General features: G+C 44.4%; 1 protein-coding gene across 6 annotated transcripts; it reads left to right on the top strand.

The window, feature by feature from the left end:
- The first annotated feature begins 14727 nt into the window (after positions 1-14727).
- Positions 14728-54731, top strand: LOC121168119 (CASP8 and FADD-like apoptosis regulator). 6 transcript variants are annotated; one of them, XM_040997911.1, is made up of 10 exons: positions 14728-14802; positions 30324-30729; positions 32786-32891; positions 35341-35476; positions 36262-36368; positions 39702-39756; positions 43020-43069; positions 43743-43824; positions 52071-52563; positions 54582-54731. In XM_040997911.1, the coding sequence occupies exons 2-10, from the start codon at positions 30368-30370 to the stop codon at positions 54712-54714; spliced, it is 1524 nt and encodes a 507-aa protein (XP_040853845.1). In that variant the 5' UTR covers positions 14728-14802; positions 30324-30367; the 3' UTR covers positions 54715-54731. The 6 variants fall into 6 exon arrangements, with proteins under 6 accessions (XP_040853845.1, XP_040853843.1, XP_040853844.1 ...); XM_040997909.1 differs by lacking the exon at positions 14728-14802 and adding an exon at positions 17412-17884; XM_040997910.1 differs by lacking the exon at positions 14728-14802 and adding an exon at positions 17420-17504.
- Positions 54732-71608: the final 16877 nt, after the last annotated feature.

The raw sequence follows: 71608 nt of genomic DNA, 5'->3' as shown, positions 1-71608 counted from the left end.
CAGTCCATTGCCCCAATCAGTTGGTAGTTGGAGCAATTGCTGGTTTGGTTCTATTTCCAGCCCTGTCTTCCACTGGAACCAATAGATGTTGCATTCCAGCCTCATTCTGCCCAACACACACTCAGCCCTCACATAAACCAGTGGGAACTGCAGTCTAGTCGAAGTGACTCACAATAACCCCCACCAGGCCTGGCCCCTGCTCCAGTTCCCGTGCTTGCCAGTATGTACAGTAGACTAGTCCAGTCTGTCCCACATCGCATTCAGCTCTCATACATGTCAGTGGGCATTGAAGCCTATAGTTCAACCCAACCTGGATAGTTTTTTTTTCTTAACATTTACTCACCTTCATTCGAAAGGCATATAGGATTTGTGGATAGAAATGGAGACAGAGAGAAAAATCTTACATTCATTGGTTCACTCCCCAAGTGGCTGCAATGACCAGAGCTGACCCAATTCAAAGCCAGAAGCCAGGAGCTTCTTTTGGGTATCCCACACAGATAGAGGGTTCCAAGGTTTGGGGTCACCTTCCCTTGCTTTCCTGTGCTACAAGCAGGGAACTGGATGGAAGGTCGAGCAGCTAGCACATGAACCAGCACCCATATGGGATCCTAGGGTTTGCAAGGTGAATATTTAGCCATCGAGCCATTATGCTACACATTTCCTGGATCTTTTGCAATTTATTGTTTTTTGCCAGATATTGCAAACTGATCTTTGTTATATTCCAAATATTTTTGCATTCCTACAAAGATCTGTTCTGATTAGCCAAGAAAGAAAAAAAAATAAACAAGTGAAAACAAAACAAAAGAAAACCTCATGGATCCAGTGTCGTGGCATAGCAAGCTAAGTATTTGCTTGTGGCACCAGCATCCCATGACAATAGCCTGGGAAGGCAGCAGAGGAAGACCCAAGTCATGGGCCTCTGTACTCACATAGGACACCAAGAAGAATTTCCTGGTTTCCACCTTCAGACTATCCAGCTCAGGCTGTTGAATGGATGGAAGATCTGTCTCTATCTCTCTTTCTTTAGCTCTGCCTTTCATTCAAATCAATAAATCTTAAAAATACATATGTTAGTTTAAAGTCATGACCTGTAGTCACTTCTCTTACTAAAGTCTTCCAAGTAGGATGTGACTTGATTTTCAAACCCACAATTCAGAAAATACACTTGTCTCTTCAGATGGTGTTTTTTGATTAATATTTTCTATATTATATATAGATATGTCTATATTTCTAATCCCTTCTTCAGAAACCCTTCAAGACAGTAGCTGTAAACAAAATGATATAAGAAGTTTTGCATTGCATTCCAAGTACAACTGATAGACTACAGATTCACATGAAGGTATTTTCCCAACTTTCTATTTTGAAACAGATGAATTTAAGGAATATACACACATCCTTCTCTAGGAGATATCAGTTATTCAAATTTAGCCACAGTTGTTTCCTGTGGAAACACACACCCTTTCACATGCCACAAAATCATTTAAAATTAACTTTTAAGCTATTTAGTGATATTTTACCCCTAAAATCTCCAGGGTGTATCTCTCGTGAGCAAGAATGTTTTCTTGCATACTCAAAAGATCATTATCAAACTTGAAGTTAACTGAATGGTTATGTTCTCCCCAAATTCAGTTGTGGAAACCCAGTCCGTATGGTGATAGTTCTTAGAGGTGGGACTTTGAGAGGTGATTACATCTTGACAGTGTAACCCTCCTAAATAGGGATCAATGCCTCCATAAAAAACACCGCAGGGAGCTCTTCCTCTTCCACCATGTGTGCATATGATAAGAATACCAACGACCAGCCAGGAATTGAGACCTTGACTCTGCTTGTGACTTCATCTTGAACTTCCCAATCTAGAATTGTGAGAAAAACTTTTCTGTTGCTCAAAAGCCACACAACTTCTGTTATTCTGGTATATCTACCCGTGAAACCATAGGCACCCAGGTTATCTGTAGAGTCTCTGAAATTCTCATTTGCTCATAACTGGTCTTTAGTGATTGATTTGATGATGATCCTTTTATTTCTAAAATAATGCCTTTTCCTCCTGTCCTCCAATATGTATAGGCCCTCTACAAAGCCAATCCAGTGAATTCCCCAAAGCAAAGATTGTCCAGTTCTCTGTAATAACCTTGGTTCACCATCATCACGTAGCACCCCATTTGCTCCTTTTACAACAACGCATTCATTATCTTTAATATTAAGAAAGTGAAATTCAGAGTCCTTAACTTCGCTGATCTCACACCAGTATTTATTATGTTTGAATCAAAATCTGAATTCTGATTTCAAAATCCTTGTTCTTTCTACCCTGTCCACTGTATGAAATCAGATTACTCTGTCTAGTACAGTGGTAGGTTTTTGTTTTATTTAAATGAGACATACACTTATTACTTACATGAGGATTAACAAACATGCATGTGTTGGTATTTCCTCTGTTGACATGCTAGAACTCTTAGGGCAGGGTTAGTCTTATTCTTGGAGACATCCTCAGGACCCAGAATGATGCCTGGCACATTGCAGGTACTCAGTGAACCCCTACTGGATGAACTCACAGACTCAAAATAAATATATAAGGCATATTTGCTAAATTGATTTCTTAATTTGGGACTATAAAATTCATAGTGAGAAGTTAATGGTGATAAGAAGAAAGACCAGGAATACAAGACAGTGGCATAGGTTGAGGACAGGTTTAAATGGATGGAGAAGGATTGAGGAGAAGCAGAGAGGCATAATCCCAGGAGATAGGAGAGGACAGGCTGATGGCAGAAGGACTCCTGGAGACCCAGTGGAGCAGCGCTGCAGTACACAGATATGCCAGGGGAGAATGGAGCTCCACCAGTGGTCAGATGGGAAAGGGAATACACTGGGAACTCAGGAGGTGACCCCCACCTATAGAACTTTACCTTCCTCTCTGTCTCTCCTCTCTGTATATCAGACTTTCCAATAAAAATAAATAAATCTTTAAAAAAAGAAACCTTTCACAATCACTAAGATTTTTCTTAAATCAGCATGTGCAAGACATCTGACTTGGGTTTTGATTAAAGGCATCTGTTATCGCCTTGATCTGTGGTACATGGTACCCAGAAGCTAGATTGGCTCCAGATGCTTTTTCTGTCATTTTTGTCAAATATTCTTTCATTGTAACCACAACCACCTGTCACTTCTTGCTCCTGGTCCAACTCTGGAAGTCACTTTCCCATTTGTCAGCTCCTAATAACCTAGGAAGCCAGACAAATGAACTTGTTAATATGTGTGATAAAAATAGCAAGAACCCAAGGATCTTATAAATAAGCTGAACTGATTTTGGTGGCACCTTTTTTTTCTTTTAAACTTTATAGTTCTTGATTAGTTTGCTGGTTTAAAAGTATTTCCTAATAAATGAATTATTACCATATGTGAAATATGTGGTATGTAATATATAACTACATAATTACACATTTAAGTTCATGATATTGAAAGTTTCAAATCTGCATGTCCTCCCTAGGAATTCTTTGGAAACAAAGTCTGAAAGAACTCAAGAATTTCTTTAGATAGTAGTACCTTGGCACATGGTAAAAGGCTTAAAAAGGTTTGTTCAATGGTAAAAGAATGAATGGATATTATAGCAAAACCTAACAGTAGGATTATATTTTCATTTGCTGCTGTGCATTTAGCCATGGGAAAAAAGTTCAGGTGCAATTTCTGCACCCACCTTGCTTTACTTATGAAGACTGATGGTATGACTCCTATAGAAATCTAGCATATCAGAATTAGGTGGCTATTTTATCCTTCTCAAAAGTTTGGACTTCCAGAACATCAGAGAAATCAAGATAGGATGTGTGACTGGGCAGAACAGGTATAGAATCTTTGCTGTGATGGTGAAGTTTCCACTTCCCAAGCCACTGTGTTGGAAGGAAAGGCACTGGATAAACTGGTGGAGGCTTGGGGTCTTGTCTTGGTTCTGCCACTGAACAGTTGTGAGATTTCTCAATCTGTTTGTTTGCTTTAAGCCTTGGGTTCCTCATTTGGGTTGTAGGGGCAGAGGCAGGAGGCAGAGAGCAAATATTTAGAGTAATTTAATCATTCTGAATCTTGGCTGCACATTGAAATTATCTTGGGAGCTGTAAGAACTTCTAATCCCTGAGACTCAACATCAGAGATGCTGCTTTAATTAGTCTGGGATGCCATTTGGTCCTGAGGATTTAAAACTCTTCAGAATCTAATGTGTGGCAAAGTTGATAACTGCTAAGATAGATGAAAATATGAACATTTGTTGGTTCTCTGTTAAGTGGAGAGAGAGACTTAAGTGATCTCCCCTTTGGGCCCAGGAAACTGGGGACTCTGCCCTGGCTCTGCTCCAGCTTTTCTTGGGCTGTGTCCTTCCCCCTGTGGAGACAATAGCCAAAGAGCCAGGCAGAGTGTATGAAACCAAGAGGGTATGTCCAAACAGAGGCTATCCCTTGAGGATACTTTGTACCCAAGATAGGATCTATTCTGCCTACACCAGCCTTTTTCCAAAGTTCAGGCTCTGAGGGCAAACTATATGGTGAAAATGCAGCCCAACGGGTGGTTGTTTGTAGGGGGACCTGAATAGAGAATGAACTTGCAGCCTGACCTATCCACAAAGATATGCATAGTCATTGTTTGAGGGCTGCTGATATCAGGGCTGGAGATGGCACAGGACACAGGGAGCCAAATGCCCGGCTCAACTGGTCTGCCAAATGGGATGACAATGTGGAACTCCCACATGCCCACCTCTTCAGCAAACAATTAGTAACAAACAGCTTTCTCCTATAGCACAAGCTCCAAATTTGAACACAAATTCTGCTTGTTATTACCTGGATGACATTAAGCTGTGTTTACTTAATTATTTAGCCTATCTGAACCTCAGTTTTCACAACACAAGATGAGCATAATGCCTCTACCAGAGAATATGGAGTACCTAATAATGTTCCTAGGATTTAATGATAGCTACCACTCACTACATGCCTACTTTCAAATGGTATCTCCTTTACTTAAAATAGCCCCAGCAGGGAAGATGTGCATGTGAAATTCTCCCAAGGAGCCTGGCCCCTGAGCTATCTGCCACGTCCCCGATTTAGGCACAGAGGTCATACTTAGCGTTCTTGTGTGCAGATTCTTTGAATTAGCACGTTTTCTTCCTGTTTTTTTCATTCTCAAACAGGAACACCAGAGGGCCTGAGTACTGACTTTGTGTTGGGCAAGGACTCCTCTGCTGTGGACCTGCAGAGTGGAAGTAGGTCATGCCAAGCGCAGAGCAGCAACAGCACAGCATGCAGAAATGCCACATCTGTGCTGAAGCTGGGCCTCCAGCTGTGTTCGCAGCTCCCTCTGTGTCTCGAGCCTTGCTGAGCCAGCTGGTGGCTTGCAGGCTTGCAGGCTCTGAGGACTTCTGTCCCCTGACCTTGACTGCCTCTCTCTGCCAGGCTCAACATGTGCTTTGAATGCTACAGAAAGGAAGGTAACAGTACACTAACAGACCATGTGAACTAGAAATGAAACTGAAAAGGGTGTGGACTCAGGCAAACAAATCACTAAATTTTGATCTATGAGAAGATCATAGCACCGTGGCTTAGTCCTAAAGCTGTCACCCACACCACCAGCATCCAGTGTGGGCACTGTTTTGAATCTTGGCTGCCACACTTCTGGTCTGGCTAATGGTCTTGGAAAACCAACAGAAGATAGTTTAATTGTCTGTGTCCTTGTAACCCCGTGGGTGGCCTGAATGAAATCCTCGCTATAGCCCTGGCTGTTGCTATCAGCTAGCGATTAAACTAGTGAATAGATCTCTTTCCCTCTTGGGCTCCCTCTCTTTCTGCTCTCTCTAAAACTGTGACTTTAAAATAAATAAAAAATTTTAAAAAATATATTTAAAGATTTATTTATTTTTATTGGAAAGTCAGATTTACAGAGAGAAGGAGAGAAACAGAGAAAGATCTTCCATCTGCTGGTTCTCCCCAAGTGGCCACAACAGAGCTGAGCTGATCTGAAGCCAGGAACCAGGAGTTTCTTCTGGGGTTACCACACAGGTGCAGGGTCCAAAGGCTTTGGACCATCCTCTGCTTTTTTTCCAAGCCACAGAGAGCTGGATGGGAAATGGAGCAGCCAGGATACAAAACAGTGCACATACGGGATTCTGATGCATGCAAGGCAACAACATCAGCTACTGGGCTGTCCTCCGCAAAATATATAAAAGATTAGTACAGTGAATATTCATATACTTGACACTAGATTTATAGTAATTTCTACTATAATTTCTCTGACACATCTGTTTATCTATCCATCAATTCAAACCTCTGCTTTTTTTCCAGTACCTTACCTTACCAGTGAGATGGATTGGAAGCAGAGCAGCTGAAACTTGAACTGGCTCTCTGGCATGTCAGCATCACAGGCAATGGCTTAATCCGAAGCAGTCTCATTTTTTATGTATTTTAAAAATGTCCTCTAAATTTTGTGCATGCATTTTAAGAATATTTTAAATGTTATATAAATCGGTTATTTGTTTCCTATAACTGGCAAATTACATTCATGGGTATTTCCAGATCCTGGTTGCTGTGTATCAGGTTGTCATAAACATTTATGTGTACAAGGAGCTGTACGCTGTCACTTATCATGAGTGAGTAACCACGAGTGTTTTTGTGGGATCACATGGAAAGGAGCAAGTGTCTTCTAAAAGTTCATGGAGGGACATGTGTTTAGCTGCTTCTCCATATCAGACTACCTGAGTTCACATCTTGATTTCGGCTCCCAATTCCTGCTTCTTGCTAATGCAGACCCTGGGAAGCAGCAGCGGTAAGTTTAACCGGAGCTAGTGGCAGGAATCTGGGTTGAGATCCTGATTCCTGGCTTCCACCTGTATCAGCACCCCGCCCCCCTGCCATGACCTGCCTTTGGGGGCGGAGCTCTGTCTGTTGACCTATCCTCCTCTGTCACTCCCTTTCTGTCTGCCTCTCAAAACAAAGTGGATATGTATTATTGAAAAGTGATGCATGGTTTTCAAAATTCATTTACACTAAAATAAACGAATTTAAAATTCCATTTACATAAGCTTGCACAGTCGTATCTTTGCCCAAGGTGTTCTCCCATGTTTCATTTCTGGCAACCATGTGTTAGGGCTGCAGGTATTCCGTATTCTCACTGACACGGCATCTTGTCAGTTTCTTGATTTTAGCCAGTTGGCATCTCCCTGATAACTAGTGATACTGAGAACGTTTTCTTGTACTCATGGGTGTTTTATGATGTTTCTGTTCAACTTTTAGCCAATTTTGAAAACGAGTCATTTGCTGTGTTCAGTTGTAAGCTATTCGTACATGTTCTACTTGCTTAATGTGATATGCCAGGTGATAACCCCACGTATTCTAGTTTTGTGGCTATTGTGACGCGGGCATTGAAATATCCGCCCCCCCTTTTTTCATTTTGTTAATGGTGTTCTTTTAAAAAGATTTGTCCATTTTTATTGGAAATTCAGATATAGAGAGGTAAGGAGAGACAGAGAGAAAGATCTTCTGTCCAATGACTCATTCCCCAAGTGGCTGCAACAGCCGATATTGAGCCAATCTGAAGCCAGGAACCAGAAGCTTCCTCCAGGTCTCCCATACGGGTGCAGGGTTCCAAGGCTTTGGGCCATCCTCCACTGCTTTCCCAGGCCACAATCAGGGAGCTAGATGCAAGTGGAACACAAATAGGCACCCATATGGGATCTCAGTGCACACAAGGTGAGGACGTTAGCCCCTAGGCTACCACACTAGGTCCTAACTGTGTTCTTTTAAAGAATAGATTTTAGGGCCTGGCATGATAGCCTAATGGCTAAAGTCCTTGCCTTGGAGGCACCGGGATCCCATATGGGCACAGGTCCTAATCCCAGCAGCCCCACTTCCCACTCAGCTCTCTGTGGCCTGGGAAAGCAGTCGAGGACAGCCCAAAACCTTGGGACCCTGCACTTGCACAGGAGACCCAGCAGAGGATCCTGGAGTCTGGCTTTGGGTTGGCTCTGCTCTGGCCTTTGCGGCCACTTGGGGATTGAATCAGCAGACAGAAGATCTTCCTCTCTTTCCTCCTCTCTATACATTTAACTTTCCAGGATAAATAAAGTGAATCTTAAAAAAAGAAGAAATATTTGCCCAGCATAATGTTGAAGATTTCTCTGTGTTTTCTTCCAAGAATTTTATAGTAATGCCATACTGAAACACCAATGAACCACATTAACACGTGACACAGTGAGTCCCGTGAACAGAATATGGAGCACAGAATGAAAGACACCAAAGACCACATTTCAGGGCCTGGCACAATAACTCAATTGTCTCAATCCTTCCCCTTCAAGCGCTGGAATCCCATATGGGTGCCAATTGGTGTCCCAGCTCTTGCACTTCCTATCCAGCTCCCTAGTAATAGTTTGGGATGGCAATGGAGAATACCCCAAAGGCTTGGGGCCCTGCAGCAGTGTGGGAGACCTGGGGGAGGCTCCTGGCTCCTGACTTTAGATCAGCTCAGCTCTGGCCATGACAATCTCTTGGGGAGACCACTGGATGGAAGTGCTTTCTCTCTGTCTCTTCTGTGCATAAATCTGATTTATTTCAAAGAAATAAATCTTTGAAGAAAAGTAATTACAGAAAGAATACAGTTCAAGATAAAGTTCAGAAACAGTCAAGACTAAGCCATACTGTTTAGAGATGCCTCCATAAGTGATAAAACATATATGGAAATTCAAAGAGCTTAGTGTCTCCAAAGTAAAGATTACCTCTAGGGGGAGGAATTGGGTTACTACCAGATAAGGACACACAGGTGCCCATTGAGACCTTTCAGTTTCATGTTTTGAGGGCTGATTACGTGAATGATTGATTTATAACTCTTTATTAAAGTCTATATTTGTGTTTTATGTACTTTTCTGAATGCCTCTTATATTCCATGATCTTAAAAATCAATTTCACTAGAATTCTTCACTTTGATATTAAGAAAAGTCAACAAAGAGATTGGAGCTAGAGGAAATATCCTGATAATAAAACAAAAAGACAAAGTCATGAAAAATATGCCAACAACGATTCAAAACAAGTTTAGAATGCATGGCGCAATGGTTCAGAGGCTAAAATTTTCACCTTACTTGCACCAGGATCCCAAATGGGTGCTGGTTCATGTCCTGGCTGCTCCACTTCCCATCCAGTTACCTGCTTATGGCCTGGGAAAACGGTAGGGGCTGCCTAATGCTTTGGGACCCTGCACCCGCCTGGGAGACCTAGGAAAAACCACTGACTCCTGGCACTGGCTTGGATAACTGGCAAGAGTTGAAGACTGAGTCAACAAGGTGATCATTAACTCTAGGAGAAGCTACAAGTTGTGCACGGAGGGAAAGGTGATTGTAGTTTGTTATATAACTTGACTATGACTGTTCCATGATTATGAAAGTGTAAGTACAAGAGGTTAATCTAATAAAGATTGGAATGTAACTTTTAAACATTCATAGGCAAAGGAAGAGAAAAATAGAGAAAGATTACAACCCCAAAAACCTGTAGCAGCTAGCACTGTGCTAGGCTGCAGCCAGGAGGCAGGAACTCTGTCCTGTCTCCCACATGAGTGTCGAGAATCCAAGTACCTGAGCCATCACTTCTGCTGTCTCCCATAATGTACTTTTTCAGTAAGTTGGAATGAGGGGCAGAGTATGTACTCACATCCTAGCACTGTGATCATGGCTTTTGGACAGCTTTATTGCTTGGCCAATTCTCTGTCTTCATTTATGACTTTTTTTCTTTTCCTTTTTTGTTTTTAAAGTATTTTTTTGAAAAGCAGGATTGCAGAAAGAGGAATAGAACCAGAGATCTTCTGTTTACTTGTTCGCTCCCCAAGTACCACAACAGCCAGGTCTGGGCTTAGCTGAAACCAGATTCCAGGAACTCCATTTGAGTCTCCCAAACTTGGGGCATCATCTGTAGTCTTCCCAGCTATACTTACAGAAAGTTGTATCAGAAGTGGAACAGTAGGGACTCAAATTGGTACTCATTTGCGATGCTAGCATTGCAGGTCATGGCTTACCCATTAGACCAAATTGCCAGCTCCCCATTCATGAATGTTTTATAGTTCTCTTTTCTTTAAGATTTATTTATTTATTTATATTACAAAGTCAGATATACAGAGAGAGGGAAAGACAGAGAGGAAGATCTTCCAACTGCTAGTGCTGCGCTGATCCGAAGCCAGGAGCCAGGAACTTCTTCCGGGTCTCCCCCATAGGTGCAGGGTTCCAAGGCACTGGGCCATCCTCAACTGATTTCCCAGGCCACAAGCAGGGAGCTGGATGGGAAGTGGAGCTGCCAGGATTAGAACCGGCGTCCATATGGGATCCAGGTGCATTCAAGGTGAAGACTTTAGCCACTAGGCTATCATGCTGGACCCAAAAGTTCTCCTTTCTTTTTCTCTTCCTAATAACCCCACTCTAAAGTCAGGGGTAGGTCACAATCAGCATCTAGGGTCCTGTACTATGGTATAGTGAGTTGGGGCTCCACTTGCAGTGCCAAGTTAGAGTCCTGGCTGCTTCATTTCTGATCCAGTTCCCTATTTATGTCCCTGCAAAAGCAATGAAAGATGGCCCAAGTCCTTGGAAGATGGAAGACCCAGAGGAGGCTCCAGGTTCCTGGCTTCTGACCAGTCCAGCTCTGGCCATTGTGACCATTTAGGGAGTGATCAGAGGATGGAGGATTTTTTTTTCTCTCTCTCTCTGTCTCTCCTCTCTCTGGAAACCTACTTTTTAAATTAAAAAAAAAAAAGTGTTAAGAAATCAGTATCTAAATAGAATGGCTGCCTGATGTGGGGGATCAGAAGTGGAGCAGTTTGGGGATGCTGCCAATGCAGAGGTGGGGTTTTATATATCAGATAGTTATTCAACTAAATAATTATTTCACCATTGGAGAAGGGAGTTACATAAATAAAAGCAGAAAAAAATTCCAATGTTTTCAATTTGAATTGGAGTTGTTTAATGGAGCCCCATGGATTTCTAAACTAAAAAGTCCCAATCTCCCTCTCTGTCATTGTGTCTTTCAAATAAATAAATATTTACTTTTGAAAAGAAAAATAAATATAAATGTAAATGTGTGTGTTCCATACTTCTGTCCCTTTGAGAGTGTTTTAGAGCAGCTAACCCTGTAACAGTCAACATTTATAGCACTCAGGTCTTAGATTCTAAATTCAAAGCGCCTCACTAAAAGAAATTGTGATTCCTGAAAGAAATGGTTGATTTTACCACCAGGGCAGGGAAAGTATAAGTTGTACATGAAATATCTGTTTGTTCTGGACAGTAAAAAAAAAAAAGTGTTCACAGAATTTTAGGATGCATCGTTGCACTGAAGCCAACTGAGAGGGGCTCTATTAGTCAAACATGGGACAAGTGGAGCATCAAAAACGAGAAAAAGGGAGACAAAAACAAAAGCAAAACAACAAAAAAGATTGGTGTAAGTTTTAATGCATTAGTTAACAGTAATGTAATTGGTTGTGGGTGTATGCCAGACCACACATGTGTGGAGGTCTTTCTGCGTAGTGCTTCCCTGCGGCTTCCTGGATGGTGAGCTATGTAGGGCATACAGTCTGTTGCACCAGTGTATGCAGCTATTGCCCTAGCACCAGGCAGAAACGGGGAATCAGTGATTCCTTTTCAGCTGTGGGGAGAGACGCCCAGAACAGTATCACTGGAAGATTTACAATGGAGGAATGCAACTGTGGAGTTGGCAGTGGAGCACAATATTTAATGGAGTCACTCAAATAGTCCAACGGAGCCTGCAGTCCTCCCTGACCCAGTGACCCTCAGGAAGAAGCTGAAGATGGCTTTGGAAATCGCTTTAAAGGCCAAGCAAGAGTTCCAGGTTGTACCACCTCCTCCTCTGTTCTGCCAAAGCCATATCAAAGAGAAAGGACAGAAGCTTGTATGTGTGGAAACTTGATTCAGGAGTGTCAATTTAAAAGCAATTTAAAAGCTCTCTTCTTGTGTAGAGCACCTTATCACTGTCAAGATGAAAGCCAAGTATTCTGCAGAATTGTCATGTGGATTTTCCTGTTCCATTTTCAGTTCCCTAGACATCACAAAACTACTTAATACGTACTCATAGTTGAGTTCTGGCAGCCTTAGAATCACTGAGGCTTTCTGGGTGTTATGGGTAAAACTGACGAGAAGCTCTATGTACCTGAGCCAGAAAAACCCATTCAGAGTGTGACAGCATGCAGAATTGCATTAGAAGATAATGTTCTCATAAATAAAGAGGTAGACCCCCAACTATCCCTTTATGCTTCCAGAATGCTGTTTTCTGGTCATGTGGTCGGGGAACTAACCCAAACAGGGAATCCAGGAATACATTTAAAGGGATTGGGCCCGGTGTGATAGCATAGTGGTTAAAGTCCTAGCCTTGCACACCAGGATCCCATGTGAGCGCCAGTTCTAATGTCGGCAACCCTGCTTCCCATCCAGCTCCCTGCTTGTGGCCTGGAAAAGCAGTCGAAGATGGCCCAAAGCCTTGGGAACCTGCACCCACGTGGGAGACCCGGAGGAGGCTCCTGGCTTCAGATTTGCTCAGGTACAGCCGTTGAAGCCTCTTGGGGAGTGAATCATTGGACAGAAGCTCTTCCTCTCTGTCTCTCCTCCTCTCTGTATATGTGCCTTTCCAATAAAAGTAAGTCTTTTAAAAATAAATAAATAAATAAATAAATAAAGGGATCCAGAAATGGCTCATGACTGTTGTGGGCTAAGGAGTGCTTGTTAAGCTGGTTGGTAGCTGAGAAGTTATGGTTGGTAAGTTAGATCATTCTGACTACTGATATTTTCAACTTTTGCTGTTTTTCTTTTAAGCAAAACTCCATTGTAAGTCGAGGAACATTTGTTTTTGCTTGTTTATTGACTGACTGAATTACTTGACTGAAATCACTGCACATCCCCACCACCATACGCGTATTCATTTCTTAAGCTGTCCCCCTGGGGTAGGTATGTTTTCCAGCTAGCTCTCTCCCCGTGGTTCCCTGATCGACCTCCAGTTGTAAAACTCCACTAACTGTTGGCTGACTCTTCTATTGTCAACAGTCCCTAGATGGAAATCACCACATAAATAAATCACACTGAGTTTTGACTCCTATGAAGGAATAATTTATTTTTTCTTACCCAAGAAGCATTCCCCTGAACTATCTTTTTTTTTTTTTTAAAAAAGCCATATTATTTATTTGAAAGGCAAAGCCACAGACACAGAGGGAAAGATGAGATAGAGTTCTTCCATCTGTTGGTTTGCTGCTAAATGACTGTGTCTCCCGTACAGGTGGCAGCGGCCCATGTACGTGGGTTATTATCTGTTGCTTTCCCAAGGCACAGTACGAAGCTGGGTGAGAAGCGGGGTAATGTGCTGCACCACAAGGCAGCCCCTGTTCTCAGCTGTCTTCCTCTCCGCTTTCTTTCCTTCAAACTAACCAGTTCAGGCCCTACGGTCCCGCCTGGGACATGCATAGCGGATTGCTTCCCTGACTCCCTGTGCATATTATAATCTGCATATGACCAAACTGCTTTGTTAAATGGCATCGTATTTATATTCAGCCTATGCATGCATGGTTTACATCATTTCCAGACTGCTTACAACTAGAATTGCATAGTCTAGCTAATATGATGTGCACGCTTTGGATGCCAGGCCTACACTGTGTTATTTAGGGAATCATGACAACAAAGAAAGTCTACACATTCAGCACAGGCATGGATACATCCCCTGAATATTTCCAGCCCCTGTTTCGCTCCGTAGATGTGGAATTCAAAGAGAAGCAGGGCCAACGCTATTTTGAATGTGTTTGGAACAGGCTATGGCCACCACCCCCAGGATTTTTGTAGTGGAGCCAGTTGGGCTTGAACTTCCTTTGGTTAATTTTTCGAGAGATGTCATTTCCTCTGGGAAGAGATTAGGATCCCGATTTCTCCAGCGCCAGGGGAGGGTGGGAGCCCTGAGATCCTGCTCCGGACTGGGAAGCTGAGAAATTCTGTGCTGTGACTGCAGAGTCTGGAGTTTCTGAGCAGAGCCGGGAGAGGTGTTGCTGTAAAAGCTTACCTGACTCTGGCATTTCCCCCATAGCCTTTTTTGATAAGGATTTTTCTGAACTGACGTGTTTTTTTTGGCCCCCGGAACCTTTTCCAGGTATGTGTGTTTATTTATTTACTACTTTTTAAATATTTGCTTATTTTTTTGTTGCAAAGTCATATATAGAGAGAGAGAGGAGAGAGAGAGAAGAAAAATACAAGTGGCAGCAAAGGCAGGAGCTGAGTTGATCTGAAGCCAGGAGCCAGGAGCCTCTTCTGAGTCCCCCACACAGGTGCCGGGTCCCAAGGCTTTGAGCAGTCTTCCACTGCTTTCCCAGGACACAAGCATGGAGCTGGATGGGAAGCAGGGCTGCTGGGATTAGAACCGGCGCTCACATGGGATTCCAGAGCGTGCAAGGTGAAGACTTTAGCTGCTAGGCTACCGTGCTGGGTCCAGCCCCTGCGTTTATTTTCAGATAGTTTTTACCTGGAGTCACCTTTCCAGCTCTGTCTTGGCAGCTAAGCTTTATGTATTATTATTATTATTATTATTATTATTATTATTATTATTATTTTGCAAGTGTAAACGTTGGAGAAAAATTAAGTTCTTCTGAAAAAAAAATCCTAAGAAAACGCTGAAAAGCAGAACAAAGCTTTTGTCTTCGCCCTTGGACACTAAGCCCTTGACTGGCTTGGATCGGCGCCACCCAGCCAGTCAACGGTTTGTCAACAGGAAGCTGGGGCGGCAGCCTTCCTGAGAGAGCCAGCGCCCAGCAGGGACTCCGGGGCCGGTGAGTGTGAGTGCGTATGTGTGTGTTTGGAGGGGAGGGGGTCTCTGCACCTGAACCCTGCCTCAGACAAGGGTGAGACTTTGGGAGGGCCAGCCTAGATCACAGTGCACGAGTGGGCAGGGAGGCTCAGCAGATCACCCTCGCCAACTCCCACAGCTGCCTACAAAGTTTCACTTCCTCGACTCCATCTTGCTAGCTCTTCTGGGGCGTCTGGTCCCTGGCAAGCAGGCAGCTCCCGGAGACAGGTTCCCTGACGGGCGCTGTGGGGCGGGCAGCTGGGTAGGGGTGGGCAGGCCGCAAGGTTGTGCAACCCTGAGGATGCCTTACCTATGGTTTGCCCCTTAGGCACCAGGTTGGGCGGAGCGCCCGGGCCCTAGCCCCCGCCCCCAGCCCTGATTCCCAGACGCTGGTGGGCTGTGGGGCTGCGAGGGAGATGAACCAGATCCTCTGCGGGATTAGTTTGGGGTTACCCCGAGCCTTGATCTGCCCCTGGGGTGGACTGTTGGAGCTCTTGCACCAGGGTTCCTTGCAGAAGTGAAAAGGAAAAAAGTTTTCACTGTAGTTGTTGTTAGCTCTAAATTAGCCAGGCAGGCTCTTACCTTTGCCCTGACCCTAGCCAGAGTCCTGTTGTTTTGCGACAGGGTGTTTCCCAGAGAGTTTCCTGTGGACTTTGTCAAGTTATGGGGAAGTTGGGGATATTTGGCAATACGTTTTCAAAGCCTTATTTTAAGGCTGCTCTTGCCACTCCCCTCGTCCCCTCCCCTTTTCCAATCCCCGTTAAAAGGACAAAGAAATGCAATGTGGTTTCAAGATGTTCTTGTCTGCCGGTCTCTGACCCAGGTTTATCTGAGACGCCCGGCACAGGGCATTCGCCCGCTGTTAGTTTTACTCTGTCATTCTCCTGTGTTGCAGTAGAACAAAGGCAGCTGACACTCCAGGCTAATGAACCTGCCAGACGAGGACGCCCTCCCAGGCCTTGCTGACACCTGCACCCTGAGCAGCTGCGCACCGTGGCCTGAGTGGCTTGCGTCGCTGGGGTGCAACCCCGGCTCCCCACCACCCTGGCTCTGGCATGCTTGGTGTGCTTTAGAAAACAGGTCGCAGAGGAGAGCAATGGAACTTTGAGTATTACCCCCTCCTCTGATGGTTCCCCGAGACCATCTTACCAAACAGTTCCGTGGAACAAATTTCTTGGCTCAAGTACAAAATTAAAAAAAAAAAAAAAAGCCACTAGAAAGGGGATTTTGAATGTTCCTGCCGCATGTTTTGGTTGTACTTGCTTTATTTACACCTTTCGGAGTTATGGGTCCTATGCTCTTTTCTGAGCACGTGTGTGTGCTTTCCGTTTTTGTTTGCAACCGACCTGTGAGCCCTCTTCCCAAAAGCTCTTTCCCAGGTGAATCCACCTGCTGGTTGAAAGTCTGGCAGACCTGGCCTGGAAAGTCACGGGGAACTTTTCTCTTTTTTTAAAAAAACTTTGTCAGAACGCCTCAAGGAACCCGAAAAGGAAGTTAGTTGGCCAGTCTGTGACACGCACTGTCTGGGTGGCCTGTAGATCACAATGAAGCTTCCCTGAGTGCCACCTAAGTCCCCTGACTACACAGGGGAATTTGGACACCGAGAGGCGCACGCGCACGGCCACGTGGGTCTCCTACGCCAGGGCGTGGGAATCGGGGAGTGTCTAGTTTGGCCAGATCTGGGCGCCTCTTCTGGGCAACCGCGTCACCCGGTGGGGCTGCGCGGAGGAGGAGTACGTGGCTTCACAAGCAGGCGGAGGTTTCCGGACCCAGCCTCCCGAGGCAGCAGGTTGCAGCATGCAAAGCCTCTTCCTAGTTTCTGTTCTGGTCAGACCCGTTTCTGGTATGCTGGTTTGCTTCAGCCGTGGTCGCCAGCGTGTGCGGCGAGGGTGGGAGTCGTCCTGCCGCGCGAACCGGCCAGAAGAACCGGCGGCCGGCGGCTCCGGTGTGAGTAGCTAGCTGTCCTCTCTCACCACCAGCCCCAGTTCTCCGGGTAGAGCTCGCCCACCCCCCACTCCGCTCCCTGCTTCCCACCCTTTCCCGGAGGTCTGTGCTACCTTCAACTACCTGGGCGGGAAGGATTAGGTCTCCCGCTGTTTGCCCCTCCAGTGGAGCCCCCTAGGCACTGCAGGTACTGCGACTCTTGTTTCTTTTTAAATCCCAGGAAGGAACTCCAGGGAGGGATCCCCGGAATGGAAGTCTCGCTATTTCTATTGTACTGAGCCCCAAAGATTAATTAAACCCGTGTTCTTAGCTGGAAGTATAATCCTACCAGCATCAGCTGAGCTTCTCTGCATTGGGTCCGCTCAGTAGCTGTTTGACAGGGCCAGTTTCACGCTGCTTTTTGTGACCGTTTTTATTAGAATTACCTGGACTCAGACTCATGCGAGGGTAAATACAGCGTCCCTCCCATCCAGTTTTTAGTTCATTTCCCTAGAGATAACCAATAGTTTACTGTTTTTTTTTATTCCCCTCTACATTTGTGCACTCAAATATAGTTTGCTCCCTTCCACAAACTGTGGTTCAGAACCTGTGTGTGTTCTACCAATATGTCTTGTTTGTTCTTTTATATTAAACTTTGTTTCAGATGCAGAGGGAGAAATTGATGGATGGACTTCTCTTTCATCTCCTAGGTCACTGCTCAAATGCCCCAGAGGGGCTGGCAAGTCAGGCCAGGTCTCCCAGGTAGGTGTCTGGGAACCAGGTGCTTCGGCCATCACCTGCTGCCTCTCCAGTGGGCATTAGCAGGAAGCTGGAATCAGCAGGGCTGGGACTCCAACGCAGGAACCCAGCATAGGATGTGGACATCCCAGTTGGTGGCTGAGCTGACTGCTGCAGAAGGCACTTGCTGCTCCCACCTGTAACTCAGTCCCCCTCTGACATCAATGTTTCTACAGAGAGATTTATTTTTGTAGTAACCACTCACTTTGAGAATGCATGTGTGCAGTGTGTTTCATTCATCTGCTTGTCCGGGGACCCTCTCTGTTTTTTCTGCCTCATCCATTTTTGGCTGAGAGAAGTGTTTCTTTGGCCTCATGCACGTGTGAAATGTGCATTCTTCCTAGGTAAATTGGCTTGTTCTCCCACCTTTAGTCCCTTGTTTTCTATGTTTGTGCTTTTTTCATGGTCTCTGTTTCTGGCCACTTGGTCATTTAACTTTTGGGTCAAAGCAAACAGCTTCTTCATGATTTTCCTTTTATGAGCCATACTGAGTTGTGGTCTTCAGTTATTGAATACCCAGGAAACTCCGCTGATTGAGTACCATATTCATCAGCGGATTCGAGATGGCTTTTTTCTTTGCAGTGAACTCTTCATTGGAGAAACGAATCTGTCACCATTTATCAATATACTTCAGTTTTTCAATGAAATTAAAAAATCCTCTCCTAGCTACTTGGTCCAAGATTTATTTCTTTGTTTATTAAATTGTGTATGTTTGAATGGCAGAGTTACAGAGAGAGAATCTTTAATCTGCCATTTTACTCCCCAACTAGCTGCTCTAGCCAGAGCTGGGTCAGTCAGAGGTCAGCAGCCTAGAATTGCATCTGGGTCTCCCTTGTGGGCGGCAGGTAACCCAAGGACTTGAGCTCTCTTGCATCACTTTCCCAGGCACATTAGCAGAGAACTGAATAGGGAGTGGAGCAGATGGGACTGGAATGTGTGCTTGTATCACAGGTAGGGACTTAATGTGTTGTGCCACAGTGCTGGCCCCTCAGAAGTAGTTTCAAAGCCAACAGTCTTCACCATAAAATAGGCACGAGACAAACCTCTTGCTGGACTAACATCTGGTGAGAGAACCACATTCTCTGTGACAATGACAGACTAAGTTCAGAGCTGAATTAAAAAAAATTCCTGGGTCCGGCTCAGTGGCCTAGTGGCTGGAATCCCACATGGATGCTGGTTCTAATCCCCGCAGCCCAGCTTTCCATCCAACTCCCTGATTGTGGCTTGGGAAAGCAGTGGAGGATGACCCAAAGCCTTGGGACCCTGCACTCCTGTGGGAGACCTGGGAGAAACTCCTGGCTCCTAGCTTCAGATCAGCGCAGCTCTAGCCATTGCAGTCACTTGGGGAGTGAATCATCAGATGGAAGATCTTTCTCTCTGTCTCTCTTCCTCTTTGTATATATGACTTTCCAGTAAAAATAAATAAAAATCTTTTTAAAAAGTTATTAATAAAAATCTTGTGATAGAACATGGAGAATATATATAGCACAAAGCTTTACCCCCTTAACCCAAAGAATGTATGTCAGCTGTTGTTGAGCTAGGCTTGTTATAACCTAGTTGGATATGATTTAACCTCAATGAGAATCAGTGCATCCTTTTAGCACCCTATGTACCTAACATACATAGGCCCCAGGAATCAAGGAACTAGAAGGAGGAACCAGGTAAGGGAGCAGAAATAGGTAGCAGGTAAACAGGTGCCAGGAGTGGCAAGGTAACTGGAGAAAAAAATTGTTTCTTTTCTACTGGTCTGCATTTTCCCATGGCAAATAGGAAGTTGTTTCTAGAATCAGAAAAAAATGCCATTAAAATAATTTTAAAAGCTTTATATTCCCACAGTTATACACATATTGTGATTTTTCAACAAAGCTATCTTGTGAAGGACTTGACCCTTTGGCTATGGTAGGGCCCATTGTATAAACAGAGAAAATGCATTACCAGGTTCCAGTGGTCAATTTAAGTCAGTTTTGTCTTGATACATTTCACGGAATATCTGTTAAATGTGTTTTAGGGCCCGGAGCGATGGTGCAGTGGTTAAGGTCTTCACCTTGCACGCCCGGGATCCCATATGGGCACCGGTTCTGATCCTGGCAGCCCCGCTTCCCATCCAACTCCCTGCCTGTAGCCAGGGAAAGCAGTCGAGGACGGCCCAAAGCTTTGGGACTCTGCACCCACGTGGGAGACCCGGAAGAGGCTCCTGGCTTCGGATCGGCATAGCATTGGCCATTGCGCTCACTTGGGGAGTGAATCATCGGATGGAAGATCTTCCTCTCTGTCTCTCCTCTCTGTATATCTGCCTTTCCAATAAATAAATAAATGTGTTTTTTAAACGTGGCTTAACTGATATTTAGATAGATAGGATGTTTCTTGAGCCACATGATTGGAATCCTTTTTTTTTGAAAGATTTATTTATTTTTATTGGAAAGGCAGATATACAGAAAGGAGGAGAGACAGGGAGGAAGACTGCAATGGCTGGAACTGCGCTGCCCTGATCTGAAGCCAGGAGCCGGGAGCTTCTTCTGAGTTTCCATGCAGTTGCATAGTCCCAAGGTTTTGGGCTATCCTTGACTGCTTTCCCAGGCCACAAGCGGGGAGCTGGATGGGAAGTGGGGCTGCGGGGATTAGAACCAGCATCCAAATGGGATGTAAGTGCATGTAAGGTGAGGTCCTTTAGTGGCTAGGCCACCACACAGGCTCGATCAGAATATTGTGATGAAGAAATGTTCCTGTTCCTATCACTGTCACCTGAGGGTATGTAGCCGAAGATGATACCGCATGATTTAAATACCTAGAAAAAATGTGAGTGAGCCAAGCTTGAAACTAAGATCTGGTCCTTGAGTTCCAGCTTTGCACGGCGATTTAAACTATTGCTTGAACTGGGGCAGCTTGACCTGCTGCTGTTTTTCTTGCCATGGAAATTTAAAACTTGGTAAATTGATGAGCTCTGCAGATATCTCATGTTTACCTATGATTTTACCTTGTTGAAGAGTGCTCACAGCAGCAGTTCATGGAAGATAAACTGTTTATCAAAATTAGGTGCTGTGGTGTTGCTGGTAAAGCTGCTGCATGTGGTGCCTGTACCCTCTGTGGGCGGGAACTGGGTTGAGTCCTGGCCTGTATCCTATGGGTGGATGCTGGGTTGAGTCCTGGCCTGTATCATCTGTGGGTGGGTACTGGGTTGAGTCCTGGCCTGTATCATCTGTGGGTGGGAACTGGGTTGAGTCCTGGCCTGTACCCTCTGTGGGTGGGAACTGGGTTGAGGCCTGGCCTGTATCCTCTGTGGTTGGGAACTGGGTTGAGTCCTGGCCTGTATCCTATGGGTGGGTACGGGTTGAGTCCTGGCCTGTATCCTCTGTGGGTGGGAACTGGGTTGAGTCCTGGCCTGTACCCTCTGTGGGTGGGAACTGGGTTGAGTCCTGGCCTGTATCCTCTGTGGGTAAGTACTGGGTTGAGTCCTGGCCTGTATCCTCTGTGGGTAAGTACTGGGTTGAGTCCTGGCCTGTATCCTCTGTGGGTAGGTACTGGGTTGAGTCCTGGCTGCTGTACTTCCAATTCAGTTTCCTGGGGAAGCAGCAGAAGGTGGTCCAAGTGCCCTGCACTCACGTGATAGGAGCTCCTGGCTCCTAGCCCCACTGTGGCCATCTGGGGAGTGAAGCTGTACATGCAAGATCTTTCTTTCTTTCTGTCCCTTTCCACTTCTTTGTCTCTCTCTAACATTGTCTTTTAAATGAATAAAACAAATCTTTAATTAATAAATTAATTTGCAGTTATTTTATTTTGATGATCTTTATATAGTTGATTAGGGCACAAAGGGTCAAGGGCTACAGGAAAGTGGGTAAGACCATTGTTTCCACATTCTCTATTTATTTGCTTATGTATGTATGTATTTGGGGTAAGGGGAGAAATAAAAGAAGCCCCACCCAGCCTCCCACCCCTCCCAGGTCCCCAGTGTGGAGCATGCTCGGTGGGTCCTGCTCAAGTGGTTTTGGTCTTTAACACTTCTGAATTGCTGCCAATCTCGCCATTCCAAGCTTGATGAAATCTTCCCAGAATCCCCTGGCTGACATGGAATAAAACAAATCTTTTTTAAAAATTCATGAAAATGTGTTACTTGGGAAGCCAAATATTCTTAATGCATATTTTTAGCTAAAACATATAAAATATGTTTTATGCTAAAACATATTTTATTAATCATAGCATTGGAAACTGGGTTGTATTTATGCTTTGGCCTCAGTTATTATTGCCTAGAGTCTTCTATATGATGCTGAGTTTGTATCTGAATCATTATAGAAATGAAAACCCATATTAAATTCTCTTATTTTCTAACTTCATTTTAAATATTTTAGAGGACTAGAATGGCATATCATGCAATTTTAGGTTTAGGATGAAGGAGGATGGAAGAGGAAAGAGACATTTACTATACATTATATTAGCTGATCCAATTGCTGCACATTCAGCCAGTATCTACAGGTTGACATACAAATTGAAGTGAAAGATAGGTCTGTATTGTTCATAGTGAACACAAATAAATTAAAAAATATATTTGGGCCCAGGATCCCACATGGATGCCGCTTCTAACCCTGGTAGGCCCTGCTTCCCATCCAGCTCCCTGCTTGTGGCCTGGGAAAGCAGTCGAGGACGGCCCAAAGCCTTGAGACACTGCTCCCACATGGGAGACCTGGAAGAGGCTGCTGGCTCCTGGCTTCAGATTGGTTCAGTTCTAACCATTGTGGCCACTTGGGGAGTGAATCATCAGATGGAAGATCTTTCTCTCTGTCTTTCCTCCTCTTTGAATATCTGACTTTCCAATTAAAAAATAAACCTTAAAAAATTAAAAAATAGATTTACTTACTTTTTGAAAGGTAGCGTCACAGACAGAAAGTGAGAGAGAGCGAGGGAGCAAAGTGCTGGCTTTCTCCCCCAGTACCTTAATGGTCAACGCCGTGCCAGACTGAAACCAGGAGCCTGGAAGCCCATCTGGGTCTCCCATGTCACTTAGGCCATCCCCCTACTGCCTTCCCTGGCTCATAAGCAGGGAGCTGGATCAAAACTGGAGCAGCTGAGACTTAAACTAGTTCCCTTATGGGATACCAACATCACAGGTGGCAGCTTAACCCACCACACCCCAACTTCGCTGCCTGAAAGACTTTCTAAAGTACTTCCGTATTGATATCTCTCTGGGCCTTCCCAGGTCCGGTAATAGTTCAGGTTTGTGCATACTTTCTGCAGCTTGTAAGACAGGCTTTTCTCCGCTGCTGTCCCAGTTGGTGGTTTGCAAGAAAGTCACATTTGTTTTCCTGCTGTGGCTCAGTGGAGGTGACTGCTCCTGGTGGAGAGCAATACTAAGAATGGAATGTTCAGTATGTGTTTGGCGGCTGAAGTGGAGATTACAGGGAACACCAAGTGCCAGAGGCTTTTGAGGCAACATTGACTTTTTGTGAGGAAAGCTGAGAAACCTGGCTGACATAAACCATGTTTTGTTGTGGTCTTAGGCAGCTAGTTCAGGGTCACAAGCTTGGAAGCCACGCCTCTCCCACCCACATAATCCTTTCTGCCCACCTGTGAGGCTCACCTGTCATCACCTGGTCCTGAGGGGGCAGTATTGTGTTGTTGCATAACCCTCACAAGCCCCTTAAAGGCACATGATAGGGGCTCGCTGTCTTGGTCACGTGCTTAGGTCGCTCTTACTCTCTGGCTTCCAGCAGACAGATTCTGGGTGTTACCAGAAAAGCTTGGTAGGTTCTTTCCTCAGCTTAATACCAGAATAAGGAGCCAGGACCAGGTTACAGACAGAACAGTTTTAGTTGCAAAGTGACCAGGTGAACTTGGAAAGAAGAGGGAAGGGAGGCACCTCCCAAGAGAGAGCTGGAAGGTGGGGTGCCTCTTGAAAGGAGAGAGGGAGCGACACCCAAGGCTTACGGGAGGGTCTTGGGATTTTAAGCATTCCCTGACATGTCCTTATTGGTCAGAAACCTTCAGGTAAAACATTCCTCATTGGTGGTCTCTTAACCAATTAAGAAATGGGTGGGCAATGCTTGTGCCACCCACTTGAAGGTGTGGCCAAGATTTCAGCAGGTTTGGAGGTCCCAAGAGGGCAGGTAATCCCTGAACATGGCCCTTGTGAGTCTGTATTCCTCACCCTCTGTTCACTGCTTGGGTGAGTCAGTGAAGATGCTAATGCTAAGATGCTTTGTATTTCTAATTTGTGTACTTTCAAGAGTTCCAGGAGAGGTGAGGCCTAGCAGTAATGGAATGTGGACAGAGAAGCCAGGAAAAGGTGAATGTTTGCAGCTTTGTACTGTGTCCACGTTGTTTGCTGCATGTCTCTTAGATAACTTATTGCTGCGGAAGCTGGAACTTAGGTTTTCAGTTTAATGGAATGCACTTCACGGCAATGACCATTTATTCCTCTCAGGGTTTTGATTCAGACTGGATTGCCACATGGACTTGTCATTTGCTAATTTCTAGTGGGTCCTGTTATCACCAAGCTTGGTTAATAAAGACTCATTAATACATTCTAGACAAGTCTGGTATGATCTCTCTTGTATGCTACAACAGTTTCACTGTTACTTGTTAGGGTTGGGGCAGGGTGTTGGGAGGTGTGTTTGGTACTTTCCAAGAGGTTTGTATGCAATACAGTGGCAGAACATGGTGGTTCCTGCTCAGTCAGTGTGGGAGATGTCCACCTGCAATGAAAGCCCAGAAGGCCTTTGCCGGGCAGGTGAAGGGCAGAGGATAACTCAGGCAAGGTGCAGAGATCTGGTCAAGGACTTCTTGTTGAGGTTTGCTTGAGGTTCAGTGTGTGGAGTGGGTGTTATTGAGGAAGGGGTCCTGGGCCAAAGTGAGTGCAAAGAAGGTGGAACCTATCATGGGAGATGAGGAGTGAAGAGAGGCCCAAGGAGCGGGCCTGGAACTCCATTTTGGACTCCCACATGAATGGCAGTGACCTAAGTGCTTGAGCTATCTTTTGCCCCATTCCCAGGCACGTTAGCAGGGATCTGGATTGGAGGTGGAGCAGTAGGGACTGGTACTGGTGCTCTGGTGCAGGATGCCAGGAGTGCAAGCTGTCACTTAACCCCCTGTGCCATAAACAACACCCATCCCTCTGGCTCACACTGTTTTGTTTTTTTTTGTTTTTTTTTTTTTTTTGCTATAGCATCCACTGCTAGCAGGAACATTTTGGACATGTTTCATAAATCTGTCTGCAAGTTTTTCTTAGAAACAAAATTTTTATGTCATGGAATAATGTATGTTTTCAACTTTACTAGCTATTGCTAAACTCTTCCTTAAATAGATTTATGTGAATTTCTTCTTGAAATATCCTAATCATCTTTTGTTACCTTAATTCTGTATACTTTATTGATTTTAGTGCTATTGTGAATAGTATTGTTTTGAAATATACATTTCTTGCCTCCATATTGATAATATATAGAAATATAGCTGACTTATTTCTTGATCATGTATGTCAAACTTCAACTTTTTATCATTTGTTTGTCAATACACTCTTGAGTGTGCTCTGTGCAAAATCTTGTCTGTCAATATACTTTGTTTTCTAGTGTAGGAAAATCCCTTTTTTGTATTTTATTTTAATTTTAAATTATTTTTTAACAGATTCAATGTGATTTATAGATCAAATTCTAAGAACATATTTCCTCTCTCCCTCCCACCCTTCCTCCTTTTTCTACCCTCTTCTTGCCTTTTTTTTTTCTTTTCAGATTTCATGTTCTAAATGTATGTTACAATAAAAAGGCATAGTATTTCACCAAATAAGAAGCTTACCAAGTCAAAAATAAAAGATCTTATTTTAGTGGGAATACAGACAATGGCTATAAACAATAATGGAAAAATGACTCATAAGTGAAATTTAAAGTGATTACCTTAAAGATCAGTAACATTCTTAACCATTGATTTGACAAAGGCATAAAACAAAATTTTACAAAACTGTACTTGCAGCTACACAGACATTTCTTTTTTCTTTGCTTTTAAAGTCTTAGCTCCTGTGTATTTGGGAGAATACGGTTTTGGTTTCAGCACTTGATCTCTACTTGGTTTTCTTTGCTTTCTGTGCTGACTCTATCTGTCCATACATTGTAGAAGAGGAAAGACAAGCACCTGTATCTTTGCTTCATGTTTTATTTTTTAAGTGAATGATTCTAACATGTTACTGGTAAATACAGTATTTGCTTTGAGTTTTTCTTTTTTTTTGTTATTTTTTAAAGATTTATTTATTTTTATTGGAAAGGCATATATACAGAGAGGAGGAGAGACAGAGAGGGAAATCTTCCATCCAATCATTTACTCCCCAACTGACTGCAATGACTGGCGCTGCGCCGATCCGAAGCCAGGGTCCAGGAACTTCTTCTGGGTCTCCCACATAGGTGCAAGGTCCCAAGACTTTGGCAGTCCTTGACTACTTTCCCAGGCCACAAGCAGGGAGCTAGATGGGAAGTGGAGCTGCCGGGATTAGAACTGGCATCCATATGGGACCCCAGCACTTCCAATGAGAGGACTTTAGCCGCTAGGCCACTGTGCCAAGCCCAAGTTTTTCTTTTCTTTTTCTTTTTTTTTTTTAAAGATCTATTTATTTTTATTGGAAAGGTCGATGTACAGAGAGGAGGAGAGACAGAGAGGAAGATCTTCTATTTAATGATTCACTCCCCAAGTGACCGCAATGGCCAGTGCTGCGCCAATCCGAAGCCAGGATCCAGGAACTTCTTCCAGGTCTCCCATGTGGGTGCAGGGTCCCAAAGCTTTGGACCTTCCTTGACTGCTTTCCCAGGCCACAGGCAGGGAGCTGGATGGGAAGTGGAGCTGCCGGGATTAGAACCAGAGCCCATATGGGATCCTGGTGCATTCAAGGCAAGGACTTTAACCACTGTGCTACCGTGCTGGGCCCTGAGTTTTTTCCTTTTTATAGTTTTCTTTTTTACAATCAGTTAGGCCATTTGTAAATTGCTGTCTGGTAAATTAAGTCTTTTGCTTTTAATCTACACATGTTGGGTTTTTTTTTTTTTTGCAGAAACTCACAAGTCTTGTTATTTGGAATCTCTTTTTCAGGAATGTAGTGTAGCTCTCTGTTTCTCTAGGTCCTTAGCAATAACTTTTCAGTAATTTGAGGGTTGTTTGTTTGTTTTCACCATTAAAGTCTACAGCATCTTTTGCTAGGGTCATTCTTGTTTGTTGTATCTATAGATGCTGTTATACACAATCAATCTTAACTGTCACTGTGACTTTAACCTTTCCCTGCCTCCCTCCCTCGCTCCTCCCTTCCTTTTTTGCTCCCTCCCTTCCTTCCTGCATCCTCTACTATCTTGCTCACTTTCTTACCTCTCAGCTGTGTATTTGGGCAAATGCTCTGTAGGTTTTACTCAGCATCTCTGTCTATCTGCACCAGTTTTTCAGATCATCCAGACAAGCTGTCTCAACCTCAGCTCTGTGGACACTGTTGGCTGCATAATTCTTGGCGGTCAGGGATGTGTGTGGTGGGATGTTCAGCAGCAGTTCTGGTCACTCTGCACTGGGTGCCAACACCTAGGCATGAGAGCCAACAACACTCCCGGACATTGTCACTTGGTCCCAGAGCAGTAAAAATCTCCCTTGGGTGAAAACCTTTGATCTGGCCTGTCACAGCACAGAACTTTCCCTTATTTCCTTGGACTAATTATAAGTTTTTTTTTTTATTTGAGCAATCTTTGTTTTGTTTATTTGAAATGCGGAATTACACAGAGTGAGGGAGAGACAGAAAGACGTACCATCTGCTGATTCCCTCCTCAAACAGCTGTAACAACTAAGGCTGGGCTAGGCTGAAGTCGGGAGCCAGGAGCTTCATCTGTGTCTCCTACTTGGATGCAGAGAGCCAAGCACTTGGACCATCCTCCACTGCCTTCTTAGGTGCATCAGGGAGCTGCGTGGGGACTGAAGCAGCTGGGACTTGAGCCAGCACCTGTATGGGTTGTGGGCTTCTCAGGCTGTGGCTTTACCCACTACACCACAACGCTGACCAAGATACTATTATAAGTTTATTTCAGATGTAGATTCCTCGACGTGAATACTGTTTGCTTTGTCTACTGTCATGGTGATCTCTGTTTCTGTGCGTAGTCATTTTTAAGCATGAGCCTACCTCCAGTGAAGTTCTTCGCTCGATGACTCTTGGCTCCTGGGTCTTGATGGGAGTTTTATGGGAGTGGTTTTGGGTTTGCCCTTGAAGATCTTATGAACTTTCCTAATATCAGAGTGGTGTTTATGTTAATTTCGAAGCAGTGGTTGTTTGAATCCTAGTCTGAATGCTGTCTTTGCATGACTTCCTTTTTCAAATGCCAGCCCCCTCTAGCCACAAATAACTGCCCTGACCACCCCCAGCATACTCACAGTATTTTGCTGCACTTGCTATAGTTTTTTTTTTTTCTCCTAGTGTGGCAGATGCTGCCACTGAGTAATTAATTTGGATTTGGCTGCCAAGTAATACCAGAGAAGAAGACAGCTGGGCACAGTGCTCCTGCAGAGTGTGCGTGACTGGCAGAGAGCAGTTGTGGGTATAATGGTTGGAAGAAATGAACTGAGCAGAAAATGTTTTTGTAAAGCGATTCCTGACTTGTGTTAACTCTTGAAGGCTTTGCTGTAACATTAACAAACTAGAAGATGACATTAGAAACAGAGAATTGAACAGATGTTCATTTCTAATAGCTCTGTTTGATTCTCTTTCAGATGTATATGTATCTGATATATAAAAAATATAGAGAAGTATAAATATCTATATGTACATATAGATAATAAAAATATATTTTGTAGGGCTGATTGATGACCATAATTGTGAACAATATTGCAAATTGATCTTTGGTGAGTTGTGGAGGAAAGGGACTTGATTTCCTTTTTGTCAAAACTGGCAGTCTAAAGTCCTGTTTACCTGTGAGTGGAGTTCAGATTTTAGCTTTCCAAAACACATAAAAGTAGCATTTAGCTTTCAGAGGTTTTTGTGTGTGTGTGTTTGTTTTTAAGAGTACTGGTCTTCCTCCTGTCACTGAGCTATCATGTTAGCAAATTTCAGTCCTTCGGTTATTTACAGACTGCCATATGTAAATCCAGTTTGAATGGCTGGTGGAGGAATTGACAGCCACAGCAAAAGCACATGGATATTTAGATACAAATAATAAGTTAAATAAATTTGCATAGAAATGCAAAGCAACCACTAGCAACTTAGAGTTGGGTTGTTTTTCCAATCATTTCCTACTAAGATTAGGGTTTTTTTTTTTTAGATTAATTTATTTTTATTGGAAAGTCAGATATACAGAGAGGAGGAGAGACAGAGAGGAAGAACTTCCATCCGATGATTCACTCCCCAAGTGACCACAACGGCTGGTGCTGCGCTGATCCGAAGCCAGGAGCCAGGAATCTCCAGGTCTCCCGTGTGGGTGCAGGCTCCCAAGGCTTTGGACTGTCCTCGACTGCTTTCCCAGGCCACAAGCAGGGAGCTGGATGGGAAGTGGAGCTGCCAGGATTAGAACCAGTGCCCATAATGGGATCCCGGGGCGTTCAAGGCGAGGACTTTAGCCTAGCCGCTAGGCCATGGTGCTGGACCCAAGATTAGGTTTTAATTTAGGTTGCTCACCACAACCTTAAAGAGCTTATTAACATACGTTGTAGCTAAGAGATGCTACTACTTGTGAGTTGAATTTGAAAAGAAAGTGTGTTGAGTTCCAATGAAGTCCAGAAAACCCCAGAGGATCTGAGTTCCCCTTCCTACTGGGGAGGCCCTATTCCAGAAGTGAGATCCTACCCATCAGACACCCTCAGGAGGCAGGTGCAGAGCGCTGAGACCCAGTGGGGCCCGGTGAAGAAGTCTGATCAGAATTTGACAAGACCAGTGTGCAAGCTGTGATGACAGGGCCTTGGTGCTTTGGTGGGACAGAAACTCCTGTTTTCAGGAGAGAAGCTGGATAAAAGGGGTGAGCCCGGACAGAAGTCTCATTTTCCCACTGTGGATGATGTCCTGCAAAGAAGCCCCCATGGGGGCCCGGCGGCGTGGCCTAGCAGCTTAAGTCTTCGCCTTGAACATGCTGGGATCCCATCTGGGCGCCGGTTCTAATCCCGGCAGCTCCACTTCCCATCCAGCTCCCTGCTTCTGACCTGGGAAAGCAGTTGAGGACGGCCCAAAGCTTTGGGATCCTGCACCTGTGTGGGAGACCTGGAGGAAGTTCCTGGCTCCTGGCTTCGGATCAGCACAGCACCAGCCGTTGTGGTCACTTGGGGAGTGAATCATCAGACAGAAGATCTTCCTCTCTATCTCTTCTCCTCTCTGTATATCTGACTTTATAATAAAAAAAAAATAAATCTTAAGAAAAGAAAACCAAAGAAGCTCCCTTGGGCGCATTGTAGAAGGTGGAACTAACCTCGTGCTTCTCTGTTCTTGTCAGCTGCTTAGTCACTTGGCTTTTTTCCCTTCCTCCCACTGAGGACATGCTGGTGATGCAGTTGTGAGCTGATGCTTTGTGATTTCCCCTGCTCTGCTTGGGGAAGTTACTCTGTTATATTTTAATTAAGCATGTGGGATTTTTGGGAGGTGATTTTGTCTTTGGTTTCATTTCTTTAAAATGTAGGTCTTCTGTGCATATCTGGTCTATTGGAGTAGAGTTGGGTTTTGGTTTTGTTGACTGAGGATCTGGAGACTTGACAGGGTGAATGTCCTCCACGAGATTATGAGACCAGGGACAAAGGAACTGCCCAGACTTTAACGCTTATCCATCAGTTACCTGGGTGAGAGGGTTTAAAAAAGTTCCCTTGTAACCACAGAACACTACAGCAAAGTTTTTGAGACATGAAGAGGATCCTCAGCAATGAAAACTACAACCTTTTGGCTTCCTGCTGATGACATAAGGGCTTGGATCTTGTGGCTCTTTGCGATGACCCTGCACGAGATGTCTGCCCAAGTCATCCATCAAGTTGAAGAGGCACTGGATGAAGAGGAGAAGGAGACACTGCTTTTCTTGTGCCGGGATGTGACCGCTGATGTGGTTGCACCCAATGTCAGGGACCTTCTAGATGTTTTAAGCAAGCAAGGCAAGCTGTCTGTCGGGGACTTGGCAGAGTTGCTGTACAGAGTGAAGCGCTTTGACCTGCTCCAGCAGATCTTGAAGATGGACAAAGCAGCTGTGGAGGCGCACCTGTTCAGGCACCCTCACCTTGTGTCAGACTACAGGTAATTCCTCAGCTCCTCCCAAAGCTGAGCTTGGGGCAGGAGGGGCTCTGGACATCACTGAATGATAACAATGAGGATGGTAAGAGAGGTCACACTGCGTTCTCTTGACCTGCTATAGGATGGCACTGCATCCCCTTGAATTCTGTGACCTCTTAAAATGAGCTTGTTTAAAGGAATAGGGTAGAAGATCACAGCAAAAGTGGAAGGCACAGATGCGTTGGCCTGAGGGGTAAGAGTGGAAAGATATGAAGATAGACCAGAAGAATTTAGAGATGATAATGTTACTGGCTTCTGACACAGTGTTCTGCAGAGGAGTTTGCTAACTTGTTATGACGTTTTGGCAATTTCCAGTCACCAAAACAGGAAATACCAGTCTGACAGTAAGCTTCCTAGTATTTTTCAGAACTTTGTGATCCCTTTTAAGTCCTTGTCAGTGTGTCCTGGCTGCTAGGTTTAGCAGGGTGGGATCCCATCCTGTGCCACCAGGGAAGACCAAATTAAAAATCTCAGTGAAGCACCTGTGAGCTTCCTCAGCTCAAAAAGGAAGCAGACACCGGGATCCCCTATAGTTCAGACAGCTTTTGAGGTGTTCCCTTTTTCTGAGTACAGGATTCTGTCTTGAAGATTCAGGTGGACCTAGAAGCCACTAGAAAAGCCAAGGTTTTGGGAGAAAGAAAAGAGAACTTGTAAGCTTGGATTGATAAATCTTTTTTTCTGCAGACCTCAGCCTTCTTCTCTTGCACTGATCATCTGTGCTTGAAGATGATTATGTCATTAAGAGCTGTAATACAGATAGCTGTAAGCAGGATGGGCTTGTTGGTGTGTAATACCTATCAGTGATGGGCCATGCAAACAGAAGCAGGCCCTAACCTTGGCCAGGGCTTTACTTACAAAGGCTATACCCAACTTTACAAGTTGTTTTGAGCTTTAACTGTGATGGTTTCTTTGTGAAATGTTAAAAAAAAAAGATAAAAAACAAAAAACTGAGATACTCAACAGATGCAAGTGTTTGCTATGCTAATTTTTCTTTTTAATTAATTATTTTAAAATTATTATGATCATTTTATGATACAGTTCCATAGGCCTTGGAATTTCCCCTGCCCTCACCTGAAGTCCCCTAACCCCAACTGAGTTCCCCTATATTATTACTATAGTATAGTTCTTCATAAACAGTCATATGTCCATCATTGCAGATATGGACAATAGCAGAGTCCAGCATCCCATTGTCAAGATATAGTTAACTGTTTCATTGGTAGTCCATCTTTTTATCAATCTTGCACCTGTTCAGTTTTCATCACAGATCAGTAATTGTCCAGCATTTGGGGAGGCACTGGCAGGATGATAGTAAAGAAGGAGGGTCCTCTCTCGATTTCCTCTTTCCTCTTGTGATGAGCCAAGATCATTCTATAGGCCCTCTGGATGGAGGCCAGGCTAGATTCGCCTGTTCATCAGGGCTCTCAAGTGTTTTGGCATGTGCCAGGTGTTTGGGTCAGCTGTAGGGCAAATAGAGGAGTAATCATCCATCCTCAAGATTCTGCGAGTCTAAGGCCAGAATCATCATGACCCGGATGCCTCACTCCCTGTGTTCCAAAGTGTCTCTTTGCTTTAGAGTTTTGCAGCTCAAGGTTTGGTCCCTGGAGCCCACATCACCTGCGAGCTCATTAAAACCAGAAAACAAGGCTACTCTGAATTCTATTTCTGTCTTTCATGTTAGTCATTTGGGTTCTCAGCTCATTTCTCTGTAACCTTTGGGGAAACTGGGGATGTTCAGAGACGTTTCCATTCTCGGAGGTGTTTTTAGAGTTGTTAATTAGAAACTGAGGTGTCATTTCCTGTTCGACATGGAGGAAAGAATGAACTTTCTTTTTAAGTCTCCTTAAGATGTCTTTCTGGGGGTGATCTAGGCTTTCTGCTTAGGGGGTGGGGCACTAGTGCATTAGAAGGGCAAAGAACTAATCTCTCTTCATTAGTTTTTAGCTTGGAGGAGGCATGGGCTGTTGGAGTTCTCAGGAAGACTGCTGTCTGAATTTACCCAAGAAACTTCTCTGTTTTATAGGGTACTAATGACAGAGATTGATGAAGATCTGATAAAATCTGATGTGTCTTCATTGGTCTTCCTTATGAGAGATTACATAGGCCGAGGCAAGATAACCAAGGATAAGGTGAGTTTTCTTATTCTTGGTTTGTGTTCCCAAGAGTGCAGCAGAAGTTGGGGCTGCTCCTATGGTAACCAGAGGGAAGCAGGCCATGAGAGACACCTGAGGCAGTTTTTCTACATAACACTGATGGCAAGACAGTTGGTTTGGACCTGGCACAATGACTCAGTTGGCTAATCATCCCCATGCAAGCACTGGGATCCCCATATGGGCACCGGGTTTGTGTCCTGGCTGTTCTGCTTCCCCTACTAATGGAAAAGAGCAGGCGTGGTTCAAGTCCTTGGAACTCTGCACCCATGTAGGAGACTCAGAAGAAGCTCCTGGTTCCTGGCTGAGCATTGGTTCAACTCCAGCCATTTTGACTATTTGGGGAATGAACCAGTGGATGAAAGAGATTTCTCTCTGTCTCTCCTTCTCTGGAAATCTGCCTTTCCAATAAATATAAAAAATAAAAAAGGAAAATTGTTTATGAATTGAGAAGAGGGTGGGTGGTAAGATCTTCCCAAATGGCCTTGCGTGTTTCCGTCATTCCTGGATTTTATCAGAATGCCCGAGTTCAATCCTTGGCCCTTGCTTCTGCCTTTAGCTACTTGCTGATGTACACCCTGGGAGACAATGGTGTGGCTGACGTGACTGAGTCCCTGCCACCATGTGGGAGACTTGGATTGAATTGCTGGCTCCTGTCTTTAACCTTTTACCTGGCTCAGCCCTGGCTGTTGTGGGGGAATGTGCCAGCTGACAGGACATCTCTTTTTCAAGGTGCTTGCCTCTCAAATAGATTAAATTTTTAAAACTTTATTTTGAAAGAAATTCCAATTGGACTTGCCTTCTGTTGCTGATGTAAGGACAGGTCAAAAAATGCTTGGGTCTCTAGTATATGACAATAGGTCCACAGGATGACTGAGCCCTGATGTCATATCCCAAGGGCTCTGTGTGTTCTTCCTTAAGGATTTCCTTAGGTTCCTTCTAATCTGGATGTCATAGGCAAAAGAGGAAAGAAAATGAACAATGGAACTCCTTTTATGGTTTTCCCTAATTTCTTTCCCAATCATTTCATTTACATATATTTAGTCATGATTATTATTTCTTTTTTAATTGTTTCTGATTTTTTAAGTTATTTTTGTTGATGTTTACATAGTTGAGAAGGATGCTTGCCTATGTAAACTACTGGTTAGGGTGGGAAAGGTCGAGGAGTAGAAGGAAGTGCATGAGATCATTGTTTCTAAATTTTTGTTTTTCTTCTTCCTGTATCTTGGGAGAGCAGGGAGACTAGGGGAAGCCACACCCAGCATCCTGTGTCAGTACCTGGGGCTGAGGAATGCCCACCCAATATCTTCCCAGGTTTCCCAATGTGGAGCATGCTCCATTCTGCTCAAGTGGTTTTGATAATTCTGAAATGCTGTTGATTTTGCCAATCCAAGGATCCATTGGCTGACACAGTCCACCTTAGAGTCTATATTCGCCTAGATATTTGCTGTCAAGCTTGGCTAGGGTAGTTGTCAAATTTGTTCTAAAAAAAGGATAACATTTCAGCAGCCAAATATGAAACACAAAGGAAATGAAACCAAAAGCAATTGCCTGGTTCTGAACTATGCTTTTTAAAATTCCTGTTATTCAAGGTAAATGATAGCTGAGCCTTCCTGTCCTTTAGCCTCTCCAGAACTCTTGAGTCAGACAGAATGAGTTGGCATGTGAAGTCTTAGTTAAAATGTTTTAGGAATTTTAACTTTGGCGTTTTTCTCGTAAAAATTGTCTCCAAGCTTTCTACTTGCTCTTTTCAGGGAAGGCTTTATTTAGTAGTTTTTCTTTTTGTGAACTTACCTTTTAGTTCCATTTTCCATGAACTTTTCAAGTTTTATTGATTTATTTGAGAAGCAGAATGGCAGAGGGAGGTAATTCATCCACTGGTTTACTCCCCAAATGTCTACAACAGCTGGAACTGGGCTAGGCAGAAACCAGGAACCAGGAACTCCATCTGGGTATCCCAGCAGGGATGGCAAGAACCCAAGTACTTGAGCCATTATTGGCTGCCTCCCAGGTGGGTTAGCAGGAAGCTGGGTGGGAAGGTAGAGGTGGGGCTTGATTCCCCACACTTCAATATGGACTGTAGGTTTCCTAAGCCTACATAACCAGCTATGTCACACATCTACTCTTGGGGGCAACTTCAGCATATTCAGTATTATGCAAGTCTGGCATTTTGGAGAAGAGTGAACTGAGGAAGGTATTGTTTTGGTTTTAGTTCTGCTCTTTCACAATGCTCCTTTAAGACACAAAATGACTTATCTCCTTTTTGAGCAAAATTCAGGAAGATTTTGCTTATGACATCCAGGTCATGAAAGTCATTGAAAGAATTCATCTTGTGACTATGTCTTACTAATTTATGTGGTCTAATGGTTGCATTTGAAGCCAATTAGTCACCTCTCCTGACATTTGTTCTTGGTAATGGTTCTCTTAGAGTTTCCTGGATCTTGTGATTGAGATGGAGAAACTAAAGCTGGTTGCTCCAGATCAACTGGATTTATTAGAAAAATGCCTAGAGACCATCCACAGAATAGACCTGAAGACAAAAATCCAGAAATACAGGCAATCTGGTAAGAATAGTCTTGGACTCTTGGTGGCCTTGTAAGGGCCTTGTATATATTTGGTATGGTTGGTTGATTTCATTTGTTGGATGGGTGTGTGGAGTGGAACAAGAAGTCCCACATCCCTCTGTAGCCTGTGGCTTCCAGATCACATCCTTCTAGATCCTTCATATTCCAGAGTGACTGACTCCCCTGCCCCTTATGACCATCACCTTAGCCATCTGCAAAATGCCTCCAGTCATGCTGGCTTTCAGGAGAGAGCCTACACCTCTGTTTTCTGCACAGGCAGGCAGAACTGTTGGCACTCAGGGTTTTTAAGTACTTGCTGAGCCCCGTTTCCTTGCTCCAATACTTAGTCTAATGACCACTGCTCCGTATAAGGGTAGAGTCAATTGAGGTTCCATGGCAGCCCTGCATGCGCCCTGCCTTTCATAAAACCTCCTTATGGAATGGGCTTTGTTGATTAGACCTTCCCCCGACCCCACTCCTCCCCTGCCTTTACCTTGAACCTTGACTTGGGCTTTGTTAGCCCTTCCCTGCTTCCATAGCATCGTGGCTGAGAGCCAGTGGTGCACCCCTTACCCCCCCAGACTCCAAATGACTAATAAAAGGCCAAGAACAGGAGTGACATTTTTAGTCCCTTCTTAGTGAACCATTATTTGTAATTTGGTAAGGTGGTCAAGAAGGTTTTGGGTGCTTTAGGAGATGGTGATTTGGGTGTTTTCAGAGATTCAGAAATGTCAGATTGAGACACTGTTGAAGAGTTGATTGTAATGCATAAATCTTAATTCCAGACCTCTTGTCTGCTTGTCGAGCTCCAAGAGTGGGAGCAAATTATACCAATGGTGTTCACGCCTCTCTCCTGAACTTGACTCTCAAAGATCCTTCATGTAACTTAAGGGTAAGTTTGGAGCAAATGTATGGGATCCCAGCAATTTAAACTCTATTTTACTATCTGAACCAATTGTGATACAAATGTATATTTGTTTCAAAAATATGCATACCTACTTATGATTACAAAACTAATATGTGTCCTTTGATATATTTGGAGAATATAGAGAATTATAAAAGGAGGAAACTAAGTCCATTGTGTCCAAAAGACAACCACTGTTCATATTTTGTTGTACTTTCTTCTGGTCTCTTTTCTTTGTATGTTTGAATGTATGTCTTTTTGTGTAGTTATATTAACTTTCATTGTTTATTTTTTCTTTGAAAGTATAATTTTTTTTTGAAAGACAGATATACAGGAAAAAGAGGCAGAAAGATCTTCTGTCTGCTGGTTCACTCCCCAAATGGCTGTAATGGCTGGAGCTGAGCTGATCCAATGCCAGGAGCCAGGAGCTTCCTACTGGTCTCCCACAAAGGTGCAGGATCTCAAGGCTTTGGTTATCCTCTACTGCCTTTCCAGGGATCTGGAAGGGAAGTGGAGCAGCTGGAACATGAACCTGTACCTCTGTGGGATCCCAGTGAATGCAAGGTGAGGACTTAGCCACTAGGCTATCGCACCAGGCTCCAAAATTTAACTTTTAAATACATAGAAATTGCCTATAGACAAAAAATTTAAAGTATCATAAGAGCTTTTTTAAAAAAGTTTTTTTTCTTGCCTACTTCTTTTTTTTTTCCTGCATACCTCTGTTGTACCATTCCTTAAAGTGTTTTCCCAGAGGCAAGCATTGTTAAGCAGCTTCTTCTGTAATCTGCAAGTGATAGTCTGTGGTCATATCTTTCGTTTCTTTTATACAAACGGTAGTACAACATTCTGATTCATTCAAAACTGTTTCTCATTATTTTTAGTGACTGAGTGTAATTGCATCTCTTAGAAAGAGTACACATATTTAACCCTTTCTTGTTGATGTGTCTACTGTTTGCGTATGTCATTATAAATGATGATGGAAAATAAGTATCATCGTATGCTTATCTTCATGCGTTTGCTTTTTATTGAGCTTGTTTTAACTCAGCAAGAATTATTTTGTTATTGAGGGATGAAAGTTCTTTTGTTGTAGCTCATTGATATAAATATCATATAGTCATTTACATTTGTTGTGATAGATTTAGGCACTACCACGTATATTCAGTAGTTTTCTTGGGTTGATCATTTGTCTTGTAAAATTATTTTTTATGTAAATTTATCATTATCTCCACAAAAAGTTCTGTTGAATTTATAATGAGGAATTAGGCCAGAGTATAATTTCATGGTTAGATTATAAACCCTTTGATAAAATGATGCTATGAAAACATTAGTAACTCCTGTAACATCACTGGCTTTTTGGAGGATATGAGCTTAAAAAGATATCACTGAGCAATAGAATTTGAGAGATTAAATGATATTAAGGGAGTCTGGCATGGTAGCCTAGTGGCTAAAGTCCTCGCCTTGCATGCATCAGAATCCCATATACGAGATGGTTAGTATCCTGGCTACTTCACTTCCCATCCAGCTCTCTGCTTGAGGCCTGGGAAAGCAGTAGAGGATGGTCCAAAGCCTTGGGACTCTGCATGTATGTGGGAGACGCAGAAGAAGCTCCTGTCTTCTGGCTTTGGATCAGCTCAGCTCTGGCCCTTGCAGCCCTTTGGGGGAGTGAATCAGCAGCTGGAACATCTGTCTCTCTGTCTCTTCTTCTTTCTATAAATCTTAAAAAAAAATCGAAGGAAAAGTGATGTTAAGGATTATACTGCCAGCATCCTCACGGAACATAGCAGGCAGACCTAGGCACAAAGAACATTAGGTGATTGTCTACTTCTACTAGCTGACCGAGTCCTGCTCTGCCAGTATACAGCTGACAAACCATGCAGGAATCAGATAATAGCTTAGATACATCTTTTTTTTTTTTCTAAAAAAAAATAATGTAGGCTTTATTTTCTCTGAGTCTCCATGATACCAAATCATGAGACTAATCTGGATTCACATTCAGATTTTCTGAGTTTTGTCTGTTCTAGTCTACCTAATAGAGATTATGCTGTCGTCATTAGTTTAAAAACTGTCATATGTTCTTACACTCTATTTCTGTTTTGAATGTGAAGTTACGCATGTCCATCGTCTCTGGGAACTCATATACGTCATGTATCAATTTCTACTGAAATTTGCTCCATGTAGTGTATCCCTCGTCACTCCCTCACTTGGAGAGCAAGCACTGTGGCATATGAATTTGGTGAATTCCCCCACAAGATTTAAGCAATGAATACCTAGGTGTTAACTCAAACAATGCTATAAAAAAAATAAAACAGCATTATATGACACAGGTTACCAAGATATTACTGAACAAAAAGTTTGTATGATGCTGCAATACTGCCTTTAAAATGTAGCCTTGATTTGTAGTTCTCTCTTTAAAAATTTTTTAACTTTAATTTTTAGCAGATTCAGTATGATTTAGATCAAGTGTAAGAATGTGCTGGTATTGCCTCCTCCTCCCTTATGCCTTCCCTGCTTCCCTTTTCCTAATCCCTTTCTTTCATTCTTTCTTTGTTATTGAGGTAGCATATTTTAAATTTACACTACAGCAAAAAGGCTTAATATTTCACCAAATAAGAAGCTTAACAAATAAAATTTTTAAAAATCCCTACTTTAGTAAGAATACAGACTGGCCATAAATGATAATGAAAATGGAAAATGATCATTTCTCTTTCTGATAGTGTGTTAAAGTGAATGTACATCTGTATGGGATGCTGGCATTGCGGGTGGTGGCTGTGCTTGCTGCACCACAATGCTGGGCCCATTGTCCTCATTTCACAGATGAGGAGACAGACCTGGAGCCGGTGAATAACTTGCTCGAGGTTTCCTAACTGGGAAGAGGCACAATCAGGAGTCAGAAGCAGGTGTGTCTGACTTTTAGCTCCCACTCATGACCATACTACACTTCATTCCTGTGTTAAAGGAATAAGGTGTCAATCTCACGCCTTAAAAAGTCGCTTCAGTTTTGGTACTCCTGTAGCAACTATGCTATTACATTTGGTTTTATTGAGTTGTTTTGAAACATTCTAATATGCTGATTTAGTATATCTATATGTTGATTGCATTTTTTTGCTTTTTAGAAAAAGTAATCTGTTTGTTGGCAATAAGATGGGACTTATGGAATTTAGACTACTTGTTGTTCTTTGTTAGGCAACTTAACTGTGAAGGTGGTATTTTTATGTTTTTCCCCGAGGAAGAATCCTATTGAGATATTTAAAGAGGTGAGATAGTGTGTGCCTCTAAAAAGGAAACTCACAGGCAATGTGACCTTATTCTTTCTGTTTGAAGCTACAGAATGGAAGAATTAAAGACCAAAGGCTTGTGGAACAACTTGGCATTCAAAGTAAGACCAAATTTTCTTTATAGTTACTCCTTCCTTGTAAATGCTTGATAATTCAAGTACATAATGTTGCCTTTTTACGGTTGGCAGTTTCCTGTATCTAAATATTCTAATTAATTTTTCAAGCACATTTACTGGCTTTCCTAGGTATCAATGGGATACACTTATTTAAATGTGAACACCAGCTTGCTCTATTTTTATCATCTTGATTTTGTTTCCAAGAGATGTTATGTTTATTCCTGAAATGAAGCTATAACCAGGCTGTGTTAAATAGTAATCCGATCATGATAATAAACTGTGTTAAACCAAATACTGAGTGGCAGTAAGAAGGAAGGTCAACAGGTTCTCACGGAATAAGGCTAAAGGATAGATGATACTCCCAAAGAGAAAGAAAAAAGAAGAATCACAATAGAAAACCTTGGTCGTTCCTACCCATAGGACCTCTGTCTTCTCTTGGGGAAAATGTCTGCTCTTGAACCCAGGGTGTCATCTTGTAGACATTTATTTCCGGGACTTGTGTTGAATGATCAGCATGTGGCCAGAGACTCAGTCACACACTGAAGGGGCAGAGGCTGTGCCTCACTGGGCCAGGAAGCATTGTCTGGCAGGCTGCTGGCTGGCAGCTTGGAGGGCACCTGTGTGATGTGGATGAAGGCGGTGATGGCCCCCACGCCCGATCACTAGCCTGTTGGTGGGCTGATGGGCCGCTGTTGCCCCTGGAATCTGGGCAGCATTTTGTCCAGGTGAGCTGGGTGGTACAGTTTGTACCTGTCATTCTGCTCTAGCAAAGACTACTAAGAAGTGAATAGATACTGTAAGTTATATCATATTTCTTTTATTTATTTAGTTAAACCTGATGGCCAATATACACTTGCTCATATAACGATAGGTGGAATATAACTTAGGCTACCAACACTTGGTGATCTTATTAGAAAACTTTTACCTGCAGTTTCTTGGACTTGATTTATTTATTACTAATAAAAAGCTTCTGAGAATTTGATCTTAGTCTTATGGGAATTTAAGCTATTCGAAACAGGTATTCATATGAATTTGGATTTGCCAATAGATGTCTTTTAAAAAAGATTTGTTTATTTTTATTGGAAAGGCAGATATACAGAAAGGAGGAGAGACAGAGAGGAAGATCCTCCATCCAATGGTTCACTCCCCAAGCAACCACAACAGCTGGAGCTGAGCCAATCTGAAGCCAGGAACCTCTTCCGGGTCTCCCACGTGGGTGCAGAGTCCCAAGACTTTGGGCAGTCCTTGACTGCTTTCCCAGGACACAAGGAGAGAGCTGGATGGGAAGTAGAGCTATCGGAATTAGAACCGGTATCCATATGGGATCCTGGTGCATTCAAGGCAAGGACTTTAACCACTATTCTATTGTGCCAGGCCCTCTCACTAGATTTCAACTGAAAGATTATGATGATGATAAGTAAAACTTATCGAGCTTTTGTTAAATACTTTTAAAATGAGATATGTCACAAAGATTATTTTGTAAGTTTTGCTTATTTTGTGAATATTCATGATAAAGTACAAAAGGTAAAGTGAGATTTTCTCTTAATTCTAAATGTCAGAGACAGTACCTGTAGACTCTTTTATGTTTAAGTATGTATATATGCGTGAGTATATGCCTACAAATATATACTTTTTTAAAACAAGATTTATTTATTTGAAAAGCAGAGTCAGAAATGTTTTCAGGGAGACACAGACTTTTTTTTTTAAGATTTTTTTTTTTATTGGAAAGTCAGACACAGAAAGATCTTCCATCTCTTGGCTCATTCCCTAAGTGGCCACAACAGCTGGAGCTGAGCTGATCTGAAGCCAGGAGTCAGGAGCTTCTTCCAGGTCTCCCACAGGAGTGCAGGGTCCCAAGGCTTTGGACCATCCTTGACTGCCTTCCCAGGCCACAGGCAGGGAGCTGGATGGGAAGTAGGGCAGCCAGGATTAGAACCACTGCGCATATGGGATCTTAGTGGTTGTAGCGAAGACTTTAGCCATTAGGCTACCACACTGGGGCCTAACATTCATTTTTGTACTCATGTTTATAATTAGAATAGACTTCTAGAAATAGAATGTTCAGTACAGGATATAGGCTACTACCCTTAAAAAAATAACAAAACTCTTAACTTACCCAGCAAAAGCATTCACAAGCTCGTTTTTCCTAAGCATTACCAGTATGGGCATTTCCTTTGCCAGTTCTCCTTTTACAATGCTCTTACAGGCAGATGTTAGTACTTCCGTTTCCAGTTGAGTAACCCATTGAAATTTGAAGAGGATCACAGAGTTTGTTAGGACACAATGCTAGGGTTTGAGCCAGCCGCTTTGTGGTTTCTAAAACTGGTGTACTCCACTTCCCTCAGCTAGTCAAGTTGTAATCTGGCCAAATTTGCGTTTGGCTCCTCTATATTGGCTGGTCTTACTATTTTCTAACTTGCCACTAACGAAGTTCCCTCATTGTCTCCTCGTGCCCCTGGATTGTGGGGCTTTGGTCATCTGTTCTGAGGGGCCAGCTCACATGCACCTCCATTTCTCCACCCTAAACTGTTCCCCATGGGTGTCATCTGTGACTTTGGCTCGCTGGAGGAAGCTGTCAAGACTGTTGGGTGGTGAGGTTACTAGGGACTCTGCCCAATACAAAGTCCTGAGTCTATTCTGCCAGTTAATCGCTGTTTTTTGTTCCTTGTATGGGAAGAGACATGGAAAGGATTCTTGCACTTGCTTTTTAAAAATGTATGGTTTCCACTTAGCCTCTGGGTTGCAATGTGGATTTGTGTTTTCTTATTAGGTTCTTCTGTACTGTTTGTAAACATTTAGTTTATTTTTATTTGAGAGTGAAACACAGAGAGAGGGAGACAGATCTTCCATTTGCTGGGTTGTTCCCCAAATGGCCTCAATGGCCAGGGCTGGGTCAGGCAGAAGCCAGGAACCAGGAACTTCTTCCAGGTTCTCCCATATGAGTTTGAGGACTCAAGGCCCTGGGCCATTCTCTGCTGCTTTCCCAGGAAGCTGGACTGGCTGTGTAGCCACTGGAACTCACACTGGTCCCCATATGGGTTGCTGGCAGCTTAAGCTGCTACACTATAGCACCAACTCCAGGTTCTTCAGTTTTAGTTTGGAAGCTTGGGGCTGAGAAGAGCTGAGGAAGGAAGAAATCCTTGTGGAAATGAGGGAAAAGAAGCCATGTGATGTCAACACCCTCGGGCAGCTTGGGTGTGGGCTTAGGTCTCCTGCAGCCTGCTACATGACTGCTCTCTCATCCTCAGGAAGGCCGGTGAAGAAGTCCGTTCAGGAATCAGGAGCCTCGGTGCCTCAGGTATGGTGTAAATGAGCTGATTTGGTCCTGTGTGGAATGCACAGTATGGGTGCAGAACAGTGACTTTAAAATGACCTGTGTGAGAAGAGTTCCTTGTGACAATGAGACATCAGGAGCTCCCTGAGCAGGGGACCTTGAATGTGGTGAAGAGGAAGGAGATTAAAGTGGATGCAACAATGATCTTTGGAACACAGGGAATTTCTGAAGTGCCATCCAGCTGAGTGATTGCTGAGCCCATGAGTGGGCAGCCACATGACTTTGAACTTTCACATATTCCAACCTTTGTTTGGGGTGATGCCTTTTCTCCATAAGAGGCCACAGAAGGTCACACTTTGTACTGATTTGGCAAGAGACCGCTTGTGTTGCTTCAGCTTCATGTGGCGATATAGGAACCTTTTTTGTTTCAAATTACTTTTATCCTACAAAGCTCAAGGATGCATAAAGAGACTGAAATTTTTGTTGAAGAAATTGGAATAGTTCATTAGTCTTAAGCACATTTCCTTAATAGTGGACAAATTGGTTTAAAGGAAAATGTCAGTTGCAATGACTTCATGGTGACTCACCTGCTGAAGGGGTGTTTAAGGAAATTCAGTTGAAAAGCTGTTGGATGGGGGGAACTTACGAAAGTAGAGCAGTATGTAGAGTATTTAACAACCCATGCCTTCCATTCCAGCACCTAACAGAAGAGAGATACAGGATGCGGAGCAAGCCCCTGGGAATCTGCCTGATAATTGATTGCATCGGCACTAACATAGGTATGTGTGGAAGCAAAAGGTTAACAGAAGTCCCCACCTGAGGTTACAACAGACTAATCGTGTGTGATTAACCCCAGCTGCCCTAACACATCACAGCAGACAGTGACGTGTGTCTCCTCCTGTATGTCACAGCCCAGTGTAGACTGGATTGCGTGAACTTTGGTCCATGTGGCCATTGAGTAGCTTAATCCTCATCTGAAGCCTTGAATCCTCTGCAGGGTCCATTGTCCGATGGGAGGATGGTAGAGAGGATGTGTGAGGATCTCGTGATGACTTGCTCTGAAGCTAGATTGGAATGTAGTCACTGTCCCCAGCTGACTTCAGAGGATGTGGATTAGTTGGTCCAGTCCAGTGTCAGGAGAGTGAACTGATTTGAGGAATATGTAGCCTGATCTCTGGCACCTGCTGGATGATGTAGGAGAGCTGGTGAGCTGCGATCCTGCATTTGCATCCTAGATGGTGGGGCAGGGTAGAGTCTTGAGACCCAGGGGACGTTTGCAGTGTGGGAGGCCCTCTGACTTCAGACTTTCTCAGGTGCCCCGTGGCTTACCTGTGGACTGTGAATGTGGGGACATTAGCACATGAGACTGATGTATGTTCACTAAGAGGGCTGGACATCATCTGATCCGCTTGGGTGTCACTTGGGTTTCCTGTCCTTTACTTTGGTTTTTGGCCTGAGTTTGTTTCACCAGTCTGTCACTATTGTTTGTATTTGGATGCCTTACTTAAACGGGCAAGGTATCAAAAGAATGACAATGTTTAATTATTTATCTCTTCCTTAGAAAGATTGATCATCATTTTTCCAAATTTTTCTAATTTCTCAGCAGTTTCTTAGAATACATCAGAATATCTTTTAAGATCACGTAAAATGTTATCACTGGGTTTCTAGGAAGAGTGTCTGAGAGAAGTGAACAAATATGAGACTGAATTTCCCAGGATTTCTAGTGTGACCCTATATTTTGTTAGTGAGAAATGTCCTCATCTCAGCCATAGATAAGTGCCCTGTCCATGCTGGCCATCAGTACACAGTATGAATGGGGATGTATTTACTCAGTGAGTCACTTCCTCTCAGACTGTCCTCCATCCGTGCTGGCAGTCAGTTTTGTCACATTCCTCAGTGCTGACACTCCCAAGAGCACATGATGCTGTCTGTTGGGCTTGTTACCTTTTTCTTTTAGGGAGAATCAAAAGATAAAAGTGTCCTTGGCCGTGACCTGGAAAACTGCCGTTTGTGGCTTGGATCCACAGGTCATGCATGTTTCCACACTGGGTTGGGGTCCCTTGCAGGCTGGGGTGGTGGAAGGCTCTGCATTCCAGGAGCATGAGCAGGGCTGGGGCATGACGACAAGGGGATGGAATGAACAGCTCTTCCTTGTATCATAGTTCGTGACTCTGGGCAACTGTTCAAGACACTTTAGTACTCAATTTCTTTTTTAATAAAGTAAATTAATAATAGGCCCTACCTTTTAGCAAGGCTGGGCAGAGTGAGGGAGTCCATATTTGTAAAACGCTTAGGACTGTGGCTGGAAGTCAGATTGGCTGGAGCTGCACTAATCTGAAGCCAGGAGCCAGGAGCTTCTTCTGGGTCTCCCATGTGGGTGCAGGGTTCCAGTGCTTTGTGCCGTCTTCAGCTGCTTTCCCAATTCACAAGCAGGGAGCTGGATGGGAAGCAGGGCTGCTGAGATTACAATCAGCACCCATATTGGATCCTGGTTCATATAAGGTGAGGACTTTAGCCACTAGGCTACTGCACCAGCCCACCTTTATTTACTTTTAAAAATTTATTTGAGAGAAAGAGAGAGAGAGTGAATTCATGAGACCACTCTTATCCACTGGTTCACTTCCTAGGTGCTTGGCAGTGGCTGCTTGTGCTGAAGCCAGGAGCTAGGAATTCAATCCAGGTCTCCATATGTGTAATGAGAACCCAACTACTTCAGTGTCTCTGCTGCCTCCTAGGGTGCTCATTAGCGGGAAGTCAGAATTAGGAGCTGGAACTAGAAACTGAACCCAGATAGTCCCATGAGGGTTGCTGGTATTCTAGATGGCAGCTCTACCACCAGCTCAGCCACCTGCCCTTGCTTGTTTAATTTTACTTGCAAATCCTCAGCAAGCACTTGTTGTGGCTTTGGCTTGCTTTGTGGAGTCTGGCCTCAGACAAGTAAGAGGTCGAGAATCCGGGCACTAGAGATCTGCATGGGCTGCCAGGGTGGGACCACATCCCCACACACTGCATCACACTGGAATGGAGGCTGATAACCTGAGAGATTATAATAAGGGGCAACCTTTTGGGATCTATTCCTGTTAGTCATCAATCTGAATGGCCACAACAGAGGAGATTTTAAGTATGAAATCTGAGATACAGAGCAAAGAGACTGATCAGAGAGAAAGCTACAAGAGGAGTGTAGAATTGGAAGTGGAGTTTGTGCCCCTTATCTTTGGCCCAGGAAGTGAGCATGTGTTGGCTGCGTGTGTATTGGTACCTCTGTGTTCTGCTTATGTGGCTACTGATGAGTGTGTATGTGAGCCCCAAGAATGAGAAGAGAAGTTCTACCCAGTAGGTCCTTGCAAGTTCAACATCTTGAAGATGGAGTACTGGGCAAGCATGGGCCGGAGAGGGGCTGCCGGGTGCTCAGCACAGCCTCCCCCCTGAGAATTTGAGTTCTATGAGCTCCAGCTCTTTTTTTTTTTTAAGGTTTATTTATTTTGCAAAATCAGATATACAGAGAGGAAGAGAGACAGAGAGGAGGATCCTCCTTCCTATGATTCACACCCCAAGTGACCGCAACAGCCCGTGCATGTGAATCTGAATCCGAAGCCAGGAGCCAGGAACTTCCTCCAGGTCTCCCATGTGGGTGCAGGGTCCCAAGGCTTTGGGCCGTTCTCAACTGCTTTCCCAGGCCACAAGCAGGGGGCTGGATGGGAAGTGGGGCTGCTGGAATTAGAACCGGCGCTCAAACGGAATCCAGGTGCATGCAAGGTGAGGACTTTAGCTGCAAGGCCACTGCGCCAGACCCAACTCTTTCTGTCTTAAGGAACACAACAAATAATTAGGCTTGGGACATCTCCCAGGCCCAGGGGACTCATGAGCAAGTGACAAGCCCGACAGTACTTCCCTGGCACTGGGCTTCTTACCAGTGAAGCAGATACCAGCTGAGACTCCAAGCAGCAGGGTACTCCTCCTGGTTGTGAAGTAGAAAGATGCCATCCCCTCTTCCCACACTCTCCAAGCTTCCAGCTCTTTATTTTCCTCTCCTAGGGACCTTGTTTCCCCCCACAAAGGACTCTAGCCTAGAGCCCTGTTTTGAGTACAAAGTGGTTTTTGTTTGATGCTGTACTTTAGTTCTTCTGTTCCATCTTATCAGCAGAACACTATCAAGAATGATTATGTGGCATTTCCTTTATCTGTGTCACTTTGCCATATGGTTAATGAATGCAGAAGGCAAATAACATTGAGGCAGACAAAATAATTTCCAGTTAAAATAGAACTTTGAAAGAAGCAGTGAACGATAAAGACTAACTTGATGTGATAATGATTAGTGGATATAATTTATTAAATACCTCCATTAAGTTATTGCCTATAATGTTGCCATCCCACACGAATGCCAGCTGCTTTGCTTCTCATCTAGGTCACTGCCTATGCACCTGCAAAAGTAGAAGAAATGGTCCAAAATCTTTGGCCTTGCCACCCATGTGGGAGATGCAGATGGAGATCCAGTCTTCTGATTTTGCCTGGCCCTGATATGATTGTTGCAGCCATTTGTGGAGTAGAACAGCAGAAGGAGCCAGGCCCGAACCAGGTCAAAGCCAAGAGCTTGGAATTCCATCTGGATCTTCCACACAGATTGCAGGATCCTGAATGCTTGGGCTGTAGTCCACTCTTTTCCCAGGGAGCTGATCAGAAGAGGGGCAGTTAGGACTCCATGTGGGATGCTGGCATTGCAGGCAGTGGTCTAACGTGATACCCCATAACTCTGGGGTATCATCTAATACCTTCATTAAAAGATCATGCAAATCCTCCTAGTGCTTATAGCTTGATTCATTCCTTTGTCCAAAAAGTGTATGAGCAGTATGCTTGTTTGTGAGTGAAATGAATTTCAAGGCTATGAGGTTGTGTCTGGTCTGTTTGGCAGAGGAAAAGACTGGTCAGTCCTGGTGTGTCTTCTTTGCAAGTCCCTTGGCACACCAGGCCTGTGCTGGCCTCTGTTGTGAGTGCCAGCCCTTTTAATCTTGTTAGGAATGTGGACCCATGGACTTTGGAGGTTGGCCTGAAGCTGTAGATGTGTTGTAAACTCCCGAATGAGGAATGGTATTTGCAGATTTTATGAGGAAATGTTTTTTCTTTCTTTTTTTTTCACGTTGACTGCTTTTGAAAAGCTTGAACAATTTTCTGTGCTTTGTAAATAGGCCAAGATTTAGACTTTTCTAGTAGACATTTACAGATTTCTATCACTTGCATAAGTAAACTTCATCTTACTTTTAAAAAAGATTTAACTAATTAACTAATTTAATTAATTTGCAATAGCAAGAGAGAGATATCTTTTGTCTGTTGGTTCACTCCTTTTTTTTTTATAAACCCATTATTTATTTTTTTTTTAAGATTTATTTTTATTTTTATTGGAAAGGCGGATATACAGAGAGGAGAGACAGAGAGGAAGATCTTCCATCCAATGATTCACTCCCCAAGTGAGCACAATGGCCGATGCTATGCCAATCCGAAGCCAGGATCCAGGAACTTCTTCTGGGTCTCCCACGTGGGTGCAGGGTCCCAAGGCTTTGGGCCGTCCTCGACTGCTTTCCCAGGCTACAAGCAGGGAGCTGGATGGGAAGTGGAGCTGCCGGGATTAGAACCGGCGCCATAAGGCGAGGACTTAAGCCACTAGGCTACGATGCCACCGGGCCCTGATTCACTCCTCAAATGGCTGCAACAGCCATGGGAAGCCAGGAGCCAGGGACTTCACACAGATTTCCCAAGGGTCCAAGATCATCTTCTGTGGCCTTCCCAGGTCCCTTAGTAGGTAGCTGGATTGAAAATGGAGCAGCTGGGACTCAGACCAGCACTCCTGTAGGATACTGGCATTGCAGACATTGGATAACCTACTATACCACAGCGCCCTCCCCCAGAAACTTCTCTTGACATGCAATTGACATGTTTATTAATGATAATAATAGTGGCTAAAGTCCTCGCCTTGCAAGTGCCGGGATCTCATATGGCTGCTGGTTCTAATTCCAGCAGCCCTGCTTCCCATCCAGCTCCCTGCCTGTGGCCTGGGAAAACAGTTAAGGACAACCTAAAGCCTTGGTACCCTGCACCCATGAGGGAGACCCGGAAGAGAGTCGGGGTCCTGGCTTTGGATCGGCGCAGCTCTGGCTGTTTCAGTTGCTTGGGGATTGAGTTAATGGATGGAAGATCTTCCTCTCTGTCTCTTCTCCTCTTTTCTGTATATCTGGCTTTCCAATAAAAATAAAACAGATTTTTTTTTTAAAAAAAAGGTTCATACAAAAGAAACTACTAGTAGTGATTTGTGTTTTACAAAGAAGTTATGTAGGGGCTGGCATTGTGATGTCAGCTCCTACCTGGTCTGCTTCCTTTCTGTCTCCCTGCTGGTACACGTGGGAGGGCAGCAGTGGATGGCCCAAGTGCTCAATGCCCTGCCCTCCACGTGGGAGACCTGCATAGGGTTCTAGGCTCTTGATTTTGGTTGGAGTCAGCCCTGGTCATCATGGCCATCTGGGGAATGAACCTGTGAATAGGAGCTATTTCTCTCTCTGTCTCTCTCCTTCAATTTTTGTGTTATTCTGCTTTCCAAATAAATAAATATTTAAAAAAATAAGACATAGAGGGCCTGGTGTGATAGCCTACTGACTAAAATCCCATATGGGTGCTTATTGTGTTGCAGCTGTTCCACTTCCCATTCAGCTCCCTGCTCGTGGCCTGGGAAAGCAGTAGAGAATGGCGCAAGGTCTTGGGACCCTGCGCGCACGTGGGAGACATGGAGGAAGTTTCCAGTTTCTGAGTTTGGATTGCTTCAGTTCCGGCCATTGCAGCCACTTGGGGAGTGAACCAGAGGATGGAAGATTTTTCTTTCTCTCCTTCTCTCTGTAAATCTGTCTTTCCAGTAAAATCAATCAATCAGTCAATCACTTTTTTTAAAGACATATATAAAGTAGCTTATAATTGTGAGCCTAACATGAGTTTTGAAGCCAAAGTAAACTTGACCAAGGCTGCGTGACTTGTTCCTCTCTTGGAGATTGCAGTGTTTGAGTCATTTTCCTGTGAAGAAATCCATTTCGGCCTGTCAGCCTGACATTTCCCATTCATTCCTGTCCCTGTAACCATGGAAACCACCATGCCCTTCTTGTGTTCTGCTTATGTGCTTGGTGGTGATTCTACCTGGGCTCACTGAGGATACTCATAAGTAAAGCAGAGTAGCATTCTCCGTTTCTCATTTATCCCACACTCTGACTTTAATAGAAAGTGTCAAGATAATGTGCCCTCATTTAGACCAAGATACATGAGCCCACTGCAGTCCCTGACTGTACTTTGCTTTGAGGTTTGACCTCCAAAGTCCCCAAACCTTTGAGTAGTGCTGGCCCTGACCTCTCTGTCACAGCCCTGTACTGGCCACTAGACCTGATGGTCCCTCTCCCTCACTACATCACAAAATTATTTTCTCAAGGGCAGTTGAAACTCACAGAAATGAGGATGAATTAAGAAAGGGATTTCCAGGGTGGGTAGAAGGAGAAGTGGGATTTCTGCAGTGTCAAGTTTTACTTTCCCTACTCAGCACCCAGGTTTTTCTTCCCTTATTTGGGTCACAGCCATTGTCATTCATGGTTTTTGGTTTTGCTTCCAGTTTTTTTTTTTTTTAAGATTTATTTATTGGAAAGCCAGATATACAGAAAAGAGGAGAAGAGACAGAGAGGAAGATCTTCCGTCCGATGATTCACTCCCCAAGTGAGTGCAACAGCCGATCCTATGCTGATCCGAAGCCAGGATCCAGGAACTTCTTCCGGGCATTCCCACACAGGCGCAGGGTCCCAAAGCTTTGGGCCATCCTCGACTGCTTTCCCAGGCTACAAGCAGGGAGCTGAATGGGAAGTGGAGCTGCCGGGATTAGAACCGGCGCCCATATGGGATCCTGGGGTGTTCAAGGCGAGGCCACGCTGCCGGGCCCTGCTTCTAGTTTTAGTCTTCTTTCTCCCCCACTCCTGTTCTGTTAGGTAAAGATTTTCCTCCTGGCACCTGGGAATCCTGTCCCCAGTTTAGTCTGTCTGGTTGTGGAGGTCAACCTTCAAAGGCAAGTTCAGCCCTCAGAGAAGGGAGCAGGCAAGATTTAAACTCAGATGGAGTTGATCTCAGATTGGTTCCTTTGGCCCTCTACTCACTGTGTCTAGCCAGGGCCCCAAGGAGCCCAGATAAAGCAAAGAGCCAAAGGCCTGGAACACGCTTGTTTTGTCCATCTCTATACATGGTCACAGAAATGGAGAGAGACCCTGGTGATGCTTTGCTTCAAGGACTTTGGTCAGGGAGGAAAGATCAGCAAAGGGAGAGCTTGGAGAAGTGAACCAGTGGAGACCAAGTAGAGTGCGATGTTTCCCTGTTTGCTTCCGCCCCCTAGAGGAGAGGATTTGTATGCTCTGAGGTGTGTGAGTCTGCAAGGAAGTATTGATGGGACTGGCAGAGATTCTCTCCTTGTTCTGACCTGTAACCACCTGAGCCATCAGAGGCGGTGGCTGGGAGATAACACAGCCAGGCCTTTTCTGTCCCGTGGATATTTTTTGAGGGAAAGAATGTCATTGAATAGGTTATTAGCAGCCTGTCAACCAAGTCTCCCAATGCCTTGATAATGATGACTGAAAACAGGTGTAAGGATGCTAGCTTCTTCTTTGTTCCTCTTCAATATTAGATGGTCAATAATTCCATTGTTAAACTATCCACTTTGGGCCAGGCAAAGGGGAAAAGGACATCGTGTAACTATGGACTTAGATTACAGTAATTGTCATTGTCTTCATTGCCAGGAGAGGTCTGAAATCCTACTTGGCGGATTGTTGTTCCAATGATGTGTGCGTAACACTCCAAAGTATGGCTTTATTTGTGCTGCCCACTCCTTATAATGTCTTGTGAGGTGGCTGTTACCACTGCTGCCTAAAACTGGGGAGAGCAGTGTTAACGTCACATAGATGTGATACACTTCCCTTCATGCTTTGCTCACTCCAGCATTGTTCTCCCTGTTTGTTTCCTCCAGAGGGTCTTCAAAAAACTTTCACCTCTCTGGGCTTTAAAGTGCAGCCCTTCAAGTGTCTCCGTATGTGTGACATCATCAGAGAACTTGACAAAGCTGCCAGGGAACCCAAGCATCAAGACTATGACAGCTTTGTGTGTATCCTAGTGAGCCGAGGAAGTACCCAGAGTGTATTCGGTGTGGACAAGTTTGAATCGGGCTTTCCCTTGCACAACATCCGGAAGATGTTCATGGGGGACTCGTGCCCTTATCTCGTAGGGAAGCCTAAGCTTTTCTTCCTCCAGAACTATGTGGTGTCAGAGAGCCTGCTGGAGGTGGATGGACCGGCTGTGAAAACTTCCGAACCCAAGATGCCACACCTGGGACCCTCCACCATTCACCGTGAAGCCGACTTCTTCTGGAGCCTGTGCACGGCGGATGTGTCCCTGCTGGAGCAGGTCCCCAGCTCACCTTCCCTATACTTGCAGGTCCTCTCCCAGAAGTTGGAACAAGAAAGGTGAGCCCAGTGGAGGTGGCTGGGCTCTGCCTGATCTTTGCCCTGCTTGAACCATTTACCCCGCCATGCTGGGTTGGATGTTCTTTTCTTCAATGAGGAAAGGAGATTTATTTTTCTTCCGCATTGGAGTTGCCTAAAGAATAGGATACAGAGCCAGTGTAACTATGAGTATTTTGTGGTAGCTCATCAGTTAAGTATTTTTCTTCAAAATGAAAAACTTTAAAAAATTATATGAGAGGTAGAGAATCAGAAAGAGAGAGAGAATACTGCAGAATCACTCACCAAGTATCTGTGACAGCTTGTATGGCACTGGGCTGAAGCTGAGAGCTGGAGACTCAACCCAGGTCTCCCATGTGGGAGGCAGAGTTCCTTGAGTCAACAGGGCTGCCTCCAAGAATGTGCATGAGCAGAAAGCTAGAATCAGGAGGAGTCGGGACTTGAACTAAGCTAGTCCGCTATGGACGATGGGTGCCTCGATGAGTGTCTTAACAAATGGGATGCATGCTTTCCCCAGGTTGAGAGATTTCTAATTGCTCTTTAATTATTATAAAACAATTTGTATTCATTTTAAAAATCCATGAAAAATAGATACTGAAAGCAGGATGTAACAAACAGTTGTAATCCTAGTTACTGGAGCCAACCTCTGCTAACTAAGTCTTGACGTTTTGCTCTCTAGATATTATTTTGGATACCTACACAGTCAGATATAAGTACTTTCAACCCAAATGAAATTATATAATATCACTTCATGTGGTAATTTGAATTTGTTTAATGGTAGATCACACACTGTGCATGTTACTGGTCACATTTTAACAACATCACTTTAATATTTTCAGGGCAACCCATGATATGACTATAGTTTAATTTGCTCCAGCAATCTTCACTTGTTGGATAGTTTTTCTTTCATACAAACAACATGTTAAATATCTTTGCAACTCACTACTTGTGTTTATTTGTAATAGTTTCCTTGAGAGGAATACCTAGAAATGTCAAAGGACACAGGTTTTATGTGTCTTTAATACATCTCACCAGCTGTCCTCCAGGGTCAGCTTTGCGTGAGTGTGGCTGTGTCCCTGGATTCTCACCAACACTCTGTGCTCTTCTGTTTTCCAAGTCCTGACAATGCTATCTGACTATTCAGACCTGTGAGTTTCTGCAGTAATCCCTCCTGTGAGGTCTCACTTACCTAATGTCAACCTCAGTTTGAGAATATGGAATGAAAACATTCCAGAAATAAGTAATTATACATTTCAAATGAAGCTGATCATAGTATATTGTTATTGCTAGTCTATTGTTAATTGTGTTGCTAATCTCTTATACTGCTGAATTTGTAAGTTAAACTTTGTCATAGAGGTAGATGAGTGTATAGGAAAATACATACACACAATATAGGGATTGACATCATCTGTAGTTTCAGCAACCACTGGGGTTGTTGAGTTATATTTTCCAGTGGATGAAAAGAGTCTGCATTGTAACTATTTTTAATATAACTTAAAGAATACTTGTCTAAGGGAAACATCAGCGATCTGTTTTTTATTTAAGCTGATGGAAGCTACAGTATACCTCAACTATAAGATTAACTGGCTTTTTTCCATTGGCTCCTAATTATAATTTGGTTGTTTCCAAGCTACTTATCAAATGCATTCTGGGTGTGGTTGTGACAACCCCATGAATGGATCTCATAGTCTTTTCTCCTCATTCTGCCTAATAATGATGTTGCTGTAGGAGGAGCAACCTGATCCTTCAAGATTGGCCTTTTATATCCATAATGATCCAGGTGGGGTGTCATGTGAATGGTGTATTCCCAGAGTAAAACTTAGCTGCCCTTTGTGCAAAGGGACTGCGTCTCTTGAGCCAAAGCTGTGTCAGCCTGTTTAAATCATTCACAAAGTAGCTTATAGAGTGTTTAAAAAGGAACAGTTCCAAAGCACTTACATTTTTTTTTTTTACCATCATGACATTCTGTCTTTTCATTGATATTATCGTGGCATTAACATTTCACTTCTTCTTACCTCCAGAAAACGCCCACTCCTGGACCTCCATGTTGAACTCAACAGCAAAGTGTGTGATTGGAACAGTCAAGTTCCTGCTAAGAAGAAGTACCATGTCTTGCTGCAGCATACTCTGCGAAAACAACTCATCCTTTCTTAACCAAAAAACAATTCAAATGCACTGAATGCCACTATGTCCCTCTCTAGGGAATGGGAGCTTTTCTCGCAGGCATAGAGGTGCTTGGTGTAGTTGAGCTCCTTCCCCTGGGTCAGGAAGTTCCCCCTGGGTGTGTGTTGGAGCTGGATCCTCAGGTGGAGGGTGGAGGCACTGGCCACTGTGGACAAAAGAGCTGACTGGGTAAGCCTTAGGAAGGGAAATGCTTTGGAACTTTAAAAATCAAGTGTTGATTGAATTGAGCATTTCAGGATTATGTTGCCTTTTGTAGCCATTATTATGTTCTATGATCAACTAAAACAAAAGTGCAGGGATAGGTATTTAAATGCTTGCAGTTAGTCTGTAGGTGTCCATATGTCACAAACAATTGCTACCAGAAACAGCACAGTTAACCAACATTTTATATATTGCCTTGCACAGTTTTTTTTTCTGCACATAAGCTCTGGATGTGGAACAGAGGTTGTCTTATATCCAGAGGTTGGACAACTGTGTCAAATCACTGTGGACTAAGTCATAGTCTGGAGGCCTGGAAGTCTGAGATCAAGGGGGCAGCAGAGGTCATGTCTGTGTCTGGTGAGCCACCTGCTTCTGGGTTTGCAGGTGGCTCTTTTCTCTTGTCTTCATGTGGCCTGGTTGGATGAGTGGGAATGAGAGAGGGAGGAAAGGGAACCCTCTCTTATCTCTTTTGATAAGGGCACTAACTTTATTCATGAGGTTCCCACCTTTATAACCTAATTGCCTCTCAAAGACTCCACTTCTTAATACCATTGCAATGGGAATTGAGCTCTCAGCATCCAAGGAAGACTCAACATGGAAGGGCAATCTGGTAGTGTATGAGAGGCTTGTCCACTCACTCAGTGGTTCACATTATCAAGGACACCTCTGATTCTACACTTTGATGCCACTATCATTGTTTCAAGTCTCACTTAAAACTCTACAGTATAATGAACTGTTGCATGGTGCGAGCGAGATTACACCAGACATGTCTAAGGTTTATTGAGGAGTCTTTATTAACAAAGCTTGGTGATAATAGAGCACAATAGCAAATCACAAGTCCATATGGCAATCCAACCAATCATAATCCCAAGAGGAACAAATGGTCATTATCCTTAAATCCATCCATTAAGCTGAAGACCTATGTCCCAGCTTCCCCAACAATATAAGTTATCCTAAGAGACATGCAACAAATAACCTGGACACACTCACAAAGCTGCAGACATTCACCTTTCCCTGGCTTCTCTGCCCACATTCCACTACTGCTAGGCCTCACCCCTCCTGGAACTCCTGACAGCACACAAACCAGAAACAACATTATTATAACCATTGCCCCATCTAAGCAGTACACAGGGACCATGCTCAGGGGATTACCTGTCCTGGGTCAGCCAAGAGTCGAGGTGCCAGAATAATGGAAGCACCTGGCCAGAAAGAGTGAGAGTCCCTGCTTCATGGGTCTTTTAAAGGGGCTTGTGAAGGGAGTAGTTACACAACAATGCAATATCGTCCCCTCTCAGTTGATAGGTGAGTCACAGGTGGGCAGGAACAAATACCTAAGTGTTGTGGGCTAAGGAGTTGATTAGTGCTCATTGGGATGGGCAGGAACAGGAACTGGGCTTGAGGCTAAAAATGCCTAGACTAATTGAACTTGTCTACATCCAATATCCTGGCTAAATTAGGATGTGGGGGAAGTGGTTGAGGATGGAATTATCATTCCATTGCTGTTAGGACCCACCTTCAGGACAGAGGATAGGGGACACAGCCAAATTTCATTTGCCCACTGTCAATGGGTGCTGGCTATCACTGGCTGCACCCCGTAACAACTATTTATTTATATGTGTTGTTTAAAGTATATTTGCAGGGCCCGGCAGCATGGGGGGTCTAGTGGCTAAAGTCCTCACCTTGAACACACCCCAGGATCCCATATGGGTGCCGGTTCTAATCCCGGCAGCTCCACTTCCCATCCAGCTCCCTGCTTGTGGCCTAGGAAAGCAGTTGAGGACGGCCCAAAGCTTTGGGACCCTGCACCCGTGTGGGAGACCCGGAAGAGGTTCCTGGATCCTGGCTTCAGATCAGCATAGCATCGGCCGTTGTGCTCACTTGGGGAGTGAATCATCAGACAGAAGATCTTCCTCTCTGTCTCTCCTCCTCTCTGTATATCTGACTTTCCAATAAATAAATAAATCTTTATAAAAAAAAAGTTTATTTTCATATGTGTTGCCATGTTGTGTCAGAAAGAATTAAAACAGTGAAGGGACAGTTATTTCTCTTGCAAAGTAGTTTTGTTGGTGTCTTCATTTGTGGAGGATGCCTTGGGTGCCTGAAGATTTCTTCACCTGTAGGGCCCAGTGCAATGGCGCAATGGTTAAGGTCCTCACCTTGCACACCCGGGATCCCATAAGGGCGCCGGTTCTAATCCTGGCGGCCCTGCTTCCCATCTAGCTCCCTGCTAGTGGCCTGGGAAAGCAGTCCAGGATGGCCCAAAAGCTTTGGGACCCTGCACCCGCGTGAGAGACCTGGAAGAAGTTCCTGGCTCCTGGCTTCGGATCGGCATAGCATTGGCCGTTGTGCTCACTTGGGGAGTGAATCATCGGACAGAAGATCTTCCTCTCTGTCTCTTCTCTCTGTATATCTGCCTTTCCAATAAAAATAAAATAAATCTTTAAAAAAAAAAAGATTTCTTCACCTGTAGCTTAAGGACACCAGTAGGAAGTGAAGTGTATATTTGGCCTCATGAACCAGAACCCTGTGTTAATTGTGTTGGAAGGAAACTATTGGAATGGAATGGTTAATGATTGGACAGATTTTGTGGCTTTGTCAGTCCCCTCCAGACAAGGTGACAAGTGTCTTTGTTATGGCTCTTATCATTAGGCAGTACCTTGTTCTTACTTTTGCCCTAAAATGCCATTTATAGTATCTTCTTTCAATCATTCAAGATTTACAAATATAGGAAACAAAGTGAAATGTGATGAACTTCACATATGATATTCTGCATATAAATATTGATGACATATATTATTTGAGCCTTGAATGCTGAAAATCTCACATTAATATGTACCTTCTGAGCTCATTGCAATGGCTCAATTGGTCACTTCTCCCCTTGCAAACACCAGGATCTCATATAGGCACGTGTTTGTGTCCTGCCTACTCTACTTTCCATCCAGCTTGCTACTTAACAAAGTGGTGGAAGATGGCCTGGAGCTTTGCAACCCTGCATCCATCCACATGAGAGACCCAGAGGGGCTTTTGGCTCCTGGCTTCGGATCAGCTCAGCTCCAGCCATTTGCAGCCATCTAGGGAATGAACCAGTGGATGGAAGACTTTTTTCTCTGTCTCCTTTCTGTTGGTCTGCCTTCACAATACAAATAAATAAATCCTCTTAAATGTGTACTTTCTTAGCTGTAGATTATTAGCTGTTGAATCAGTCACAGGCTCTTTGAGGCCAGGAAGGCAAGGCATAACACCATAAAGAAACCTGTTTGGGCTGTTTGTTTAACGTCATGAAGCAGGAAGTCCAGAGAAAGGGTGGATTCATTAAATGGCTCCACAGTATCCTCAAGGACTTGATGTTTTCCACCTTTTCTCTTTGAAACTATACCACTTTGGCTTTTGTTTTCAGGTTTGTCATGTAATGGTTACAGGATAGTTACAGATCCAAGTGTTTCACCCAGATTTCAGCAGAGAAAGCATCTCATCCTTCTGTCGCCTCTTAAGATTAACGGGAAGCTTCCTTGCTTCACCTCTGACTACAGTCACAAGATATTTCCAGTTTTCAACCAGTCATGCCAATAGCCCAGCGTGATCATGCTTGGCTGATAGCAAGTCAGATTCAGTCTATTAAAACTGAGGAGGATTTCTGCCGCCCTGAGATGCATAGCCTCCACAAGCTGGGGTTCTGTTGATAAGGAAAAGCAAAGTATGGCACTCCCCTGTGCGGTAGACAACCATAGTGGTGCCAAAAAATGAGAACACCGGAATTACTAACACCAATTCAACTGCTAATAGCAATTCAGCTCTTCTCTCAACTCTCAGAGGAAATCCGTGGGAACACCAGTTTGAGAATGTAAACGACCAGTCTTATGAGCTAATGTTCTTCAGAAATTTGAGCAAATGTTAGCAGTGTGTAGCATGCATTCCAGGAAAAGCATCATATACCTGTCTGCTGTTTGTGAAGGCTGCTGTCTTAACCTCTCCAGCCCCATCTTCTCCCTCCTCCGACACATAGCCTGTAACATGCCTTATTCCATCTTGCCTGGCATGGGAACAATGTAGAGATCATCAAACAGTGTCTCTTCTTTCCTCGACATGCCTCTTATTAAATAATCATTTATTAAGTTATTTATTATTGTATTGTCTATTTATTTTTTGTTTTTTAATTATATAGTTTTATTAATTTTAAACATCGGTTAATCCCCTGACCCCAATGAGAAGAATACTAGCAATTCTTTTCCTTGTGCCTTCGCTCACTGGCAGGGGATATGGTGTGGAGAGAAATTGCAGTTTAAGGCTCAGGTTGACACAAGGGAGAAATAAGACCACGCCTTCTTTGCCTACCTTGCAGAGATGTTCTGAGGATGAAATGAGAGCTTCTTTGTGATTGTGCATTGCTAAGGTCATGCAAAGATAAGCTGGGGCCATTAGACCACACTGTGGAGGGGCTATTTTAGGCTGAATCAGAAATGGTATAGTAGATAGGATTTGCATAGTTGAGATGGAATAGAGAATATGTCATGGGAAAGGAACTAAGTTGAGTGAAGAACAAACAACAATGCAGGGCCTGTTTAAGAATCTTTGGGTATAACTTTGAGTGGGAGTGAGGAGATATGAGGAAGGGTGAGCAGTGGCTGAGAGGTGTCCAAATGCCCACTATGGAGTAGGCTGAACTAAGTCAGAGCCAGGAGCTAGACGTCAGCCCTCAGTCTAGCTCTCCCACATGGGTGGCAGTGATCCAGCTGTGTGAATCATCATCTCTGCCTCCCAGGGTCTGCACTAGCAGCAAACTGGTATTGGGAGCCACAATCAAGAATCACATTCATGGGTCCTGGGACAGGGCATCTCATGCCTGGATCCCACAAGCCAGCCACCACGTGCACGTGGTGAGCTGGGCCCAGGCCTGCCTGGGCTCTGGGGCTGCTCCCTTCGGGGTGAGTACACTGACCAAGGGGGGAGGTCTCCGGAGCAGGGCTAGGCAGGCCCACCTGCTGCTCTCATTGGGTGGTGGACGGGATTGGGGTGGGGTGCGACTTTGGGCCTGGGAGTTTAAACTTCCTGCAGCCTCTCAGCTGCGGGTGGGTCCTGGGACAGGGTGTCTCATGCCTGGATCCCACAAGCCAGCCACCACGTGCACGTGGTGAGCTGGGCCTGGGTGGCCAGTGCACCATTTGGCGTCAGGCTTTGCTTGCTGGCCGCCCGGCAGGGGAGCTCTGGGATTTTGGTGGTTTGAATTGCTGCTTATGTAGCTCCACGTTGAACCCAATGTGTTTCTGTGAGGTGAATATATGCTAAAGATTCCCAATGACAGTAACTCTTCCTTTGAAGAACGTGTTATCACTTAGCAATGCTGACCACCAAATACCAGTCCATGCAAAAGCTATGGCTTGGGGCTTGTCCAGCAGAATCATATCCTGTTACCTGACATGATGATGGATCAGGAGAATGGTCACTTTGGTCAGGGCCATTACATTAACTAGCACTCGAGAGCCATATCCAGGGGTAGATTCTGTGGGGGCTGTGTGGGCCAAGCCCTGTGGAAATTCTAGCCCCACTGGTTAGCTCAAGAGTTGCGGAGGTGATGGAATAAGCTCGGGGTGAACAAGGAGCCTGCCATCAATCACAGGTAAAGGAACCCACAGCAGTCTGGACTGGTCAAGGCAGCAGCACCTGAATGTGCATCCTGAATAGGGTGTGGGGTGGGCCGGGCTGCAACGTTCACCAACTCATACAAGGCCAAATGGAAGGCCAGACTTTTCCGGGCACTGGCCTAAAAACCATTGGCATGTATGAGAACTGGGTTTGGGAGTGGATCAAGTGGAGGAACTTGGGAAACTCCCCTGGCGGGTCATAGCTCCTGCTGGTGAACATGTGGTCCAGACCTAGGGGTCGGACAAGCTGGGCAAGGGAGCTCCAATGGCTGGCTAATGTATGGGTTCATAATGGAATGGGGTGTACCGGGCAGGACTGAGCAAGCCTTAGCCCACTAGCAAAACTGGAAACCAGGATGGAGCACAGGTCATGCCGAGCTAGGCTCTTGCACTTACTGGTCTGCATAAGTCAGGGACGCTAAGCCACAGTGTCCAAGGCAGAGGCTGGTACAAGTGAGGGGCTGAGTCAGAGCAACCACTGGCATGCATGTGATCCATGGTTGGGAATAGGCCCAGTTGGGGAGCTAAGGGAACACCCTAACTGGATTAAGGTTACCACCAAGGAGCATGTGGACTGGAATGGGGGCTGCATTCTGATCAGAAAACAGTTGAAATCTCCCTTGTCACAAGTGTGGACTGGGACTGGATGCACCAGGTTGGGCCAGACCCAACACTGTCTGGTGTCCTGGAGGACCAGGTAGATGTGTGATGGACTAGGCTAGGTCTCAACCCCTAGTGAGCCATGTGTGAGCCATATGTGGGTATGGACAGCTGTGGCTGGGCTGAAACATCCAACCAGAACCAGCTTGGGTCAAAGGCTAGTCAGGAAAAGCCACTGTTTCTGCTATGACAGGAGGTGAACTGAGTAGGGCTGGCTCATGGACCCCCTGGCATGCGTGAAATCTGGCATTGAGAGAGATTCTGATGGATGAGCCTGGGCAACTCCTTTGGCAGAACACAGACCCTGCAGGTAAGCACAAGAAGCATGAATGGAAACAGCCCAGAATAGGCCATGGAAAGTTACCCACTGGCATACATTTGGCATGGATCAGGCAGAATCAGTTCACATCACCCACTGGCAAATCCAAGCACCAGAATAGTATGGATCGAGCCAGGTTTTGTCACGATAAAAACCAGTCCACAATATGGAATGCCAAGGTGAGGTTGCCTGTACCGGATATGACTGCAGTGCCCATCCAGCACATGTGAGAACCAGGAAGGGAGGGGGCAGAGCCAGCAGGGGAATAAAGGGTGGTTCCCCTGCTGGACAGCTACTTCCACTAAAGAGCATGAGCTGGGATGGGGGCAGACCAGACTAATAGGGCTACAATACCTGTGTGCCTCATGTGGCCTAGATCAGGGAAAAGCCAGGCTGGGCTGATTTTTCCTACTGGTGTAAACAAAATTAGAGTGGGTGAGGGTTGTTTGGGCTTAGCCGCAGCATCAGCTGGCAGAAGCTGGCACTGGAGCTAATTCTGTCAAGTCAAACCACAGAACCACCTGGATAATGCATAATCTGGGAGTGAGAGACCTGGGAGGGAAATAGTGGGTTCCCCGCTCTTGGGTTACCACTACCACAGGAGGGCACGAAAACTAGGACAGGGACTGGGGTGGCTAGACAGAGAGGCACTCAACAACACCCACGAGGGCTTGATTGTTGAGCTGGTTAGATGGATCTAAGCTTCAATGCCAATTGACATGTACGAGAGCCAAAGGGGATGTGGGACAGACTGGACTGGTCTGCTACACATACTGGCAAACCAGGGTAGGGGGCGGGCCTGGTGGGGGTTATTGTGGGTCGCTCTCACCAGGCTGCAGCTCCCACGGGTTTATGTGAGGGCCAAGTATGCGCTGTGCAGAACCAGTCTGGACTGCAACACCCATTGGTTCCAGTGGAAAGCGGGGCTGAAAACAGAACCAACCCAGCAATTGCAACCACCAGCTGATTGGGGCGATGGACTGTGCTGGGCCCTGTACTTGCTGGTGCATACAAGAATCTGGCCTGGGAACACCTCAGATGAAGTTTCTTTGGGGATCTCCCCAATCGGACTGCCGGACTCAGAACCCTAACCATGAAAGGACAGAAGACGGAGCAAGTCAACCAACCACCTCAGCTATATGTTGGCAGCAAAATACCAGGCAAATGGAGATGCTATGATGGACAATGTCAATCAGTGGATTCTTCAACGACCTCATTGTGTTTGGAGAGGTGAGATTGGCAGCGATTCATAACTGGTGAACTATCGAAACCACTTGAGTGAGTATCTCAGAGCATGCCCCACATACGGGACTTGGGGTGGGTGGGAAACTGGGTGGGGCTTCTCCCTTAATATCCCCATTTACCTCAGATACATGAAGGAAACAATATGGAAAAAATAATCTTACCCACTTTCTTGTAGCCCTTGAACCTTTTTACCCAAATTAACTATGTAAAGACTGTCAAAAGAAGAAAAGAAAAAAGAAAAAAGAGTAAGCTACATAAAAAAAAAAAAAAGAATCACATCCACGCACTCCAATGTGGCACACAGGTATCTTCACTGGTGTCTGGAAAGATATACAGAGAAGAGATACAGAGAGGAAGAATCCGATGATTCACTCCAAGTGAGCGCAACGATACTATGCCGATCCGAAGCCAGGAGCCTCCATCAGTCTCCCACAGGGTCCCAAAGCTTTGGGCCATCCTCGACTGCTTTAGGCCACAGGCAGGGAGCTGGCCGCCATTAGAACCGGCGCCCATATGGGATCCCGGGCGTGCAAGGCAAGGACCTTTAACCACTTGCGCCACCGCGCCGGGCCCTTCACTGGTGTCTTAACCGCTAGACCAAACGCCTCCCTCCTGTGGAGCTTTTGTATGTGAAGTTTTGATGAGTAAAAGAAGTCAGTCCCGAAGATACACACGGTGTGAGGCCATTTATGTAAAATAATCCTAATAGCTAAATCCATATAGATAGCATGTTAATGGTTATCAGGCACTAGGGAAAGAAGAGAATAGAGGGAGGATGCTTCATGGGTAGGAGATTTCCTTCAAAGAGAATGATAATACTTCATCTCTAGATAGAGGTGGTGGTTGCACAACACTGTGGATTTCTTGTTATTGAACTGTGCTTTTATTAATATTATAATATAATAATTGACCAATTTTGTTTTGTATAAATTTTACCATAGTAAAAAAGAGAGAAGAGACTAGAATTTATTTACTCATTCATTAATAATTCCACAGCCCCCCATGTTTTTGGTTTTTGAAAGGAGCTTTTTAGAGCAATTTATGGTTTACAGAAAAACATAGTATAGAATGTATTAAGAACAATCCTGTCTGTCCAGTGCTCCTATAATTAACATTTGATATTAATGTGGACGATGTGTCACAGCTGATGAACCCATGTCAATGCCCTAACATTATCTAAGTCCGTGCTTTACATTAAGATTCACTCTTTGCAATGTATAATCCTCTTGAGTTTTGCTAAATATCCAATGTCATGTATGTGCCCAAAGTGTGCCCTCTGGAACACTTTGCTGCTGTGAGAACTGCCTCTGCACTCATCTTTTTTCATATACCCGAAGCCTTGGAAACCACTGATATATTTTTTTAAGTAAATTTTAATTTTTTTAAAATAATGATTACATGGTTGATCAGGGTGGGAAGGATTGAGGTTTAGGGAAATTGGGTGAATTCATTGCTTCCAAATTTGCTATTTCTTCTTGTTGTTCCTGAGAGAAGGGGAAAAAACAAAGGGGAAACCACTCATGACTTTCCACACGTCCCAGTACCCAGGGATGAGGAATCGCCACCTCATACCAACCCCGGCTCTCAATGTGAACATCTCCCAAGGGTTCTGTCCAAGTGGCTTGGATAGTTCTGAAATGCTGCTGCTTTCACCGATCCGAGGATGATGTCACCTTCCCAATGTCCATTGGCTCTGTTCACCAAGATTTTTTGCTGTCATCGTTTGTTTGGTGTAGTTGGCCAGTTAGTTCTGTTCTTCTGCTACAGCACCAAATGTGCTGCCATATTCTCCTTTTACAACAGGGCCTGTGTCCACTGCTCCACCTTTTTCATTAAGTAGGGCATGTTCTTGCAGGCGAGTCCAAGTAGCTGGGTCAGGTGTCCCAATTATCACAGGATCCCCCACTTCTGAGGCTCACACCCCCGACATCCACGTTGTTGGCAGGCCCCAGGGCCAGGAGACGCTGCCAGATCTATCACCCCTGGGGCTCATGAAACCAACATCCACCTAGAAGGTGGGTCCCAGGATCTGAGTTGAGCTACCTGAGTCCTGTCAGATCCCCTGTCCCTGGGACTCACGTACCTGGCCCCCACTGGGCCCAGGCTGGCATGACTTGCCTCACCTCAGCATCTGCAGTCTTATTGCACAGCCTGGCCTAGTCTAGTCTATCCACTATTCTAGCTCCTATTGGTGGGTGCTGCAGCCTATCCCAGCTCAGCCTGATTGTTGTCCTGGTGTTAATGTGAATTGGCTGGTGTTGCGGCCAGATCTGGCTCCTCCTACCCCCTGTCCTGGTTCTCAGATCTGCCGGTAGGTGTTATGTGCTGGCCCAAACTGACTCACATTATGCTGGTGGTTACTGTAACCTGCTATGGTCTGGGATGCTCCTTGCCTTGCTTCTTGTGCTTACCTTCAGGGGCTGCATCGCAATGAAGGAGTTTCCTAAGCACCTCCATTGACACTCCTCCCAGTGGCAGTTCTTGTGCACACCTGTGGGTCATTGGCCCAGGTTGACTTTGTCTACCTCCTGTCCTGACACATCCATTCTGGTTCTTGTTGGTTGTTGCAGCCCAGTGCTACCTGGTCTGCACCCAGACACAGCTTTCATGTAGTTCAGTGGGAGTCAAGACCTAGTCTGGCCTGTTCTATACCCAGCCTGGCTCTCATGTGAATCAGTGGGTTTGGAGTCAAGCCCAATCCATTGCTCCACCATCCCAGTGCACACCCATGCCGGTGCAGTCTGTAGCCATGTACAGCCATGCCTGCTGCCCTCAATCCTACTCTTGTTCTCACCAGTGGGAACCCCAACCCAGCTGGGGTGCCCCCTTAGCTCCCCAGCAAGGCCTGAACACATTATCAGTTCTAGGAGGAGCCAGAAGAGATTGTAGATTGTGGTTCCACAGGGCTGAGCCACATTGCCTCCACAGATTCTGCTATCAGACCCACTTCTCTCACTCTCGTTCTCTCCTCCAATGGAAGTCCCTCAGCTGCAATTCCTAACCTGGGCATAAAAACCACAGGGCATCTCCCTCTGCCACCTGTGTGATCACACCATTCCCTCATAAATCAAGTCCCTCTAACCACAAGGGTGTGCCTCCAGGCGGCCAGAAGGGCTTCACCCAAGACCTTTGGCACCCCGGCTGCCTGGCTACAGGTACCCATGCAGGTAAAAAAAACCTGATCTCTGGAATGGGTGGTCCTGGAGGCTCGTTGAGCTTCCATCCTCCTGAGAGAGCCAGTGTGCTTAGTTGTACATACCTGTGCTGGGTTCAACCACTGACTTTTCAATGAATCTGTAGCTCTACCTCTTCCAGACCAGGAATCACATGGTATAGGCTTTTCAGGCAGGCTTCTTCCTTAGCAGTATGCATGTAAAGTTCTTCTATATCTTTTTTACAGCTAAGTATTGAATTACTTGCTGCTGAATAATATTTTATTTTATGGGTATACATAATTGATTCATTTACCTGATGAAGGATGTCTTGATTGTTTCTTTAGCCTCTCTGTCTCTTGGGTGCTTGAATCTAAGAACCAGCTCTGTTCCCCAATCAAATAATTCCGTTTCCTTCATGCTCCTATGCTATGTCATCTGTGGATCAACCAACATTCTTTCTACTTCCTCCTTTACCATGAGTGTCATACATCTGCCATCTGCCTCTCAGCTTAGCCATTCTGCCACACTTCAAGATTCTACATCTCCTGCTGTTAGTTACCAAGTCAGGGGTCCTTGGATCCTAAGGGGGCCACTGACCCCTCCCCACTTTCCCAGGATATGCCACAAAAGCAGCTCTACACTTGATATTAGCCAGAAGGCTGAGAAATGATACACGACAGAAGTTCTATCAAGAATGTTTTGGTGTTTCTTTTTTGATCCTCAAATGAGGTTGTTCCCAAGGATCCATCCTTTGTTTACTCTTTTGACAAATCATACAGCTTTCAGTCTCTGTTCCTGATAGTGACTCCAAGATGAATGTTAGTAGCACAGATTGCTTTAAGTTCAAATCTTAATTTTCTTTTTTTTTTTTTTATTACAAAGTCAGATATACATAGAGGAGGAGAGACAGAGGGGAACATCTTCTTTCAGATGATTCACTCCCCAAGTGACCGCCATGGCTGATGCTGCACTGATTTGAAGCCAGGAACCAGGAACCTCTTCTGGGTCTCTCACATGGGATCCTGGCACATCCAAGGCAAGGACTTTAGCCACTGGGCTAACATGCTGCATCCTCAGGAAATATTTTTAAAGATTTACTTATTTATTTGAGTGATAGGTAAAGAGGGACACAAGAAGAAACACAGACAGAAACACAGAGAGTGAGAGAATGTGTGTCCACCAGCTGGTTCACGCCCCCAAATGCTCACAACAGTTGAATTGGCCAGGTTGAAGCTAGAAGCTAGAACTGCATCTGGGTCTCCCATGTGGGTGGCAGGGACCCAAGTATTCAAGCTCTTCTTGGACTGCTTGCCAGGTTCATCAGTAGCAGGGAGCTGTATTGGAAACAGAGTCGCCAGACTTGAAGTGTTGCTCCAACAGGGGTGAGGATATTTCTAGCAAGAGCTTAAGCTGCTGTGTCACAATGTCTCCCCCTAGGGGGTATTCTGATTAGCATCAAGTGTTTGAAACAGAATGTAAGTAACATAATTTTTACATTGTGAAGTGCAAATAGTTAACACCGTGAGCTTGGAATATATCCCAGTTGTCTTATATTGATATATAATTCACATGCCATAAAATTTACCCTTTCTTTAAAAAGATTTATCTAATTTTATTTGAAAGGCAAAGTTACAGAAAGGGGAAGAGGAGAAGCGAGAGAGGGAGAGATCTTCCATTCACTGATTGACTCCCCAAATGACAGCTAGGGCTGGAACTGAGACAATGTGAAGCTAGAACTAGGCACCTTCTCCAGGTCTCCCACATGGGTGCAGGGTCCCAAGGATTGGGCTATCCTTTGCTGCCTTCCCAGACTATAAGCAGGGAGCTAGATTAGAAGTGGGGCAACTGGAGCTCAAACTGGCACCAACATGAAATGTTGGCATGACAGGTGGAAGCTCAACCTGCAGGTCCAGAGTTCAGAATCTACCCTTTGGCAGTGCATACCGCATAGTTTTGTTTTTGTTTTTGTTTTTGTTTTTTACTGTATTCATAGAGTTGTGCAGTCACTGCCCCAGTCTAGTTACAGAGCATTTCCATGCATGGAAACTCCATATCTGACTAGCTGTCACTGTCGGGTCCTCTCCTTCTGGCAGTGTGAAATCTATTTCTGTTTGTGCAGATTGGCTTGTTCTGAGTAGTTATGTAACAGAACATGCAAAAAAATGATGTCTTTCACTTAGCAGCAAGGTCCAAGTTTTCTCTATGATGTAGAATATGGATGAATTTGGGGGCTATTGTGATGGTGTAGTGAGTAAATTGCTGCCTGCACCTCTTTGAGGGTGCCTCACTTCCAATCTAGCTCTTTGCTAATATATCTATTAATGTTGCAAAAGAGAGCATAAGTGTGTGGGTCCCTGTACCATGTGGGGACTTGGAAAGAGTTCCTGGTCCTGGCTTCAGGCTGTCCCAGTCCTGGTTGTTGCAGCCATCTGGGGAGCGAACTGGCAGATGAAAGGTCTCTCTCTCTGTATCTCAACCTTCTCTCCTCTCTATAACTTCACCTTTCAAATGCATAAAAACATATACATATTATATATACTAAAGGTTATGGATAAATTTCATTCCATTTTATGGCTGAGCTATATCTTAGCATATGAACATACTACACTTTTTGCTTATTCATTAGTTGTTGGACAATGTTTTGCTTTTAAAAAAAAGCTGTATTTTAAAGGATCAGGAACTCCAACTGTCCCTTTTTTTTTTAATAATAGATTTTTTTATTAATTGCATTGCATTATGTGACACAGTGTTATGGGCACTGGGATTCCCCCCACCCCTCCCTGAACCCTCTCCCCATGGTGGATTTCTCCACCTTGCTGTGTTACCACAGTTCAAATTCAGTTGAGGTTCTTTCATTGGAAGTATTTACCAAGCATAAAGTCCAGTGTCTTATTATCCTAGTGGGTTCAATGATTTCTTGGTGAGACCATCTCTGGTCCGAAGGTAAAGCCAGCAAATTATCATCCCAATCAATTAAAAGCCCGAACATAACATCAACAGCCATTTACAACCTTATGGCATTAATTGACATGGTATTGATTAATAGTATGTTGATAGGAAAATGCGGTTTCTTTACTACATCCTGTGACTTCTTCATAGACATTTCAATTTTTGGTTTATATTCACCTGATTCCATAGTTATCAGTTTAGGTACAGTACATTTTTTTAGGATGGGTGTGCAGAGAAATCCCCAATACCCCAGTGAGGCGTAACTAATCTTTGTGTCCCACCTAGTGAGGCATGTTTGGATCCACGCTGGCCATTTCCTGTCTGATTCTAAGCTTTCCTTGTTGTTGTCTGTCCATTCTAGATTTTTTGTTTGTTTGTATGTTTGTTTGTTTGCTTGTTTTGAGGGGTTACTGGAGCGATCCTAATGGTCACCATGAGGGAGGGTGGGGACCCAGAGCCGGAGCCAGGCAAGGACCAGAGAGAGCTCGCCTCCCTAGTCCCGAAGGAAGTTTATTATTCTTCTGTTTCTGCAGATCGCTCAGGACTCCTGGCCATCGTTCCGATGGTGCTGGTTTCTGCACGGCAGAGTTTGGACTTCTTCCATCCCCTGTGGAGGCTCCAGATGGGGGTGGGTGACCTCAGAGTTCTCGGCCTCTAAAGGCACTCCTATTCCCCATGGTCTCCTTAGCGGTTGGGATGTAGTCCTTGGTGTCCGTGTTGATGGTCCTTGGTGAGGATCTGGGAGTCTTCAGGGTTGGGATACGAGCCTCCTCCTGACCTCCCGCTCCACTCTGGGGTCTCCCCCCTGCTCCATACGCATGACCTCCTGTTAAGAGGCTTTCAGGGTCGCTCCCGATTCCCCCCTTATGCCTGTGTAGCTTTACTATTATCTAGTGCCGACTTGAGTCTGTTGTCTATGGGTTATCAGATTTGATCCTGATAGGTTATATTTCACGTCTTCCTCTCACTTTTTAGGGAGATGGAATATTTCTCTGCATTTCCTCCCCATTACAGAGTAACATAGGGCATTGAGAATGTTTTACATTTTACAGTTCTTTGATGTAGATCATAAGCATTCTGACTCACATTAATTGTTGTTTTATAGGTTACAACACATTATCTTATTGCATTGGATACATGTTGTCAGAGATTGCAATAATATTACAATGTATAGGTATTATTTTCCAGATTAACAACTTTTCATCTCAGATTAAGGCAAACATGTGGTATTTAACCTTTTGGGATTGGTTCATTTCTCTTAGCATAATGGTTTCCAGTTGGGCCCATTTGGCCACAATGAACTGCATTTCATTTTTTTTTTTTGATAGCTGAGTAGTATTCCATGGAGTATATGAACCATAGCTTTCTTATCCAGTCCTCTGTTGATGGGCATTTTGGTTGCTTCCAGGTTTTTGCAATTACTGATTGTGCTGCTATAAACATAGGGGTGCATGTTGGTTTCTCGTAAAACAGGTGTTTTGGGTATATTCCTAGGAGTGCTATTGCTGGATCTTATGGTATGCTGATTTTCAATTGTTTCAGTATCCTCCATACTGATTTCCATAGAGGCTGTACAAGTTTGCAGTCCCACCAACAGTGGAGTAGGGTTCCCTTTTCCCCACATCCTTGCCAGCAAGTGTTGTTGGTGGTTTTTTGTATGTGTGCCATCCTTTCTGGTGTTAGGTGGTACCTCATTGTTGTCTTCATTTGGATTTCCCTTATTGCCAGGGAACTTGAGCATTTTTTCATATGTTTGTTTGCCATTTGGGTTTGTTCTTTTGTGAAACATCTGCCCATTTCCTGTGCCCATTTCTTGAGTAGTTTGTTTGTTTTGGTGTTTTGGTTGTTCTGTAGATCTTTGTATATCCTGGAGATTAGCCCCCTATCACCTATGTAGTGTGCAAAAATCTTCTCCCATTCTGTGGGTTGCTTTTTTACTTTGTTGATTGTTTCCCTTGCTGTACAGAAGCTTCTTAGTTTGATGAAGTCCCATTTGTTTATTTTGGTCTTGATTGCTATTGCCTTTGGAGTCCTTTTTAGGAAGTCAGGGCCTACACCTAAATCTTGTAGTGTGTTTCCTACATTTTCTTCCAAAAGTTTGAAGGTTTCTGGGTGTAGGTTTAAGTCTTTTATCCATTTAGATTTTTTTTCGATTTCTATTTCTTTTCTTTTTTTTAATTCTTATTGACATTGTATTATGTGATACGGTTTTATAGGCACTGGGGATTCCCCCCACCCCTCCTGCCAAGTGCAGTCACCTTCCCGCTATAGATTTACCCAGTTTCTCCCCTGCGATAGCAGTTTACCAAAGTTTCTGCAGTCTAGGGCTCCCTCCCTGCTGCTTTCCAGCTGTCCAAAGGGAAGGCACCTCCCCTCTTTAGCGATTCACAATTCACCACAGCTCGTGCTAGCCACTCACCAAAGTCTGCAGTCCAGGGCTCCCTTCTTGCCGCCTTCTGGCTGTCGATCCCAGTATTTCGTGATTGTTCTACTGCCGTGTGCCGTTTCTCTCGCTCCTGCGGGACTGGGGAATTTCCCACAGTGTTCCCGGTGGTTCTTTTCCTCTCAGGCTCACTGCAGCCTACTCGCGTCCCTATTTTCCAGGACCCTCAGCTATGTCCTCTAACCCCAGCGGCCATCTTGACTCCTTCCTAGCTGTCACTTTGATATGGATGCTATGTTCCAAGCTAACACAC

The sequence above is a fragment of the Ochotona curzoniae genome, unplaced genomic scaffold (assembly GCF_017591425.1).
Source record: "Ochotona curzoniae isolate NIBS_2020 unplaced genomic scaffold, NIBS_Ocur_1.0 patch58, whole genome shotgun sequence".
Taxonomy (NCBI): Eukaryota; Metazoa; Chordata; class Mammalia; order Lagomorpha; family Ochotonidae; genus Ochotona; species Ochotona curzoniae.
The sequence above is the reverse complement of the archived record's forward strand: the minus strand, read 5'-3'. Positions and strand labels throughout refer to the sequence as shown.

Bases quoted from the DNA above. Each gene is read 5' to 3' on its own strand.
- LOC121168119 (XM_040997911.1), top strand. From the start codon at position 30,368: ATGAAAACTACAACCTTTTGGCTTCCTGCTGATGACATAAGGGCTTGG. The intron at 43,070-43,742 runs GTATGGTGTAAA...CTTCCATTCCAG, and splicing joins CAGGAGCCTCGGTGCCTCAG to CACCTAACAGAAGAGAGATA. The intron at 52,564-54,581 runs GTGAGCCCAGTG...TCTTACCTCCAG, and splicing joins CAGAAGTTGGAACAAGAAAG to AAAACGCCCACTCCTGGACC.